This window comes from Andrographis paniculata, unplaced genomic scaffold (assembly GCF_009805555.1).
Source record: "Andrographis paniculata isolate CXL003 unplaced genomic scaffold, ASM980555v1 Contig82END, whole genome shotgun sequence".
Classification (NCBI taxonomy): Eukaryota; Viridiplantae; Streptophyta; class Magnoliopsida; order Lamiales; family Acanthaceae; genus Andrographis; species Andrographis paniculata.
In genome coordinates this window covers 917,878-973,886 of record NW_026137620.1, presented here as the reverse complement: position 1 = coordinate 973,886, position 56,009 = coordinate 917,878, and the positions used below count along the sequence as shown (strand labels likewise).

Sequence of the window (56,009 nt, the reverse complement as noted above, 5' to 3'; positions counted from 1 at the left end):
GCGAAAGGGTTGGAGTATCTCCACGACAAGGCAAATCCGCCGGTGATTTATCGGGATTTCAAGTCGTCGAACATATTACTCGACGAAGGGTACTCGCCGAAACTCTCCGATTTTGGGCTCGCGAAATTAGGTCCGACGGGCGACAAATCGCACGTCTCGACTCGGGTTATGGGAACCTACGGATACTGCGCTCCCGAATACGCGATGACGGGGCAATTGACGGTCAAGTCTGACGTCTATAGTTTCGGAGTCGTGTTTTTGGAGCTGATCACCGGTCGGAGAGCGATCGACCTTAGCCTACCGCAGGCGGAGCAAAATCTCGTCTCGTGGGTGAGCGTTCGATTCGGTAATTTTTAAAAAAATGGTAAATTGATTTTTTTGTCCCATAATTAAACCCTTATCGTTTTAATCCCGTAACTGCAGTATGTCGCAAACTAGTTTCGTAAATAAAAATTTTTTGCAATTTTAGTCTTTCGGCACTGAAGATGCCAATGTGGCACCCGCATGGCTCGCCGGATGACACGTTTCTGCTAGGTCAGCGACAGATTTTTATTTTTATTTTTTCAATTTTTTTTGAAAAAGAAATTCACATGTCCGGCCGGTATTGCTGACATGGCAGACACATGTCTTCCGGCGAGTCACGCGAGTGCCACATAGGCATCTCCGGCGCCAGATGACTAAAAATACGAAATTTTTTCATTTACGGTACTAGTTTGTGACAAGTTTCAGTTACGGGACTAAAATGATAAAATAGTTCGGTTATAAGACTAAAAAATCAGTTTACCCAAAAAAAAATTCCTTATTTAATGAAATGTTGTTAAAAATTTTCGATCGGTGCAGGCGCGGCCATTGTTCAACGACCGTAGAAAATTCCACAAACTCGCGGATCCGCGGCTGCAGGGGAAGTTTCCGGTGCGGGGGCTTTACCAGGCGCTGGCGGTGGCATCGATGTGCACCCAGGAGCAGGCGGCGGGTCGACCGATGATCGGGGACGTGGTGACGGCGATTTCGTATCTGACGAACCAGGTTTACGATCCGAATGCAGCGGCGGCGGCGGTTTCATGTGGCGGCAGCCGGTCGGAAAATCGGAGTAAAGGCGATGGTGATGGGTCGGAGAAGGAGGAGTCGCCGCGGGAAAATTTGAAATCAATAAATCGGGATTTGGAGAGGGAAAGAGCCGTTGCGGAGGCGAAAATGTGGGGGGAAAATTGGCGGGTGAAACGGCGGGAAAGGGAGAGTAGCTTCGATGCTGCCGAGGATTGAACGTGGGAGAAATCGAAGAATAGTGTGTATCTATGTATGTATATGTATGTGGTTTGGATTTTATTGTTTTGGAGACTATTGAGGTATCAATGTTGTGTATAATTAATTTTGGAAGAAATTGCAGAAACTGATTAATGGTGTTATCATCGATCACTTGTAAAGGTGGACTTATGTGTATATTTTTTCTTGTTACTTTTTTTTTTTTTTTTTTATTTATTACTCTCTTCATTAATTGTCTAAAAGTATACTCATTTAATTTGGATAGAAATTTTAATGTGGTATTGTTATCTTTTTCTTTTTTTTTAATATATATAATTAAAAAAAAAAAAGTGAAAAATAAAAACGAGGCAAGAAAGTGTGACTTTTTACTAAAACATATAAGCATATTTTCTCTTAATAAAAAAATAATAATAATATTTCCTCTGTCTCAATTATAAATTTATCCGATGAACTAACATCTACTCATTCATATGCTCTAACACATATTATACTGTAAATATGTAATATGAATTTATATATTTTATGTTATCAATGTATATTTCATATCATTTATTTACTTATTATTTTTGGTTACATGATTCTTATAAATGTTAATAATAATAATAATAATAATAATAATATATTAAAACAATATACTATATACTCTAGAGTAGGCAAAAAACATAACCGAATATGGAAAATGAAAAGTTTAGTACTGAACAGTGGAGTATACAATTTTAGTTTTGAATCGGTTCAACGGTTTGAAATATTTATAAATATTTTTATTTAATTGAAATTTTAATTGTTTTTAAATATAGTTCGTGATTTTGAGTATTTGTTTGATTCGGTTCAAATACAAAATATCTATATATTTGTAAATAACTGTATCCACCCCTAATATACTCTACTTACTCACAATAAATCAACAATTTAATATAAAATATTACTCTCAACGTTCGGCTCTAAGGATCTCATTTACCTTTTGCGCCATCGTATTTAATATTAAAGATATCATTTCATTTGTATAATTTTTCCGTAATGTTATTATAATAGTATTATAAGACACTAATATAAATATTTTTATCATTTTTTCTTAATTTGTATTATGTTTTCATATAATAATTAATATTCAAATATCAACACGAAAAAAAATAAATGAAACTCTTAAAGCTGGACAGATATAGTATTTTTTATATTAACAATACAATTTTATATATCTAATACTCCCTTCGTCTCATAACTATGTATCAATTTGCTTTTTGCTCGGGGTTTTAAAAATATTACTCCCTCCGTCTCAGATACCATGTCTGCTACACTGTAGACACCGTATTTTAGGAGGAGTGTAATTAGTAGATAATTAAGAATATATTAGTGAAAATAATTATCCTATAATATAAATAATTATAAATTAAAATTAAGATAACTAATTAGTTTAATTAAAATTTTAAAAAAATTAAAATTTAAAATGAGATTAAAGTGTGCAATCATTTTTCAAAAAAGGAAAGTGACATGGTAAGTGAGACGAACAGAAACGGCAATGTGGACATGGTATTTGAAACCGAGAGAGTAGTATTATATTGGGATATAGTATGAATAAAATAGAAATAACTAAAATTAGATAGATAATACAATTACTATAAAAAAATTTTTTTTATATGATGAACTAAAATAAAAAAAATAGATAATTTGTTATACGAGAGAGTATAAAAAATATATATATTCATTAAATAAAAGAAACCTTAGTCAACGCCTATATTAATTAGTTTCAATCTGTAACCGCCGCCGCCGGCGGTGAAAAATATGATTGACGGGTAAATAGAGGGCATAATTGCAGCGTTTATTTAATTTTACTTATATATATATATATGGTCTCCGTCATTTAAATCTATGTTTTTTTTTTTTGAATTATTATCGAAAAATATTTTAATAAAAAATTATTTTATTTTTATATTATTTTTTTACTGTAAAAAAAAATTAATAATTATTACTCACTTTTATTAAAATTCGTACCCGATCAAATGAATACATATTTATATGACGGAGAGAATATATTTTTTTTTTATTATTTATTTTATTTTTAAAATTTATTTGAAATATTTAAGTATTTGTTTACATAATTTAGAGTTTGACGTATCTGTCTTTCTTTCATTATCTCCTTTTTGTTTTCTCCTACAAAACTAACCCAACACAACACGCAACGCAATCTCCTTTTTTATTCTATTGCTACTAGTTCATTTATTTTTTTATTTGAATTTTAATTTAAATATTTTTTATTTCGAGCTCTTTATACCATATTATTTAAATGTACAAAAATTTTAATATAAAAATATATAAGAAAAAATTAAGTAGAAGTATTTTATTAAAAATTTAATTAAAAAAGGTATGATAAATAAAAAATAACGATAAATTGGTTAAATATTTTAAAGTAATAAATAAAGTTTTTTACTATAAGTGAATTATGCAGAAAATATAGACAACAAAATAAAAATGGTATAATTGGGATAGAGAAAATATTTTTCATAAATAATTTAATAAAAATAATTATTATTTATTAAAAAAAAAAATGAATTTACTAGGAGTATCTTTTACTCAAAACAAAACAAAAACAAACAATACCTAAAAAAAACACAATCTAAGGGATATGTGGAGATTTAAATAATAAAAAAGCAATACTATTTTATTAGAATGATTTTCCATAAAAAATACACTCAATGGGTTCCAACTTATATATATATTATTATTATTATTATTTTATTATTTTTGAGTATTTTATTGAAAATATTATTTCACTCTAATTCAATGGTACTCATTTTGTTATTTTCGTTTGTTTAAGTGAAAAATATTCAATTTTTTAATACATAATACATTTTAATTAAATATTAATTTATCTTTTTTTCAATATAATCCTACTAATATCATGGCTAAAATAGACTTTATACTATTCTATTACTCTTTCCGTCTCAATACAATAGTCTTGTTTTTTGTCCGTCCTAAAATAATAGTCTCATTTCCATAAATAATCATATCACTATAAAACTACCTTTATTTTTTAATTATTATTACACAATTGTCACTACTTTTTACACTAATACACTTACAAGAAAAAGTCTTTTACTCGTACTTTTTATCAACTACTAATATTATATCAATATTCCTTAAATTTTGTGTCAAACACAATCCAGACTATAATTTTGGGACGGAGAGAGTACAATATATATCTATAAAATAAGAAAATACTCAAGTCCGAATGTAAAAGTCAAATGAATATATTTCGGAGGTAGTATCAATTTTTTTATTATAATAAAAGTAATTACATATTAATATCAAATATCATTTATTTTTATATAAATTATAAACATACTATTACATATATATACATAAAGTACAAAAATATCAAAATCATTTTGCACACATCTACTAATTAATAAAGTACTATTTTTTCTATCCCAGTAAAAATGTCCAGATTATTATATAGATTTAGAAAAAATATAATTAGTAAATAATTAAAATAATATAAATAATTACTATATATTAAAATTAAAATAATTAAATAATTTAAGTAGAACTAAAAAATTATAAATTATAAAATTAAAATGTTACTCCTATTAAAGTGAATAATCATTTTTTTAAAGAAAAAAGATAAAATATGTGGACCGATCGGAAAAAAAAAATAAACTGAATATTTTATATGAAACAATAAATATTACTCCCTCCGTCCCAGATACCGTATCTGCTAATTAGTATGAGTGTAATTAGTAGATAATTAAGAATGTATTAGTGAAAATAATTATCCTATAATATAAATAATTATAAATTAAGATTAAGATAACTAATTAGTTTAATTAAAATTAAAAAAAATTAAAAAATTTAAAATGAGATTAAAGTGTGTAATAATTTTCCAAAAAAAGAAAGTGACATGGTATATGGGACGGACGAAAAGAAACGGCAACATAGACATGGTATCTGGGACGGATGAAGTACTATTTTTTAATTTATAATAAAAATCTAAAGGAATACTTTCGTCTCTAATTCACCGCTCTCACACACTATTTATTTATTTATATATTTATATATGATGTTGGTTGCTTGTGGGATTCTTTCAATTTTTATAATTAAAAAATATTGGGAATGACTTTTTAGGGTGATAAAAGACTCGATTTTTTTAAGATTTGAATCTGATTTCATATTTATTTATTTATTATATGAAGTGTTTTTCCTTAAAACTATTGAATTTGACATTTAGATTTATTTAAAGATTACTAAAAAAATAAAAAATAAAAAAAATTAAATAGCATACTATTATCTTTTTATTTATATTAATCAAATATTGCTTTAATTTTAATTTTTATTATTTTAAAATTATAATTAAACTCAAAAATAAATAAGCAAAACAGATACAATAGTCTACTTTTACTCCTGTCTTAGAAATTAATTATTAATAATTAATTAATTATAATATTGTGGGAAGTCTATTCAAAGTGAGACATTTGGGTTGAATTACAAATAGTTTATTGACGTGCTTAAGTGAATCAATGCATGTCTTTTTCTTAAATTAAAATACCCACATTTTAATTAATTTTATTCTCAATTTATATAATACTCCCTCCGTCCCGTCCCATGTACCGTAATATAAATAATTATAAATTAAAATTAAGATAACTAATTAATTTAATTAAAATTAAAAAATTAAAAAGTTTAAAACGAAATTAAAGTGTGTAATCATTTTCCAAAAAAGAAAAGTGACGTGGAATGTGGGACGAATAGAAACGGCAATATGGATATGGTACGTGGGATGGAGGGAGTATCAAATATATATATATAAATATAATAACAGTTTTTTTTTATTGGTTTGGAGAAAATTTTGATTTAAATGGAATATTTTGTAAGAGAAAAAAAAAATTGACAACTACAAAATTGAAATAGTAAAAAATTGAAAATTTGGTACAAAAGAATATATTATTAATTTGATATTATATCTCCAAAAAAAAAAAAAGAAAAACTATAATTATCTTGTAAATTATGGATATTACTGGTCTATTTTCTTGTAATTTTAATTTGAAATTAATTTTATTTATTTTATACAATAGTAAGTACTTTTAACTTTTTAAAAAAGTAGTATTCATTTTCTTTGTACTTTCAAAGGCAAAAATGTCAAAATATATTTTCACTAATTAATACTTCATCCGTCCAAACAATAAGTATACATTTACTTTTGGCGCAGAGTTTAAAAAATAATAATATTTTAATTATAGTAGGTAGGTAACAGTAGTGTAATGACATTTTTGCCCTTAATTTTTGGTATAAAAGTAATAATGTGATGTAAAGTAATGGTATTTGTGGAAAAAAAAGTGGAGTATTTAATGAAATAATTACTTTGTAATTAGACGTCCCAAAATAGAAATATGTATATTTTGTAACTTGATGGAGGGAGTAAAATATTATTACCTCCGTCCTAATTCAAAGTATCATTTTTACAATTTTTTTTTCGTTCATCTCATTTCAAAGTATCTTTTTCTTATTTAGAAAAAATAATCATACACTAATAATAAAATATAATTAACTTTTACTTAAATTACAAATATATCATTACATATACAATTAATTTATACAAAAAGTCAAATATAAAAAATGTCAAAATCTTTTACACACTTCCATTGACCAATAAAATATTATTATTTTTTTATCTACGGGATAGAGGGAGTATTATTCATTAATTCACTATATAAAAACAAATATATATTTTGCTGAATTTTTTTATTCAACCATAGTAACCGGTTGTTGTAATTTATTTAAGATTTTAAAAAGCAAGGACGACGGTTATGATACTGATCGGATCAAATCAGCATCGTAAATCAACACCGACAACACACAGTTCTATATAGCATAGTACATAATATGTTATATAAAAATATGTGTTCTGTAATTTATATGTTGTATTGTGTTATATATATATTTATTATGTTGAAAATTAATAATATATTATGTTGACTATTATACTAGTATGTACGGTCAAAATATATACTCTCTTTATCTCAATACAATAGTTTTATTTACCATTTTTGTCCATTCCAAAACAATAATCTTCTTTTCATAAATAATTATATCACCATAAAATTATCTCTACTTTTTTCATTTTTATTACACAATTGTCATTGCTTTTTACACTAATACACTCACAAGGGCAAAAAAGTCTTTTACCTATATTTTTTTATCAACTACCAATATAATATCAATATTCCTTAAATCTCGTCCCAACTCAATTAAGACTATATTTATGGGACAATTCCGTTCCAAAACTATAGTCTGAGTTGGGTTTGACACAAAATTTAAAGAATATTGATATTATATTGGTAGTGGGTAAAAAATACGAGTAAAAGACTTTTTTGTCCTTGCGAGTGTATTAGTATAAAAAGTAGTGACAATTGTGTAATAATAATGAAAAAGTAAGGATAGTTTTACAGTGATATAATTATTTATGGAAATTAGACTATTGTTTTGGGACGGACAAAAATAGTAAACATGACTATTGTATTGGGACGGAGAAAGTATATAATTGTATTATATAGATATATGCTAATCGAATCAAATCAGCACAATCTAAAATCTGAAGCGAATCGAAATGCAAGATAATTTTATAAATGAAACGTAAACATGCGAGCGAATATTATGTTGGACATGTAACAAAATTTATTTCTATATTATTCTAGTATATAATTATTTAATTTATTTATATTATAAAATTAAATGAAAGGGTTTCCCTTCTCCGTACGAAACTAAAAACACTTGCAAATTTTCAATGTTTGAAAATCCAATCCACTTCAACTAAACATACCACGTTACTTCCCAACTTAAATTATACATACATACATATATATATATATATATAGAGAGAGAGAGAGAGAGAGAGAGAGAGAGGCTAAATTCTCCTACAAAAATTCAAATATATATATATATACACATTTAATTAATTTTTCCCTTGAATGTGGAAGTAACACTATATGGGTGCACCGATTGATAATTAATCATTCGAATATATTTAATAGATATACTATACCTACAAGAAAATCCACATATATATATATTTATATATGGGTATTTCAAAGAAAGTGTTTGGATGTGATTTTTTTTTTTATAGTTTGAATAATAATTTGGATATACTACTTTCATCTGACTCTAAAGATCTAATTTACTTTTTGCATGTTGATATTTGAATATTAATTATTATATCAAAACATAGTACAAATTAAGAAAAAATTGTAAAAATACTTCTGATAGTGTTTTATAATACTGATAGAAAGATATTTGTACAAAATATTATACAAATATAAGAATATTTTTTATTCTTAAGTACAATTACGCAAAACGTAAATGTAATCCTTAAAAGCGGACGAAGAAAGTATTATTTAGTGAAAGTGAATAATATATTTTGATAAAAAAATCGTAAAATTTAAATAACATGCACTTGAGAAAGTAAACACCAAAGGAACATGTCCGTCTATGCTTTTGGAACACAAATTAGGATATTACATTAAAATACTATTTAAATAAAAATTCAAATAAATACATTATTTCAAATAAAAACAAAACAATGCCAAATTAAAACCACACAAATCCAATATTATTACATTTTTTCCTCTCAAATTATTGCTCTATTTGTTTATAGTTTTATTTCAATATCTTTATTATACTCCCTCCGTCCCGCCACATATGACATTTTTTTAATTTTTTTTTTGCACGTCTCACAAAAGATGATCATTTTTCATTTTTAGTAATTTTATCAATATTAAACATACTTAACAAATATAAATCAATTTAATTAAACTTCTAACATCTGACACGTAAGACCTACTCAAAACCCCTTTATTTATATCTCTCTCCTCAATTAACATAATTTTAAAATTTCTCATTTTTTATAAAACTAATTTATGGTAATGATGTATTATATAAAATTTTATTATCTCTACTAAATGATATTCATATTGCATATATTTTTTCTGAGATATAATTTTAAATTTTTTTAAAATACCAATAATATTATTCATATGAAAAAATACTCCCTCCGTCCACACACAAAGTATACATTTACTTTTGGCGCAGTGTTTTAAGAAATAATAATATTTTAATTATAGTGGGTAGTTAAAAGTAGTGTAATAACATTTTTTGCCCTTACTTTTTTATGTAAAACTAATGATGTGATGTAAAGTAAAGGTATTTGTGGAAAAAAATAAAGTATTTAATAAAATGTTTACTTTGTAATTGGACGCCCCAAAATAGAAACATGTATACTTTCTAGTTGGACGGAATGAGTAACAAACTAATATCATAACTTATTACTAATAACTTACCAATCTACACTGCCTAAAAAACCGTATTTCTAATAAAAGGGTTCATCCCTCGTGAGGCAGAGGGAGTACAATTCTAATTATTATTTTTTTATAATAGTAAATTTTATTATTTTATATATTAAATATTTATTTTGAAAAATAGTATATATATATATATATATTCAATAATAATAATAGTATGAAGAATCAAGTAACAACCACTAATTATTGCATCTTATAAAAGAATATGCAATAATGGCAAATACAAGTAATTTGCTTTTATTGGTAATTAAATTTTCAATGTCAAAAATAATTAAACATGTGTGTTGCTTATGAAGTAAGTTTCCATTCAAGAAATAAAAATAATTATAATTAGTACTTGTCAATTGTCATCTTCAATTTATTTATGATTTTATTTATATATAGTTTCAATAATAGGGCCAATTTTATTGCATAATTTTGGTATTAATTAATTAATTAAGTGCTTCTTTTTTAGTGTGGAATTTAACTTTTACACATCTCTAAATATTAATATTGTTTTGGTTTCTTTCACTCAATCTATGAGATAATCATTCTCTTACTTTATTCCTTTTTCTTTATTTATTTTTTTTTTAAAAAAATAATGGGTTTGTTCCTTCAATACTTTTTTTTTACCACGCGTTTTTTTCTAAAAAAATTAATACATTATATGCATTCATTATTTTTATATTATCTATTCGATTCTCTGCAATTTATTTTTTTTTTTTTAAGAAATCTCACAAAACAAACACTCAATATTTATATATTCAATTAGACAGATGTTATGGCATGCCCTTACTTAACCATACCTTAAATTGAATAGTAAAATCTCTATATTTTTATTTTTATTTTGTATATTTATATATTTCTTTCGTGTTGATTCAAAGTATTTATTTATTTTTTATAATATATTAAAAAATAATAATATTTTATTGATTAGTAAAAGTATGTAAAATAATTATAATATACTTTATAAAAAATAAAAATATTTTAATATTTATATATGAATTACTTTGACTATAGTAAAAAAAAAAAATAGTGTGAAATAATATATGTATATATATATACATTAAATTGAGATTGGATGAGCAATAATTAAAATAATGGAGTCTATTTATACAAAATATATTATTTTATTTCATAAAATATTAAATTAAAATATTATTTTGAAATAAAATTTTATATTCAAATACAGATTGAATTTCAGCTTCAATTATTATTATTATTATTATTATTATTATTATTATTACCAAACAAAAATATCTAAATGGCATCAATACTCCTAGGTTTTGTTTGCATAATATTTTGAAATTTTGATACTATTTAAATTTTTAAAAAATATTATATTAAATATATTTTTTTATTATAAAATATCACATTAAATATTAATTTTTTATTTTATTAAAATTCAAAATTTAAAAAAAAAAATCTCTTATGTAAACCAAAACATAATATAATTAATAATATTATTAATAAGAAATAATAACATACACAAAGGAACGAATATAGACACAAAAAAGCAATGTCATGGGAATATTTACAAACTTTGTAATAAAAGATAATTGTTGACATTCCCCACTAAAATTAAATAAAATAAATCTATAATATAATATATATTTCAAATTGTCAAAGGCATTTATTTAATATAGGAAAATAGTGTGATGGTTTGCAACAAAATTAAATGGCAATTATATTACTCACTCCGGCCCAAACAAGGTGCAATATCTATTTTTGGCACGGATTTTAGGTGGGTAGTATTAAGTAAGATAATTTAGAAATTAGGTGATGTGATGGAGAGAGAAATATATATTTTATTTTTTATTTGGATGATGCGAGGGGATAAAACGTGTGGTAGAAATTAAATATAATTAATTATTTTCTATTTTAGAAATATTACGGGTGTTTGGGACGTAAAAAAATGAAATATTGTAGGGTGTTTGGAACGGAGGGAGTACATAACAAGAAAATCATAACTCCAATGGATCTTTTTGCAATTTTATACTCCCTCCGTCCCAAACAAGGTGCAACATTTATTTTTGGCACAGATTTTTAGGTGGTTAGTATTAAGTAGGATAATTTAGAAATTAGGTGATGTGATAGAGAAAAAAATATATATTTTATTTTTTTATTTGGATGATGTGAGGGGATAAAATGTAGGGTAAAGATTAAGTATAATAAATTATTTCCTATTTTGGAAATGTTGCAGGATATTTGGGACGGAGGGAGTAATAATTAATAAATAATGAGGTGGGTTATATTTTATTTTTATAGATGAAATATATAAGATATTTTTTATATTTTTATTCTTTTTATTTTATATATAAACTAATTGTATGTGTAATAATATATTGTAATTTATATAAAAATTAAAAAATATTTTAGTATTAATATATAATTACTTTTACTATAATAAAAAATTAATCCTTTTGAGTAAGACATAAATGACAAAAATTTACTTTCTATTTTGTTTAAATTTGTATTTAATATAATATTATATTAAAAAAAATATATTAAGAAAAAACAAAATTGAATAGTACTAAAATTCTAAAATTACTTGTTCATTACTAATTTTAACAAAGTTAACAAATTAATATTTAACTATTATCATCGATTAAACATTTATTTACAACAAATGTCAATATATTTACTATACTTTATTCTTCTTTATTTTTTATTATTTCTAATTAAATTTTAAAAAATACCCGAAATTACTTTTTTATTTTTATCAATTTTTTAATAAATATATATTTTTTTATTTTTTTGTCGAATTTAAATGTTCTAAATTTACTGGACGGTGGAAGTATTATTGTTACGTTGAGTAAAAAAAAAAAAAAAAAAAGTTTAAATTCCAAAAATGATTAATGGTTTTATCCGAAAATGAACAAAATATTTGATCCAAAATAGTGAGACAAATCAAGATTTGATCAAATCTCTAATTGGGACATCACTCACTTATAAATCCCACTGTGGGCCCCATCCCACTCCTCAAATTACCTAAATACCCCTCGTTTATTTATTTATTTTTTTCCTTAATTTTTTCGTAATGAAAGTGGTGGCCACGATTATAAATATTTATTATTATTATTTATTATTATTATTATTATTTGTTGTAATCGATAATATTGTATGAACGAATATTTTAAATGAAACAGTGATTAATAATATCTATTTGTTTTTTTGCACGAAATTTTAGAAATATTAGTATTATATTAAGATAAAATAGAAATAAAGATAAAAAGACTAAATTAACCCTAATATGATATAAAAGTAATGATATTTGTGTAATATATTATAAATTAGAAGGGTATTTATAATGTTAGGTAGACAGTACAATTACTAAAAAAGAAAACAGATACTTTGTTATGGAACGGACCAAAATGAAAAAATGGATAGATTGTTAAGGGACAGAGGACGTATAATTTTATTTTAAAAATTATATTAACATATACTCATTTTGTCTACTAAATATATGCATATATTTTTTATTTTTTTGTGTAAAGAATATGTATTTTTATTTATAAATAAATAATTTATATACCATTTTATTTATATTTGTTAATATTATATTTTATTACAAAATATTTTGCCATTTATTTACACAGTAATTCCTTTGAAAAATTTATTTCACTTTATTAACTTATTTATACATTTAGCTAACAAACATTTTACCTTATAATTAACTAATATAATATTATATTCATTAAAATTCGAATTAATTAATATAATATTATATTCATTAAAATTCGAATTAATTCAAATAAATATATATTTTGTTTGTTAAAATTTGTTCTTTTTTTATTTTTATTTTTGAAATAATTTTTTAGATAGTAGAAATTTAGTAATTTTTTAAATCACTTTACCTTTACTTTTTATTCATTTATTATTATTGTTATTATTATTATTATTTTTAATGAATTTCTAATTTGTGTTAATAAAGGTTAAAGTTTGAAAAAAAAAAAATAACAAAAATAATAGACAATTTGAAAATTTTTAAAACATCTCAAATTAAAAATAATAAGAAGATTTTGTAGGGAAGAAATAGTAAATAACAATGGATTAGAAAATACAAACAAACATGATTTACATTTTTTAAATCTATTGATTTGGTTTTTGTTTTTTTAATATACTTCTAATATTTTAGTGTAAAAATAATGTATACTTTAAAGATATATTTTATTTTTATTTTTTTTTTAAAAATAGAATTATATGATAAATGAAGTTTGAAAAATAAAATTATAAATAGAAAAAGCCTTTTTAATCTTATTAAATATGATTAAATATAGTCTATTATTTAATGTTGATTTAATGATGTGTTTGGTTGGAAGATTAGATTTTTATTTGATATAATATAAATATATATTGATAAAATATTTTAAATTAAAATTATTTTATAGTATAATATAAAAAAAAAATAAATTTGATATTTTTTTTAAAAATAAAATTTAGTGAATAGTATAAAAATCTGACAAAATCTCGAACACATAATGAAGAAAAAATAAATCACGTGACTCACAGTTGCACAAATACATTGTATCCTAAAACTTGTGGTATCTCAAAGTATAGCCGTTTTGCAATAAAAGATTTTTAACTAGCATTTGTTTATTTAATATTTTAGTTTGAGATTTTTTGTTTATTTTTTAGTATTAAAATATTTTTTTTTGAGAAAATAAAATATATATTTATATTTTTTAATTTAAAATACCTTTAATTTTTTTATAAAAATATTTATTTTATTTGTTCTTTTAAAAACAAAAATGTCAAAACAATTTTACAGTTTTAGAAATCAATAGAATACTAGTATTATTTTTTAATCTATTATAAAGAATAAAAATTGACAAAAAAATACACACTGTTGTGTTCTTCTACTATTCCCCAAAACACAATTTTTTTCAAAAAAAAAAAAAATTAATATATTACACATACTTATTTTTTATACTCCCTTCGTCCCATAACAAAGTATCAATTTTTTTATTTTAGTCCGTCCCATAACAAAGTATTTATTTATTTTTTAATAAATGTACTTTCTACTTAACATTACAAATACCCTTACAACTTACAATATATTAACAAATGAATATTCTTTTTGGGACGGAGGGAATATTACTTACACAATTTTCTGTAACATATACAGAAATATCTCTTCATAATATTTCATTACACAAACACATGTTTTGTTAATTTTGATCATTCAAATACAAAACATTCATTTCACTTTTTAATAAATATATGAAGCTCACCACATAAATATTTTTAAATTTATATTATCTACATCACTATCATTATATCAAATTAAAATACAATGATAAAGTAATTTTTACCTACCAAAATACATCACTAACTATAATAAAAATGAAATATTTATACTCTATAAGAAAATAAAAATAAAAATAAGAATGTTCTTTTAATAAAAATATACACATATTATTTTTCCATTGTACATTATTTTAATACTAAATTAAAACCATTTTTTTTTTTAATACATAAAAAGAAATATACCCATAACCTTTTTTCAACAATATAATAATAATAATAATAATAATTTGAAGAGAGACCATTCTTGTGGAGATTCTCCAATGCATTGTCAATTTCGAGGGGCCCTCCTAATAGAAACAAATAATAATAATAATAATAATATAATAATAATAATAATAATAATAGGAAATATTTATATCTAACCAAATATACAAATACATTAATTTTCGTGCATAAAAAAATAAAATAAAAGAAGTTTCTGTTGGTTAAGGCATGCCGTGCACATCAGAATTTTGTGGGCTCAATTTTAATTAAATTATTTTTTTATTTTTAAAAAATTATATTTCAAATAAATATATAGTAATATATTTGCATAGTGGTTGCAAATCTTGCACTCTAACTGCAGTTTGACAACTATACACATACATCACTGTGCGTACGGTATTGAACAAAAAGCGTGTTTCACACTCCAACGGCAGATTTCAAGCAGTGTCGCATTTTAGGGTAATAGCGCTTTTGTCTTTCTTGATTGCCAATTCCATGGGGCTCTCCCTATCTCTATATATCTCTACTCTCTACAACTTAAACAAGCCACTATATATATATATATATATTAATTTTATTTTTAATATTTAATAAATAAAAAAAACCCTAATTGAAAAGATAGACGTATGTCTCTACCTTTTCTTCCCTTGGCACCAGCTAATGTTCCCCAAATTGATCCCAATTCTGTTGCAAAAGAGTTGGGCACGATTTTGCCCTCACAGGAAAAATCCCATTTCGTGTGGTGAGGCAAAGTCCAATTCTGTCGATATCCCACAAGGGCATTCTTGTCAATTCACAAGATGCCCTCCATTAAAGGGCAAGGCCAAGCTCTCTTTCTCTCTCTCTAAAACCATAAGAATGAATGACATAAGGTGACTTCACCCTTACGGAGCTGCCACTCCCAACCCAAATTTTCAATCAAGATTTTTCTTTTGGGGGGAGTTATTTTAGTTGATAGTAATAATTATTGAAAAAAATCAAAATAAAATAATCAATAAAAGAATCATCCTCAACTCCACCCAATGGTCCCAAAAACAAGTTCAACCAAAATTTCCTTTCCAAGTTTGAATGGAAATCCAAATTCCCAGCCCAAACAGGCTCCAAAATCCTAATGCCCCAACAATCAATCCAATCAATGGGAGGAGAGAGAGAGAGAGAGAGAGAGAGAGAGAGAGAGAGAGAGAGAGCAAAAAATGAAATGAAGAGATCAAGAATGGTGGAGGGAGGGAGGGGGGGCAGCAATTAGTCTCCTATACGGCTCAAACAACACAACACACAGATCTAATTCTAAATTAAACCTACCTAATCAAATAATCCAAATCCAGCCAAGAAAAGGACAAATATTCACAGCAGCATATGTCAGCATAGTCGAAGAAAAATGCTAAGAGAAGAAAACGCATTACCAGCTACGGTTATTCCCATAAAAACAGGGTGTGGGGTGTGGGAAGTATTGGCAGTTTCGTGGAGTTCCATTTGAGAAGAAAGTTTTAACCTTTATGCCCACACACACACCTAAACAAAGAAGAAGAAGCCATGTTAGAGTGGAGTACAACTTTATTCATAAAATTGCGTCAAAGTAAGTGAGGAGAGAGAAACAGAAATAGAAATAGAAAGAGAAAGAGAGAAGAAGAGATTGAGTCTACCTCACGCCAAATGGGTTCTCTTCACACATTATTATTTTTCATTTTTATTTTATTATCCCTTCAAAACAAGCCCTTCCCTTCCCTTCCTCAACGCCCACCATTACTATAAAGCACCCTTCCTTTGCCTCTTCTCGCATTACCTATCCCCTCCTCTCTCTCTCTCTCTCTCTCTCTCTCTCTCTCTCTCTGCTTCTCTTGTTTTATCACGCTGCCTTGTTCAACTAAGAATAATAGTAATAATAAAAAGGGAGTGTGGGTACGTGTGGGAGGGATTCTTGACCATTGATGATGAGTTTGAGCTTGTTCTAAGAAAGGGGTTTTTGAGAGGGGGGCTGGAAAAGGCAATCTTGGTTTCAGTTCCTCTTGTGTCAAATAATATAGAGAATAGATGGAGTCGAGAGCCAACCTTGTCAAGAATGGGGTGCTGAGACTGCCGCCTGGGTTCAGATTCCACCCAACTGATGAAGAGCTCGTGGTACAATACTTGAAGCGCAAGGTGGCGTCATATCCTCTGCCGGCTTCTGTAATCTCTGAAGTTGAGGTCTGCAAGTTTGATCCCTGGGATTTGCCAGGTTAGTTGGTCAAAACCCATCAATTATCAAATTGGAAAACACAAAACCAGAAATAAATCATAAAAAAAGATCATACCTTTCTTGCTGATGCTGTTAGTTTGTAATTTTGTAATAATTTCCATGTATATATATGTAGGTGGTTCAGAGCAGGAGAAGTATTTTTTCAGCACTAGGGAGGTGAAGTACCCAAATGGGAACCGGTCGAATAGGGCCACCGGTTCAGGCTATTGGAAGGCAACAGGACTGGACAAGCAGATAATGAGCTCCAGGAGCCACCAGATTGTGGGGATGAAGAAGACTCTAGTGTTCTACAGAGGGAAGCCTCCAAAGGGTTGCAGAACTGATTGGGTTATGCACGAGTATCGCCTCAGTAGCAATAGTTCCCAACAGCAGCAGCTGGGCAAGGATTTAGGCCAGGTGAGATATTTCAGCTGGACCCCTTTTTCAATCATCCCTGTAATGTAATGAAAAAAAAAAGCCAATGGAAGTTAGTTGCTAAAAATGGCTGTCTGCAGGAAAATTGGGTCCTCTGCAGGATTTTCTTGAAGAGGAGAGGCAAGAAAAGTGATGGTGATGCTGCTGCTGCTGAAACAGGGAACAAGAAGACCGGTTCAGCACCGGTTTTCTATGATTTTATGGGTAAGGAGAGGACTGACCTGAATCAACTCCCTGCTGATTCAGCCTCTGCTTCAAGTGGGATCACAGAGATTTCAAACAGGAATGAATCAGAAGAGCTTGAAGAAAGCAGCAGTTGCAATAGTCTGCCCACTTCTCTAGCAAGAAAGCAATGCCCCTAGAAAAGTTTAAAAAAAAAAAGAAAACACCATGTATAGAGAGCCAAGTCCTCTTCCTAATTTAGATTTCAGGCAGTCAAGTTTAAGACCTTAATAACCTTTTCTTTTTTATCAATGCTACTTTGTAGTCTTTTTGTCACTCTCTTCTTCATTAAAAAATAATGCTGTGAACAAACTGCCTCAATATGAAGTGGGGAAATCAAAATTACTAACACAAGTTTTAATTATCTAGTGCAAATTAATTTCTGAACTGAAATAAAGTTTGTAATAGTTATGACCTAAGTTAACCACTGTTTCCCCTTGCTCAGACAGTCCTTTTGCCTTGTAAGCAAAAGGGCTGTGATCATCTTTGGCAAGCTAAAAGAGCTTTGGATGAAAATCATGTGAAAGAAGAAAGGGTAAAGTGGGATCATGTGCAAAAATGCATTAGTCTCCCCTAAAATGAGCATGGACCTGTGCTTTTGTTGAAAAAGATAAACTTTTTTTTTTTTTACCAAGCAAAAGAATAAGAACACAATCTTTGCAAAATCAGCATATTGCCACAGCATGTGGTTCCTCAGGAACCTGAAAAGGCAATTTTATTAGGAATCAAATTCCCCTCTTATATCACTGTAATTGCATTGATTAAATCAAAATTTTAAATACAGTATAAATTCAAAACATTCTCTGTAGATCAGCCTGCAAGTTAAGAACTTAGAAGTAGTCTACATAGACAATAATGGCAAGCAAAGGGCAAAGTAGGCATTTCCCTTCAGGGAACAGAATTCACTGAACTTTTGAAATTAGAGGACCAGTTGGTGAAGTAGAGAGCAAATTTTAATCCTTCACAAACCAAAGCAATTTCTTGCAAGTTATTCCATGAAGCATCTCTAGTGGATTGGCCAATGGTTGCATAAATTTCAAGTCCTTTGAGGGGGGGCCATTCCTTGCACCCCTGTCTCTCCTCTCCCCCACTAAATATAATGCTCAAAAAACTAGTAAAGATTAAGCCATAAAGATTGCCCACTACCCATCAACAACTATATACACCTTTGACTTGTTTATTCCTTTATACAAACAAAACATTTGACCTTATTGAGCACAACAAAGCATTTTTATTCTTTTAATTTTTTATAATTGATCTTGTTGTCAAGCACTCCTCCTATTCATTTCTTAATGCATTTTCAATAGTCTTTCATGTTACGTACAAGCATTAGAGGCACATGCCTCATATAAAAACTCCAATCTTTGCAGGTAGTTGACTCACCTCAAGCATGCTCAAATATTACAACCACTACTCTCCAAACCCTGATAGAAAGTTAACCAAGGAAAAAATATTCCTCAACTGTATAAAATATCTTTAAGTAGAAAATCCCAAGAAAAGAGAAGATAAAGAAAATGATCATTATCGTAATCCATATAGCGTCTAATGAGTTGCTTTCCAAGCAGGTTATTGATGATTTCAGGATGTTTGGGACTTGTGTGATTGATGATATCAGGTGAAGGGAAAATTGTAGACAGGGTTAAAAATGGAAGGCATGAGATATTGACAAGTGGATGAATGAGAGATTATGGACGGCATATACTTATATAAATAAACACATATTATTAAGTGTTTAATTGTGGAATAATTATTTTTAGAACATGACATTACCATAAGAAAGAACCATCTCTCTCTCTCTCTCTCTCTAAAAAATTTTAGAAAGTAAATATCAAGAATAAATATTGCCGACCAAAGTTCCTTGCGACACTGGTTCAGAATCATGTAAGGGGGCTGTTGGAGTTCTTCACGTCACCTATTCTATAAATACATATCATTTTCTATACATATCTCATCAACATGTCATGTCTCAAGGAGGAAGATGGGGTGAGGTTCTTGGGATGTGGTTTGATCATAATTTGGATATCTTCCAATTACACTTTGACCTTTTATATCTGTTATATTACCAAAATATAGAATAAAAAGTGTGGGAGAGACCCCCCATATCCCCTACAAACAGCTGCATATCAAGGACAATTATAAATAATCAATGGTGTAGACAGGCAGGCCGTAGTGGTAGACCACAACAGAAGAAAAAACTAAAATAAAATAAAATAAAACCACCATACCATTAAAGAAAACGAACCCCACAAACACACATAAGTCCAAATTAAATTATAGTAGGAGAATTTTCAGAAATAGTTTTGGCTTTGGTGGAGAAGGGCATCTTGGAGATTACACTCGATGTAGAAGTTGCATACAAGGAACGTGTATAATTTGCCAATTATGCAAGTTGACCAATTCAAAGAGCAACCACTTGGTGAGTGTTGTGTTTGCACAAAATAATAAAAGAGAAAGGTTGCTTAGAGTCCATGCAACAAAGACATTTTGTTTCTTTACCCATATTCAACCAATACCCCCTGCCCCATCACAATATATATCACTACTAGGCCCCGCTCATAACCATGTGATTAGAAAAATTGGTTCTTTGATACATATCCCAACTTATATGCCAATAATCACACCAAAAGCTCAACATTAACACAATTATTGATTCGTTCCAAATCTTCTGCCATTATTTTTTATTTGGGATGCTTCAAAACTTCTGCAATTTTTCTTCTTTTACACTTTTAAATAAACAGTAAGCACATAGAAAACCTGTAGTATCATGTTTCATTCTTGACCGTGAGAAAAGGACAGCCGGTACAATTAGGAAGTTTAATTATATTTCAGGAAGAGTATGGTAGTAACTAATATTAGCAGTACCTGGCAATTAGGACCAGTCTAAGCTAGTCTGGGATAGCATCTTCATATAATTTTTCAACACCTAGAATTTGGTGGGATTGATCAATTCTTCCTGCACCAAGATAGGTGAGAATAAGACAGTCAGCTCAGCATTATAAAGGTTCATAAAGAAGAAGAGACAGTTGGAATGAAGATGGAAATAATACACTAAAGAGGACTTGTGCTAGAGATATGGAACACATTAAATTTCAACTCTGAAGTTCTTCATATGTTAACATCACTCCATAAGGGACAGAAAGTGACTGGTAAAACATACCAGCTTTCAGTGGCCACAACATGCAGCAAAGGAATACTTATCGCCTCCGAAATGGACCACTTAACAAATCAGAAGATTCAACATCATCCTTCGATGATTGTAGCCATATTGAAGAGCAAACCTTTTGAATCATAAAACCTTCATATTGCTCCCTAGTTAAGGACCAACAAATGTGAAAAATAGATGAAAACTGTTACAAGGATGGCCCTTTCAATTAACCCTAAAAACAGAGCTATTGACAAAGCAGAAATTTTCATTTCATCCAAACTTCCAACTGATTAGTTGGGTGCAAAGAAAAGAATACAGATACACATAATAGTTTCCAATTTTCTTTTTCCTATCCAAAGATCTGAAAAAGAAGCTTATAACTCCTATTTTCCCAAGCTAATCTTCGAATATTTAGGTCTCCTTGGAAGGAATTTTCATGCCTTCAGCTTGTGATAGTTCTTGGGGCGATGGCTCAGAACATGCCCTCAAAACAGCCTCATTCTGCAGAGAACATGTCATCCATAAGAATGTTTGAAATCACATGGAACATACCCAAAGGGTTTGTTGACATTGTGAAATAAAAAGGGAGCTTGGGACCTTTAATTTCAAACTAACTTCAAACTTCTCTCAATCTTGCCATTCTTAAGCATACTTAAGCATGAAAAATATTATAATAGAATGTTAGATCTGGCTAAATTCAGCATCAATCAAAGAATATCTTTTTACCTTGCCTTGTTCTTGGTGTTCATAATAAGATATGGTAATACAAAATTAAAGGGGAATGTGATTTGCAGAGAAATAATATGGATTACAACTGAAACTAGCAAAATAAGAAAGCAATTTCAAATAAACCCGAACATATGACATCCTGCTGCATTAAAAAGGTTATAGTTCTAAGAGTCTACAGGAAGCTTGAGATTCAATAAAAGCTAGATCTGAAGTTGCAAGTCCACATCTAAGTTCTTATATGGCACCTAGGTGAGTAGCCATATATCCCGCTCAATGCCTACAATGTGACACTCAATTTTAGCTGAATCATGGCAGAAGATACAAAACCAAATGTGTTTCCTCTGTAGAGAAAAAACTACACATTCTGGCAGTTTCCCTAATAACCTTCCATCTAAGATGCACATAGAAACGAAAAGACTAACACGGATAACCAAAATAACAAGCAGGGCGTAGTTTGTAGTATCCATTATTTAATTGTCGAAACTGCCTTCGGACTTTCTATGTACCAACTAAAATAGTGTCTGTGTCTGGTGTTCAGCTCAGAATCGAAGTTGATTAATCACAGTCACTTACGGAACACTCCCAAGATAAAATACAATAAAATGCAAGTGGTAATATTTTCAATGAATAGGATTTATTTCTGCTGCTTATTTCATTAGTGAAACGTTAATAAAGAACAGAAAAATCAATTTCGCATTATGATCCCATAGATATCTTGAAAAAATTAACCCAATTAGAGTAATTACAGAAAGACATAAGAAGGAAGGGAACATGAAATCAAAATTTAAAGGAGGAAATGTAAATTGTTCTGTATAAACAATTGATAGGAATCGAATCAACAACTCATAATTCAAAAAAGAGAATAACAATCTTTTATTTATCAAGAACTAACCCAGTACAGCCTGTATATATAGGACACAAATATATTAGTATACAAGGATCCATTCATCAAATATCATAAACGAAAACGATTAAACGAACCATCGGAATACAGGAATCTAACGCAATCTTAAACAGGCATTACATCAAACAGGTGGTGTGCACAACACACATCTCGAAAAATCGTTACTTTCTTTGACCGAACACCAAAACAAACAAAAATGCAATATCAAGAACTAGCTCTTCGAATTAAAAATTCAATTTTCTATATGAGTACCTGCCAAACGCGGCGGAGGCGTTTCTTGGCGTTGGCTTTGCGAGTGGAGGTGAGTTTGATCCTCTTCCAAAGAAGACCACCTGAATCGTGCTTCTTGACTATCTCTAGAACTCTAGTTCCCCAAAACGCGCCCCATGCGGCCGCCATTCTCTTCTCTGCAAGCAAGCAGAAAGCTTAAAGATTTACGCTGAAATCTCGACGGAGACGAATCACGTAAAATGTCCTCGTTTTCATTTTCATGGGCTTTCAAATTAGGGTTTATTTTTAAAAGCCCATTGGACCATAATATTTTATTTTTTTGTAATTTTTGTTTAAAAGTCTAATTTAATATGTTTATTTAACGAAAATTTCTTTAAATTTACTATTTGGACATTGTAATTTTAAAAATAATATTTTTTGTACAAAATAATTTGTTAAATATTATTTAAATATAAATTTAAAATTAAATCTTAAGTATTTATTTTAAAAATAAAAAGTCTTAAAAGTATTTTTATTTTTCAATTATATTTTAGATTTTATGTTTTTAATAAATATTCTCTCCGTTCTATTTGCGGTGTCCACCAGTCAATTTATGTCTTCCCACTAATTTAGTCATTTTGGTTTTTTTGAAAAAAATCTATTATTACTTTTATTATACTATAATTATTTTTACTAATATATTATTAATTATTTACTAATTATATTTTTCATAAATTCTCGTGTCTATCATCAATGAGATATGATAGCCGGACAGATGAAGTAACTGCTAATTAGAATATTTTATTTATATAAAAAATAGTATTCCCTCTGTCATTCAATTATGTGTTAGTTTGACGCACGAATTTTAAGAAATAGATAAAAATAAAAAAAAAATTACTACTTTTTAGAATAAAAAAATATTCCCGCCGTTTCTTAACAATTTATCCATTTTTTTATTTTGGTCCGTCCCATAACAAAGTATCCATTTTCTTTTTCTTTTTTTTAGTAATTATATCATCTACCTAACATTACAAATACCTTTCTAATTTACAATATATTACACAAAATGTCATTACCTTTATATCATACAATACTAATAGGGTTAATTTAGTCTTTTTACCTTTATTTTTACTTTATCTACACAAAATAAATTTAGGTAAAAACCAGAAAAAAGAAAATTATACTCCCTCCGCCTCACTTTCCGGTCTGTCAGCTAAATTTACTCTATTACTAATTTTGGCAAAGTCAGCAAATTAACATTTAACTATTATCATTCATTATTTTTTGTTAATATTCAACCCAAATGTTCTAATTTTTTAGGACGGAGAAAATAATAAATTTTGGATGATATAGTGAATATTCTCTCTACTATTATCTATCTATTTTTTGTAGCATTTAAGTATCTTAGTTTGTTCATGAATTTGTTCTTATTTTTTCACTTAAATAAAAAGATCTTTATATTCTACACAATATAAAAATTATAAAAAGAAAAAAAAAACTTTAAAAACCAATAATAGATAGATGAACTGAGAAGAAGTGTATAAACAAAGGTGAGAGAATTTGGAGATTTGAAAAAAATAAAAAATAAAAAATTAGTATTTGATTTGATATTTTATAAAAAAAAATATATATATATATTTGATGTGATATATTTTAAAAAATAAATAATATCAAATGAGTGAAAATATATTTTTGTAAACAGAGCCAGAATTTCTGTAAAAAAAAACTACAAAATTGCATTAAATACAAAAAAACTCAAACAGACAAACAAGCCCTTGTCTAGAACAATCAAATTCATTGTCTCCTGGTAAGTCGTAACTCAAGTTTGTCCAATGGTGTGCACTTACTTTTGATTTTTTTATTTTTTCTTTTAAATTTCATTTAAAATACGATTTTTTTATGAATATATATATATATATATATACACACTATATCCTTCCTGTCATCTGTTTTTTTTTTTAATGATAATATTTGAATATTAATTATTATATCAAAATATAATATAAATTATAAAAAAATTGCAAAAATATTTTTATTAGTATCTTATAATATTAATAAAAAGACATTTGTAAAAAAATTATATAAATACAAAGATATTTTTAACGTGGAGTACAATGTAACTTTTGAAGACCAACGAAAATAAAGTATATTTTTTTTAAAAAATAATCATACAAATTTAATAGTTAAGAAAATAACAAAGCCAACAAAGTCTAATGTCTTAAACCCTTTTTTTTCGACTCTACTTCAGCTCAGATAAATTCGAAGTCCTAAACCGCCGGAAACCGGCGTCCATTTGCCGCTCCGGCGACCGGAGCCGTCTCTCCGGCCGTCTATCTTCTCAAGCCGACGTCCATATCCATCGGGTTCACAAAACAATACCCGGTCCTCGAGCACGACCCGACTCCTGCATTTTTCAATCCGACGGCCCGACGCCTCTCGATTTCGCTCCTCTCGCCTCTCTTCCGTAAATTCCGCCGCCGTATAATCGCGCTAAGCCTCTCCCTCCGGTACCGGCAATTCAACGGCACCGGGATCGCGTCGAGCCCCATCAATTTCCCAACGACCCCCGGCTTGCACCACACGACGCTCTCGCCCCCCACCACGTCCGGAAGCCCCTGGCCCCCCGCTGCCGCCTTGCCGTCGTCGTCGTATTCCCGGCCACCCCGCATCGGCGCAGCGAATGACGACCGGTACATCGCGTCCTTGCCGTCGAGGGAAAATCGAGGGTACTGATTCAGGGCATTCCTCGCCGTCCGGAGGATGTCGGAGCTGTTCACGCACGACATCCGGTGGCGCTCGATCCCGCCGGAGCTCCGGCGACCTTTCCGCGCTGCCGCCGATGACATCATCTTTTCTTCCATCTCGATTTGCGCGATCATCTCCTCCAATGTCGCTGGCCCCGGCCGGGTTTCTCCGACCGGGGAGTTGAACACCGGCCTTTCCACGGTCGTGCACGTGGAGGAGCCGCCGGGATCGGCACCACCGCCGCCGCCGCTTTTGATCTGTTGGTTGAGTGTCGAGGTGGAACTTTCATTGTTGCAAAAGTTTTTGAATCCTTTCTTTATCATCTTTGCGCCGAAGGAATTCTTGAGGAGAAACATCGACAAGTCCTTCATTTTTCTCTACATAAAAATGGAATTCGTAACAAAAAAATATACTTAATTTTTTTAAAAAATAAATAAATAAATATGGGAAGAAATTAAATTGGGATTTATTTTAAATATTTTTAAAAAATTTCCCGAGATGTATGGCTTTAAAGACATTCACATGAATTGTGATGCTTCACATGTTTAGTAAATGAACCTTTTTTTGGCATTTTGCCTTCATTGCAAACTTATTACAAGCAAAAGGACGAATGTTTAGTTAGAGTTTAGTTTCATTTTTTTTTACTTTGACTTTTTTCTTGATTATCATAAAATTATACTCCCTCCGTCTCAGATATCATGTCCATGTTGCCGTTTTTGTCCATGTCCGTCCCACATGCCATGTTACTTTCTTTTTTTGGAAAATGATTACACTTTAATCTTATTTTAAATTTTTAAATTTTATTTTTTTAAAATTTCGATTAAACTAATTAATTATCTTAATCTTAATTTATAATTATTTATATTATACGATAATTATTTTCACTAATACATTTTTAATTATCTACTAATTACATCCCTCCTAAAATACCGTGTCTACAGTGTAGCAGACACGATATCTGGGACGGAGAAAGTAGTGTTTAAATTACTGTTCAAACTAAAATTTCAGATAAACGAATTCTTTTTTTAAATCGAATCCAAATGACTGTTTAAACTAAAATTTAAACGAGTTTTTCTTAAGAGGTGGGCTACATGGGATCGACGCTGTCGCCGTGACAAGGGATGGTAAACAATGGGAATAGGCAAATGGGAGAGATTCTTGTGAATTTTGTTGAAGAGCTAATGAATGAATAAGGACAACAATGGGATTCTTGCTTGCTTCTTCTTCTTCTTGAGAAGTTCTTTCTTAGAGGACAACAATGGCGATTGGGAAGAGAAAATTGGTAGGGACAAACTTCAGCCATGTCCAAAAAAGGTACACTCTTTGTATATCTCTAAGTAGATTGATCTTGTAATAAAACTCAAAGAAGACGATTTCGTGTTTCGTCATGTGTTCGACAATGTCATACATGAATAAAATCCATCGACTATATCGGGAGATCGCATAACATCTAAACCATAATCTTTCGATTATTGATAACGTTACCGAGCTGTCGAAAAGTGATAACGTTACCGAGCTGTCGAAAAGTGTATTTTTCGCAAACACAAGGCATCTACACGATGAAATGTAAAGACGAGAAATCACACAACATCTTGTTTTTTCGGGGGATCCGAAACGACGACGACGGTGGAGGGAGGATGGTATGTACATGATATAGGCAAAATCGGGCGTTCGATCGATCGATCATTTGTTCGATTTTGATCGTTCATCCCGCCGGAGCTTCGCTGGCTTTTACGAACCTGCCCTTGACGCGCTTCCGCGTGTCAGCTCTTGCTTTTCTCGATTCGTAGCGTATGTGCTTGTCGTATCTGGGCAGAGGACGACGACGATCAGACAACAGGGAATATCGATTTTGTCGTAAATTTTACGGAACGGGACGAGAGCGACGAATGTACCTTCGGGTTTTCTTCTTTTCCTTGTAACGTTGCATCGCGTTGCCTCGATTCTTCGCCAGAATCTCCATCTCCACCTTCGTCATTCCGGCCGCAGCGCTATCGGTTTTTATTAGGATTGACTTGTCCGAAAATTGGAGGCTTTTCGAGCTGTTAAAACCCGAATCCGGCAGATTGTTGCTCTCGGATGTCGCCAGGCCCTGGCTTTGCGTCGGGTTGTTCGCGGGATTCTGCATAAAATCGATATTTCAGAATCGAGAGCCGAGATTATGATACCGACGCGATCGAACATTTGCGACATTCAATTATAATTGTTACGCTGAAAGGAATGACGTCGTCTTGCGGATTGAAACTGTCGACGCCTCGTCGCTTCGCCGACGACGCTTCTTGCAGCAGCTCGCCGTAGGTTTTCACGCTGTACATCGTTTCGTTTCCTGTGTAGTCGACGTTGCCCGGTTCGTCGTGGCCCATTAAACGCCCGAGATTGAAGTCCCATATCTGCAAAACAACATTATCGACATACATTCGATATAATGGCTTTCGAGCAAATTATGGATTGTATAACGAACTAGATATTCATGATCATCGAATCATCAATCAGAATCAATGTCAACGCCATTGCAGATAAGATTAAACAAGAAATTACTGATATGCAGGCTATGGATTGGGGGAAATGGAAGACGAAGAAGATGCAGATCAAGTGTTTGTAAAAATGTCGATAAGGAAATGTTGTTACCTGTGTCCCCTGCTGCTCACAATTGCCGCCGTTCCAATGAATGTTGTTACCTTTCTGATGCGATGTCGTTTGACTCATTAGCAGCGACGTGAATCCTCCGCCGTGCGCCGGCGCCGGCGCCGGCGCCGGCGGCGCTTCCTCGTTCGGAACCCCAAAATTCTCCGGCGCCTGCCTCCACGCGCCGCTGCTCGGCGTCCGTGGCTCCACATCCTCGCCGTCGCCTTCGGGATCTCCATCCGCCATTAAATCGAGCAATTGCTTCAGAATCACCTGCTTCTGCTTCCCGCAGCTAGGGTTTCTCATCTTCTTCATCAATTCGCCGCCGCAGTTGGAGTAAATCACAGAGCTGGAATTCGGAACCATCAGCTCTTCAATCAAGCCGTTCCACTCATACGACGTCGTTTTCTTCGTCTTCTCCTCCACAATTTCCAGCCCCCACGACGCCGCGAGCTCGACCGCCGTCGGACAGCCGGAGAACCCCTCGATAGGGCACCGATCGTGCGCCGCCGCGACGGAACAGCTCCCGTGCGCATCCCAATCGCACTCCTGGCAGAGCACCAGGCCGTCGGTGGCGCAACGCACCGACGCCGGCTCTCCGCCGCAGTTGTCGCAGATCTGAGACCGAACGTGCTTCTTCGACAGCGCGTTCGCCGCGTGCACGTGCTGGTCACATGACAGGCAGAGCTTAGCGCTGTCTGCTCTGCAGTACAGAATCGCCGGCCGTTCGCCGCAGAAATCGCATCCCGCCATAGCCAAAACTCTAAAAATCCCCAAATTGAAAAAAACACACCAGAAATCAAAATCACAAAACAAATCAAAAACTCCTCTCGATTGAAGAAATTACGGAGCGTAGATTAGCGATCGAAGCTCCCAATCATCGAAAATACCGAACAAGGAAATCAAACAAATCGACATGACCAGATCGTAGCAGAATCTTTGCATAAATGCAGATTTCACTTTCCAATTTGCTGTGGGTCACTCCAAACCCTCAGCCCATACATTAGCTTTCCCTAATTAAAATTGAAATTCAATTACAGTTTCGAGCGAGAACAAAAATGGCAGCAATGGCGATGGGGAGATGCGCTGATATTTATATATATATATATATATATATGTATTCATATATACAGAGTGGGCATAGACAGACAGGAAGTTACCAGAATTTTCGGAAGCTCCCAGGACCTCAGCACTACACAAATCTCTTCCATCGTTCAACACTAGGGACGGTGTGATTTGTCTGGTGTTGAAGTCCCGGATGTTACGAGAATCCAGACATCATCACTATGGAATTGTATATTGGACGGTGTACGGAGTGGACCAATAGTAAAAAATATCTATTCACCTTTTTGCTGCGCTGGCACTCGGCATCTCTTCATTTCAATTAATTTGAAAATTATTACTATAATACAAACAATTATATATTTCTTCCATTCACATATACATTTACTTTTGAGGCTGTATTTAAAAATAATAGTATTTTAATTACAGTGGATAGTTAAAAATAGTGTAATAATATTTTTGTCTTTAATTTTAGTGTAAAAGTAATGATGTTGTAAAGTAAGGGTATTTGAGAAAAAAGTTAAGTATTTAATGAAATGTTTACTCTGTAATTGGATATCTCAAAACATAAATATGTATACTTTCTAGCTGGACGGAGGAAATATTATATTTTAATTAATTAATTAATTAATAATAATAATTAATTATGAAATTTACAATATAATTAAATTATATAATTATATTTTTAAATAAATAAACAAATTATATAAGATAAATCAAAATAGAAATACTCCCTCCGTCTCTTAACAATCAATCTATTTTTCCATTGTCGTTCGTCTCATAACAAGCATCCATTTCATTTTTAGTAACTGTACTATCTATCTAACATTACAAATATCCTTTCAATTTACAATATATTACACAAATATCATTATATTTATATCATACAATACTAATAAAGGTAATTTAGTCTTTTTATCTTTACTTTTATAGCGTTCCAATATAATATTAATATTTTTAAAACTCCGTACAAAAAATAAATGGATATATAGATACAGAGAAAATACTAAACAAATTACATGGAAGATAATGTGTAATACTTCCTCCGTCCACAAACTAATGTCCTACTTTCCTATTTGAAACGTGCAACAACTATTGTCCTATTTCTTTTTTTAAACACAAATTTTACATTTTTACCATTCATTCATTTATTACTTTTAATCTCTACCATACACTTAAGGGCATATTTGTCCATTCATAACAAAAAGACAATCACCTAAAAAACCGTATAAATATATTTTATGACAATAGAAATTGGACGGAGAAAGTATTAAATAAGTGAAAATATGAGTTAGAGTGTATTTATTTAGTTTTTTAATATAAAAAATCTTAGCAATAATATAAATAACACTCATATTTTTTAATTTTTTTTTTATTTTATATAGAATTATTAATTTATTTATTTTTTGTTTTTTTGTATATATTTATAAATATAATTGAAAAGTTTTTTTTTTTTTTTTTTTTTATGAAGTGAAAATCTACTGTCGCTATTCGAAAGTGCGTATTGAACCTCTGATGGAACCTAATGCCCTGCAAACCAAATACGTAATAATTTTATTTTTTTTTTTGAAAAACTTGTTTTAAATTTATTGCAGGTGAAGTGGAATTTCAAATACTTAATAAAAATTAGAAAATTATTTAATTCAGAATAGTTAATCATTTCAATTGCATTTATTAAAATTTGTAAAATCAAAATTAAGACAATCTTTTAGCCTAGTACATAAAAGGACAACGTATTCATTATACACTATAAATTTTGTTATTTAATTTCATATGTACTTATATCTGTTTATTTATAAATTTTATTAAGATTATATACTCCTTTCATCCTATTGAAAAAATTATCATTTTTCATTTTTGTTCTTAAAAAAATAAATTTTTTAATTTAATAATTGTATTACCTACTTCACATAATAAATACATTTTCAATTTATAATATATTGCACAAATATCATTATTTTTATATTACACTATACTAATAGGGATATTTTTGTCCTTTTTACTATAATCCAATATAATATTAATATTAAAAAAATTATGTGCAGAAAATAAATACGCCACTCTTCCAACGGGACGGATGGATGGAGTATATTGAATCCTATTTTAATTAATTTCTTTTTTCTAATGTTTTCTTTTAATTTTTACTCGTCATTTTATTTTTTATTTTTACTTTTTTTAAAAAACATTTATTGGGTCTACTTGACTATTATTTCAATTTTGGTGGGCGCCCATGGTCACAGTTCTTTTCTCAAATATTTTTTAAATTTTCAACCGCTCGTGCCGTCTTAATACAATAGTTATGTTTATTATTTTTGTGTTTGTCTCATTTTCAACTGCTTCCTTCGTTCCAATACAATAATCATGTTTATCATTTTTGTTCGTCCCAAAATAATAGTCTTATTTCCATAAATAATAATATCACTATAAAACTATAATTATTTTTTTATTATTATTATACAATTGTCATTATTTTTTATACTAAGACACTCATAAAAGGCAAAAAATTCTTTTACCCGTACCTTTTACCCACTACCAATATAATATCAATATTCCTTAAATCTCATGTCAAACACAACCCAGACTATAATTGTGGGACGGAGGGAGTATGATTTTTTTTTTAAAATGTTTGTTTATTTTGTATTTTTTAGATAAATGTATTTTTTTTTATATTATATAGAAAAAATTACGTGGGTAATATAAATAATACTCCTTTGTATTATGCAATATTTCATTTTTGATATATCTCAAATGTTTTTTTTAATATTTTTAAAATAGAAAATAATTAATTATATTTAACATTTACTTCACACTTTATTTTATCGTATCATCCAAATAAAAAATAATTATATAATTTTATTTCTCATCTAATTTTTAAATTATTGTACTTAGAATCAAATGTTGCACCAAAATGAAGTAATATTTTTTTTTAAAAATAATATTTTTATAAAAAAATAATTTTCACAAAGAATATTAAATGAACAAGCTCATTTCTATTTTGTTCTTAATAAATAAATAAAAAATTATATTGAAATTTCAATCATGCTTTTAATATATATTTATATATACATGATTAATATCAAAAGTTTTGATCAGATTTTTATGAGAAAATATTTTATTTTATAAAATATCATATAAAATTATGTTACACAAATTCAAACTAAACAAACCAATGTGTAACAAATCATAAAAGTTCAATTTTGTCAATACCTATAAGGAAAATAATAATAATAATAATAATAATAATATATAAATAAAACTAACATTATTAATAATTAATATCAATAAATGCCCAACTTTCACCTTCACATTAAATGCCACCTTTTAATTATAGTATATGTTTTTAGATATTTTTAAATATTTGTAGTATTTTAAAATTCCAAACTTTAGTTTGACAATTTAAATGGATCCTCCCTTCTATAAATATAGTTTTAGTTAGTTAGATATTATATTGGTAGTTGATAAAAAATATGAATAAAAATTTTTTTTGTCTTTGTGAGTGTATTAGTGTAAAAAGTAATGACAATTTGTGCAATAAAAATGAAAAAATGAGTAATTTTATGGTGATATGGTTATTTATGGAAATAAAATTATTGTTTTGAAACGGACAAAAATAATAAATAAAACTATTGTATTAGGACGCAGAGAGTATATATATATATATATATATATATTCGATACTATCATTATTTGAATTTAAAAATATTTTAATAGAAACCCATTTTGAAATTAATAAAAAAATGGAGATGTGCTTTTGTATTTTTATTTCACTTTGATAATTAAATTTGATACTTTTCAAATGAAATAATTAACGTCATGTTTATATGATAAATAAATGTTAAATATAATATTTAATTTTTGGAAAGTACTACATAAAAAAGTGAGAGAAATAAAGAAAGAAAAAAGAAAAAAAAAAAGATTTGAATTAAAATTTATATCTCAAACATATATATAATTGTTAAATATATTATTTTTTAGGTGATAATTTATTACTATAAATAAGTAAAAAGATTGGACGTATTCTTTAGAATTTAATTTTGATTTTGATAAGTTTAGATACAACTTATGTAGAAGAAATATTATAATTATATAAAAATAATAATAATAATTGTATAAATTAAAACCAAAATACTCAATTTATATAAATATTTTTGGAGTTTTGACACAATTTGTCAATAATGGTATATTGATTTAGGGTTTTTAAATAGTATTTCCTCCGTTTCAAAACTATAATCTAGGTTGGGTAAAAAATATAGGTAAAAGATTTTTTTGTCTTTGTGAGTATATTATGTAAAAAGTAGTAGCAATTGTATAATAATAATTAAAAAAATAAGGGTAATTTTATAGTGATATGGTTACTTATGGAAATAATACTATTGTTTTGAGACGGACAAAAATGATAAATAAAACTATTGTATTGAGACGGAAGAATATTAAAATAATATATACATATATTTTATTTACTCACAAAATTAATTATTTAATATAAAATATTATTTCTTATATTGCCAGCATAAATTTTTATATCTAACGTAAAAAAAAAATATCAATCTAAAACTATAAAATAAACAAACCTAATTTTTTTGTTTTTTTAAAAAAATATAATATCATATACTTATTATATATATATATACATATAATATGACATTAAATATTTAAAAATTTACTATTTTAATTTTCCTTTTTTCAAAATTTAAATAATATCTATGTCAAACTTTCCATCTTTATCACTTATGTATATATCCACATCTAAAATCATATTGCTTCATTGTGTATGTATATATATATATATATATATACATTAAAAATAATTGATTTTGTGGATAAGTATAAGATTCATTATCTGTATTAAATAATGCTTAATTTTGTCTACATCTACAGATATTATAGATTTGTTTACTTGAAATTTGATTTTATATTTTAATTTAAATAAATACTAAAATACAATATTTTTTAGATAAAATTATATATAGTTAAAATTTTATAGGTAGGGTGTATTTATTTGGGGATTTTTCTTAAAAATATACTCCCTTCTTCCGTCTCATATCTATAATCTGGGTTGTATTTGACATGAAATTTAAGAAATTTTGATATTATAATATTAGTGGGTAAAAAATACGGATAAAAACTTTTTTACTCTTGTGAGTGTATTAGTGTAAAAAATAATGACAATTGTGTAATAATAATGAAAATATAAGGGTAGTTTTACAGTGATATGATTATTTATGGAAATGAGACTATTATTTTGGGACGGACAAAAATGGTAAACAAGACTATTGTATTGAGACGGAGGGAGTATTATTCATCATTTTTTTTCAAAAGCATCAAATCAAACATTTATTTTTTATTTTTTATATTATACTAAATATTAATTTTACAGTAAAAACATCACATTAATAGCTATTTATATAATATTATATAACTATTCTAATTCAAAATTTTTACAATTAAATCTCAACTCAAAATTCAAAGTTCCAACCAAATGCACCCTTAGTGTACTAATTGAGAATAATCAATACCAAAATATAACATGTAGCATGTAAAAAGTCCAAAGACAACACATGTTTTATATATTGTTAATATGTGTTGTTTTATTTTATTTTTATATATTTTTAAATAAAAATAAAAATTATCTACGAATACGTCAGGTGGTGCTGACATGGCATATACGTGTCATCCGGCATATTAATGACTAAATGTGCAAAAAAATTTCACTTACAAGATTATTTTAAAATAACTTTCAGTTATGAAACGAAAATAATAAAAGAGTACAGTTATTGAAAAAAAAAATTACCTTATAAAAACTATGTACCATCATGGTAGTTATCTTATTTAAGAATTTCGTAGGATTCTTGTCTTATTTAGACGATTTATATATCACTGTAAATATGTATGTATTCTTATGATTGAAATAGAGAATTCCAGTATTATATTTTTAACATGGTATCAAAGTCAAATTATCTTCGGGTACCTCCATGACCCGTTATATTCCGTATATATTTTTATATTTTATTAATATATTTGGTTCTATCCACGATGATGCTGTTATTTTCATGTTGTCTCCGTCTCTACTACTCCACTGACAGAGTCTACTTTCAACTCTAACACCGTTGAGAGTCTTGTTTTCGACTCTAACTCTATTGAGAGCGAGGGAATCCTGTTTCCGACTCTAGCTTTGTTGTGAGCGAGCGAGTCCTGTTTCCGACTCTAGCTCAATAGAGTGAGCGAGTCCTGTTTTCGGCTCTAGTTCCTTTGTGAGCGAGCTAGTCCTGTTTTCAACTTTAACGGTGTTGAGAGTTCTGATTCTGACTTTGATCTAGTGGACGACTACATCACTTTCCGTCACTCTTGGCGAAGTCAAATTCGTACGTGGAAGATCTCGGCTATATTTTTTTCGGTCACTTTTGACAAACTCAAGTTTGTTCCATCGTATCTTGAGTTTGAAGAGGGGTGTTAAAATATATTTAGAAATAATATATTATATTTATGGTAGTGTTATCTTATTTAAGAGATTCGTAGGATTCTTGTCTTATTTAGACGATTTATATATTATTATAAATATGTACGTATTCTTATTATTGAAATATAAAATTTCAGTATCATATTCTAACATAAATACTACATTCGTCCGACTCTAAGAGTTCAGTTACTTTTTGCATGTTGATATTTGAATATTAATTATTATATCAGAATATAGTACAAATTAAGAAAAATTGCAAAAATACTTTCATTAGTGTCTTATAATATTAATAGAAGAACATTTGGATAAAAAATTATATAAATATAATAGTAATACTTTTAATGTTAAGTACAATAATACAAAAAATAAATATAACCATTAGAAATTAAAAAAAAAAAAGAAAAAGTATTATCTAAAAATGACTAATAATATCACTTATATAAAAAATAATAATACTACTCCATCTTTCATTAAAAATATTTGCTCTCTTTTCATTTTTATCTTCATAAAAAATTATTCATTTTTTGTTTTAAGTAAAACATTATTATACTTTTATACTCACTAGGTTTCATAACGAAATATTTATTTTTTCATTTTAGTCCGTCCCATAACAAAGTATCAATTTCATTTTTTAGTAACTGTATTATCTACCTAACATTACAAATACCTTTACAACTTACAATATATTACACAAATGTCATTACATTTATATCACACATATTAATGAGGTTACTTTAGTCATTTCTACTTTATTCTTACTATATTCTAATATAATACTAATATTTCTAAAACTACGTGAAAAAACAAATAGATATTTAATTTCGGGACGCAGGGAGTATTGTTTTTACTATAAAAAAATTATTACTAATTTTTATTAAAATTTGTGTCCGACCAAATAAATATACATTTACGTGAGGAAATCTATTATTATTAATTAATTAAATATTTTTTTAATATGGTATCTCAAAAATATCATTTAAAATGATTTAAAATGAAATGTAGAGAGAAATACAATGACACCTAGGGTGTGTTTGTTTGAGGGATTGGATTTTTCTTTTACTATTCATCCAATTTTTTCCCCCCAAAAACATCAAATCAAACATCTATTTTTTATTTTTTATATTATACTAAAAATCAATTTTACATTCGAAACATCACATCAACACCTATTTATATCATATCATACAACTATTCAAATTCAAAATTTTTACTATTCAAATCCCAACTCAAAATCCAAACCTCCAAACAAACACCTCCTAAATATGTCACGTGGAAGGTAAGATGGACGGCATCATATATTTATATATATTTTTATATATATTCATTTATTTATTTGTTTTTGGCTCTTTGTGTGCAAAAGCTTTGCGGCTCGGCTGCCGAGGTCGGCTCGGCTTTCGTCACGCCTGACATATTATTTTCATGTACTTTTTGGTAATTTCACACTTATGTACTTTTTAGTAATTTCACTATCTTCTGGGTCAACGCTCTAACGAAATAAAATTTGTGGGCTGGTCTGGTGAAGCTTTTAGAGGCCCAATAAACCTTAATTTGTTACCACTAAAATTTTGAGAAAGTTCAAAATAAACAATGGAGTATATTTATTTTGTCAATTTTAATGGGTACAAAATCAATGTATTTATTTATTTTTTAAATAATTATAATTTTCATAAATATTAAAAAAAAAACTATTACCATTTTTTTTATTACAACAATATTCCTCAATATAATTTAATTAAATTACAAAATATTCTTTTGTAAAATTGTACATTCATCTCTATTATATTACATCTATATATATAATATTAATATTTCAAAATTTATGTAAAAATATTAAATAAAAGCATTGATACAACCTCTATTTATGTAAAAAGTATAATATACTCCATACCTCTCGGTCCAATATACCTATTTGTTTTTTAAATTATATTAAAAAATAATAATATTTTATTAATTAATAAAAATGTATAAAATTGTTTTGATTTTTGTCTTGAAAACTACAAATAAAATGAATATTTTTGTAAAATTAGAGATATTTTGATAATCAAATATCATTAGGTCAAAGAATATTCCATACAATATTTTATTTTATATAATTTTTAAAATTTATAAATAACACCAAACATTAAACTATTTATATATTTATTTTATAAAAACTCTATACTATTATTTTAAATTTTTACAAATAAATTAAATTAATTATTATATTTTAAAATTAACAAATTAAAATTTTAGTATTATTAAACAATACTTATACAAAATATATATAAAAAAAATACTCCGATAGCATTATTTGATTAAACATGTACTCCAAAATTAATCTCCAATTTAAAAATATCAATTACAAAATGAAAATATAAATACATAAAATAAACTATCTTAGAAATAATAAACAAATTTTCAAAACAACAAACAAATAAAATAAAATACATTTTTCTTTTTATAATATTATATTCCCTCCGTCCCACGTACTGCTACACCGTAGACACGGTATTTTAGGAGAGGTATAATTAGTAGATAATAAAAAATGTATTAGTGAGAATAATTATTCTATAATCTAGATAATTATAAATTAAAATTAAGATAACTAATTAGTTTATTTAAAATTTAAAAAAAAAAATTAAAAAGTTTAAAATAAGATTAAAGTGCGTAATCATTTAAAAAAAAAAAAAGTGACATGAACGTGGGACAAATAGAAACGATATGAACATAGTATGTGGGACAGAGGAAATATTAAATTATAAGAGTATTGTTTATTTAACTGAAAATTACAGTTATTAAAAAAAAACAAAAGAAAAGAACTCATTAAAAATATACAAACTAAAATGACAAAATAAATACATTAAGAACAAACAAAAAACTAACATAAATACGCTAAAGTTCTTCTACCGAAGGGATTGAACGATCGATGAAGTTAAAAATTCGAATATCCTTATAGTTTTTAAACAAATTAATGGTAAAAAATGTATCGAAATGTATTCAACCAACATAAAAATATCGGATTCATAAGAATTATTTGAATCCAACCCAACTAACTATCCATATAGTCAGCAATATAACCGACACATGCGACAAGAACAAGGGGGGCCTCGAGTCCCCCGAGCCCCCATATAATTCCCGTCACTGATCATGCAACAATAAAACAAGCTCGACAACGCCGACTTTATTATTTTCCAATTCGCCCCCCGAAAGTTTATATTATAATTTTCAAAATTTCATGAAACGAGTTTGATATAACTTTCAAATTTTCAACACCAATGTATATCTACAACGATAACATCGTCTCCTAACCAACATATGTTCACAAACGTACGATATATATATATATATATAATATTCAATAGTTTGTAATAAATCGCGCATAAGGAATTGCAGAGAGACGAATAATTGACCTTAAGCTGGCAAAGCGAAGCTCGGCTGTGTCCAGTTCGGAACATCCATGGCTGCGCACATATCGGATTTCTCAAAATCAGCTACCTGAGAACAGAGGAAATTACACATTTTTAGTGAGGATTTGGTAGATGAATAAAAATTTTGAATTTAAATAGGAATGCGACCTTCTGGTTGCAGTGCGGACAGTAATGATATTTGTGCCATAGACAGTCGAAACTGCGGCACAGACAGCATACGCCAAGACACATTGGCATCATACAACCAACGACTGCAGCTAAACTTAGCTTCGACCTAAATCACATACAAAAAAAAACAAGAAATTAAGGGCGTGTTCGTAGATTTTGCAAAAAATCTACTATTCATCAAAAAAATTTTCCCCAAAAACATCGAATCAAAAACCTAATTTTCATTTTCCATATTATACTAAAAATCAATTTTACAGTTAAAACATCGCATCAAAACCTATTTACATCACGTTATACAACTTTTTCAATTAAAAATTTTTACTATTCAAATCCCAATTCAAAATCCAAACCCCAAACAAACACACCATAACAATACGATGTTATGTAGCTTCCCAAATCGAAATTTTATCATCCATTATCCGTAAATCTGTTCGACATTACAGAATGAAGAACACTTTATCATGCATCATACGAAAATATCGAAGCTACGATAATTTATCACTGAGAACTTATTTTCGACAATTAAACCATTAGATAAATCTCCGGAAGCTCCATTAAACATTAGACATGGAAACTAGAAGAGGCACACACAACATATATAACTAGCTTTTGTAAAACCAATTTATCATACAAATTCAAGCTTTTGATATTTCGAATCATGGAGTTTTTAACATGAATTGTATACATATTAATGGTTCAATCAACAAGAACACAATACAGATTGAAGAAAACAAGGAAAGGTTCGACCAATCGGGAGGAAATTCTTAACCATTTGTCATGAACATAGCTAAAAACTAATATGGAAATACCAGAAATTCTTAACGATTCCTGCTTGATTTAGACAAATTTATCCCCAATTGAAGAACTACAAACTCCAATTTTGCATAACGCAGAAACACAGAAACCCTAACTGAATTGCAATTGAGGCGAATCGATCTCAGATTATGATTTATGAACCAATTACAGTAAATCTTCAACGATTTCACCATCAATTACAATCTATTCCAGTCCGAATCAAACAAGTTCATCGATTAACAGAACGCCTCACTAATTAACAAACAAAAAAGGGGGAGAGAATTACTTGACGGTGGTGAGACCGGAGTCGCCGCAGTAAACACAGTTGAAGGGGGCGGGGGTATCGCGGTACATGGTCTGGTGGATAGGAATTCCCTTGGGATCGCCATAGATGGCGTTGGGAGGGATCATACCAGCTTGATGAGGGTGCGGATGCACATAGTACTGCTGATGCGGCGGCGGCGGCGGCGGCGCTTGGTACGCCGCGGCGGCGGCGCTGTAGGGGATTCCGATCACCGGCTCGTCGTCGGCCCGGCGCGTTTGCTCCATCGCAATCGAAATTCTTCCAAAGGGACGAAAAACGGAATTCCTTCACCTCGACGGAAATTTCAATCCTTCCTTGAGTTTTTGGAAATGGAATTGGAAATGTCGAATTTTTATATTCAATTATTTATTTATTGGTAAGAAAAATAGGCAATTAATTTACGCGAAATATTCACGCGGCGACGCTTCTGGAAGCTGTTTGTCTATGACTAAACCCACGTGAAATTTTGCCTTCGAAGATACTTTCTACGTCCTGCATATAACTTTACTAACATGGTAGAGACTATAATAATTATAAACTTAAAAAAATCAAAATAAATAATTAATATTAAACAAATTTAAAATTAAATAATTTAAAATGTGTTATTATTATTTTTATTTAAAAAAATGATATGAGAAGTAAGAAATTCAAAACTGACAATATGAACACAATATGTGAGATGAAAATAGTATATGAGATACTCTCCTTAATTTATTAGATCACTTATTTAACTAAAATAAATAAATTTAAGATAAGGGTGTAGATTGATTTAATCTTATGCTAAATTATTTATCATATAAAAATATGTTTTATGAGATAATTTGAATGAATATTTTGTAACGTGAAATATAAAGAATTGTGTGAAAGAATATAAAAATAATGAATATATTTGATATATTAATATTTTTGAAAAAATACGTGAGCATTTTTTTTTTAACACACCTTTTATCGAAAAAAAAAAGGATTAATGTTTTAAAATAAATATATATTTTAATAAATTATTGAGATAACTAGTTAAATCTACAATCAATTCAATTAAGCCCATCTAATCTAAATTCATTTGTGACATTATGCCTACAAGTGAAGTATAATCTTATAGAATCATTTTTGTTCTAGTATGTTAGAAAGTTTGATATAGGGAAGTTGTTAGTGATTCTTATTTGTTAGTAATCATGCATTTTCTCTTTGATTTATAATAATATTTGATATTATCATATAACTACTATTAGCTTCGAATGTGCTACGTGTTGGAAAATACGAGGTGATAATAGAATAATCAAGAGAAAAAAAAAAAAGTAGAGTTGAGATTATTATTATTACTTTTTTCCACATAGCAAAATATAGTCGGTAGTATTCTGGTGTGTACCCGTATCAATCCCAAAGATAAAAAAATGTATATCATACTCGAAGTAGGTATTGAAAGGTCTAGCAAATAAAATGAGAGTAAAATAATCAACAGAGAGAATGAGACGGTGATTTTAAATTTTTTAGAGAAACTTCAAATTCAGGTTTAAAGAGTTAGACCTATGTATATATTTTTCTACTAAATAGATTGATTTTTATTTTTTTTTGATACGATTTTGAAAAATAAGTTAATAATTGTAACATGAAACATATCATATTTAAGAATCCAGACAAAGAAAATATACCACAAATTTGATTTGATAGGAAAACACAACACTTATAAGACACGTCTTCTATTATTCCTTGAGTTGAGAAGAGTCAGCAACGAGTATTGATTCTCTTATCAGTAGTCTAGGCTAAGTGTTAAGCTTTTAATGACTCCTTATCGATCATCGGTCGAGTATGAAAAAATACTCATAGGAGGTCACTTACACAAGTGCGAAATGGAACCCATTTCAAGTGAAGCACTTGTTAGACAAATATGTTCCCCATTGCCTGAATGAAAATAAACGTGAGAATATGCGAGAAGTGACGTGTTATTGTTTCGATAATGTTGGATCCATGTAAGCCGTGACAAAATAGTTCAAGAGAAAGTTCATTAACCTACCTATATACCCAATGGTATTGAAAATGGAAAAGTTTAGAGCCAGAAGCTACATTGCTCTATGCAAAAACATTTCTTTGTTTTAGAAATCAAATATTGAACAAATCTTTAGTTTATTTTTAAAATTGAATTTCAATAAAGAGAAATATACAAAATGATTGGCAAAATATAATTATTCATATCATATTATTTAATAATATGCCGAATTGAACCAATAAATCCCTAACTAAAAATAGGTATTTACATTTATTATTTCATGCCTCACATTGCACAAGATTTCTCTTTAGTAGCTGAATTCTACGCTATTGTATAATCTATCTCGTTACTAAAATTGACGCTTAGGTATTTTTCATGCAACGTGTCATGATTATAAATCTACGACTTAATATCGATATTTATTATTTCATGACTTATATTAATTGCATATAAATTATAATTAATCATTAATAATCGAATCATGTCCTACCATATAAATTGTATTGCTAACAAAATTGACTTAAGGTTAAAATTATCTTCAGCCGACTAAAAAAATAAAATAATTCTTCAAATTTAGAATAAAATAAGGTTAACCGACTCTACTTCTCTCCATTTTTGGAAGAATCTACCGTTATGAATAAACCGTTGTTCCACCGTTATGAATAAATCGTCAGCAGAATAACGGTTTATTTCTAACGGTAGATTCCCCAAAAAATGTGGCACGCTGGAGGTTGCGTATCCGGCAAATAGTCCAATCTTGATTTTATTAGTTGTAGGACCATTCGTATGCAAGATTCAATTGTTCCCTTAATTCATGAATCATATTACGTCAAATCACTCATAAGTAGTCGAAGCATTTTTTGCTAATAAAATCAACCTAAGTTTAAGTACTCAATGTTTGTCACGTAGCGAAAATAAACTCACAACTTAAATTGATATTTACACTTATTACTTATGACTTGTTAATATTACGTAGAGAATTTCATTAATAATCAAATATATGCTTTTACATGAATTTTTAATCTATAAAATCGACATTTCAATATGTAAGATTTGCATGCAATGTTTTACTACGACGAATCCATATCTTAAAATTGATATTTACACTTATTACTTACGACTTATTAATATTGTGTAGAGAATTTCATTAATAATCGAATCTATGTTTTTACATGAATTTTTCGTCAATAAAATCGACATTCCAGTCTGTAAGATTTGCATGCAGTATTTTACGACGATGAATCTATATCTTAAAATCGATATTTACACTTATTATTTATATCGAATTAATATTACATAGAAAATTTTATTAATAATCGAATCTATACTTTAATATAAATTTTACCGTCAATAAAAACGACATTAAAGTACGTAAGATTTGCATGCAATGTTTTACGACGATGAATCCATATCTTAAAATCGATATTTATATTTATTAATTTTCGCCTAAATATTGAATTTTTTTAATTTGCCATGAATTCTAGAATATCCTCAACAAATTTTATATGAAAAACAATAAATATAGCACCAAAAATTATGAAACCATTTTCTAATATCAAATTGTGGAAAAAAATAATAATCAAAAAGCAAAACCCCTGAACACACTAAAAGCTCCGGGATCTGAACTCCCATGGCAAAGCGCTCGGCTGCAAGGCGGGTGGTGCTCGTACTCCCGGGACCTCAGAAAGCCAGGCCTGAAACGGTGTTGTCCATTTTGGTGTCCTACCTCTACCTGGTTTTGATTCTTTTCAACACTATTCTCAGATACATTCCTAATTATACTAATTTATTAAATATTAAAATATTATATATATATATATATGTGAGATTATAGTGTAAAATATTTGTCCCATAAATCCACAGTTTCCAACCCATTTGGTTTTATTCTGCACTTTCTCTTAAAATTTATTTTTATTTATTTATTTATTTTTCAGAATTTCCCCTTCTCCCTCGTTTGGGTGATTTTTTTTTGAACATTGATTTACCCTATAAGGGTTGGTTGATTTTTGGGCAGGAGGCGCTGGGGAAGATGGCGGCACCAAACATGGCGTTAATCGCTGCCTCCTTGGAGAGATCCTTCCAGAATTTTTCGTTGAACAGCGGCGGTGGAGGGAGTAGCAGTAGCAGCAGCGGTGGCGGAGGCGGTGACGGTGGTGGAGGCGGTGGCGGTGGTGGAGGTGGAGGTGGAGGCGGAGTGGAGGATTCGCCGGTGAGTTTGTCGCCGGAGGTTGCGGCGATTACGTTGGAACTGAATTCTGACAGAGCGTTGCCGTTTCATTGGGAGCAATGCCTCGATTTGAAGGTAATAGGCGTGGGAATGGAGAGAGAGAGGAAGGAGATGTTGGTTTATATAGGTTTTGTATGGTTTTTTTGGGAATTTGGTTTCGTTTTGTTCATTTAATGCTGCTGCTGCTTCCGAAATCCTAACAGATCTCTTCAGTTAATTCGATTTTGAGGTCGCGTTCATCGCTCATTTATTGCGTTTTTCCTTTTCTGGCATTGATTCGGTGATTGCGGTCGCAGACGGGGGAGATATACTACATAAACTGGAGGACGGGGATGAAGGCTACGGAGGATCCCCGGACGGCGGCGTACTACTCGGAGGAGGAGTACGACAGCAGCGCCTACGGCAGCGACGACGGCGCCGACGACGAATCGTCGTCGGAATCGTCTCCGTCTTCGTCGCGCGAGCAATGGAGCGGTAACAATAACGATCCCCAACTTTTACATCATAACGCAGAAACCAATGAAATTGCTAGCAGAAACAGCAACAGCGATGATGCTTCGAAGAACGTGCTGGTTGTGGCGGGATGCAAGAGCTGTTTGATGTACTACATGGTGCCCAAACAGCTCAGCATTTGCCCCAAATGCTGCGGTCATCTCCTGCACTTTGATGCTGGCTCCTCCTCCTCCTCATCGTCTTCTTCATGAATCCTTTAATTTTTTTTTTTTTTTTTTCTTTACCTGCTAAAAGAAATTGAATAATTATTCTGGGAATTAATTTGAACTTGTCGAAACTTTAATTCTTTAGCAAGCATAACGGACCACATCTCTGTTCTTGCTAGTGTTTTTTTTTAGCTTTGGGTTGTTTGATGCTTACTGTTTGTGGCCCTAGGAGTATCAATATATCATGATTCTTGTTGCTGTGATTCTTGATCAATGTTTCTGTAATTTTATGCTTGTATATCCTTCATCTTTGGTTTCTTGAGCCTTGGATCATATTAACTGCATGTATTATGATTCAATCAGAAGTTTCCATGGTTGATTTGTTCTGGGAATTGTCTGTTTGATAGAGAAGCTTGGGTCAACCCTAAGGGCCTTTTTTTTTTTTTTTTTTTATTTAGAATCTGGTGCAATAACGCAGATTTGATGGGTAAATTATTAGAATTTCTGAATGAAAGTTTGGCCCTTAAGTAAGAATTCTTGGAAGTTTTCCAAAGGGCTTCTCATTGTCTGTTACATAGCTGGAAATGATATGACTGACTTGCAGGTTTGATTATGGTTTAATTTTGTATTGAATCCTAATCATGGGATGGATTAAATTGTCACTATTAGTAATTTTTATGATACATGATTAGAAGTAAGATGTAATTCTATATTTGTGTTAGGGTTGTGGGTAGAGGACAAGATTATATATATCTGTATTCATATATCATTCTTAGGTTTTGTTTTAAGCTATGAGCAAGAAAATGTGATAGTTAAGTAGGACAAACACTACATGATTGATCATATTAGATAGTTATAAGTTAATTTAATGATTTGCAAATAGTCCAACCCATAGGAAAAGCTATAGTCCAGATTCTAGTTAAAAAGCTAAGACTGTATAGATAGAGAGAGAGAGAAGAAGAAGAAGAATAATGGTCCACAGAAGGTGGTGGGGGTGGGGGTGGGGGTAGGGGTGGGGCTGATAATTGAGAAAGAAATATGAGAAGAAGATAGCTGGACTGTGATGAAGAAAACAAAGGGAGCTTTTGCATGACATTGCAATGGCAGAAAGAAAAAAGGAATCTTTGTGCAGAGAAAAGGCCCTCTGATCATATGGACAGACAGAGCTGATGAGCTACCATTACACCACACCACACCTAGCTCCAAACAGGGACACATGACATGGACCTTTCTCTATCTAACCCAAGGTACACACCCCACTCCTCTCTCTCTCTCTCTCTCTCTCTCTAACTAGACCCGGCCCCCTATATATATATATGTATCTCATCCATTTCTTTTAATTTTTTGTGAGAAAAATCTTGATCTGGGGTTTCTTCTTTGTATATTAATCTTGTCTGTGCATTTTTTACTTGGAGACATGTATGGATACTGTACATACTTAGGTTATGGTCAGATGGGGTGTCCCCACTCCACCCCACCCCACCCCACTCCCCTACCTATAGATAGATTCCTTCTTGTTTCTTACAGTTACATACAGTGCTTTGTTTGGGGTGACCCTTCAATGGGGTTTGAGGGACAGGGAATTCATGCATGCATTTAATTCCTCTTGGTGGGGAATATATACATATATATATATATGTATGTGTATGTATATATATTGTGTATATTTGTTTCTCTCTCTTTCTTTATGGGAATTGATTGCTTACAAGATGTACAGAGAGATTCTCCCTGATCTGTCTTGTTGCTTTATCCATTCCTCTTGTTTTCATCTCCCACTTTGCATCTTTTTAACTACACCCAATTACCTACCTATCTGCCTTCACCCCTTTCTATACATACACACATCTGTATCTATATATTGTATATATCGTTTGTTGGTTCCTTTGGTCGTTTAGTTTAGTGAATTTTTGTACATACATAATGTGTATATATGTATATATATTGTTGCATGATCTAATAAACATTCATTTCTCAGTGAATTGCGACGGCGGCGGGGACGGGGACGGCGACAGTGGTATTACGGGATGATCGAACGCTGTCGGCGACGTGATAATAAGCCTTGTCGAAATTCACGAACCCCATGAACCAGAACTCGTGCGCATCCACGGTTACAACGCGGATGTACTTCTCCGGCCGGGTACTCTCCCGTCTCGACGTCACGGTCGCGATGCTTCCGAAAGGTATCGACACCTGCATACATGCACGCACGATTAATTAATTTCGTCGTGGTTCGTTGTCGAGTATCGAACCCGGTCGTTTAATAAACCGCGTTACCTTGTAATAACTCCAGGCTGTCTCCGTCAGGAACGGCACGGGACGGTCGCTGCAGAAAGCGACGCGGGCGGTCGACACGTACAGAGTTCCGGGAACGGGGCCGGCAACGGTCGAAATGTAGCAGGCGAAGGTCTTCTTCAATTTCTCGCGGGTCGGATCCGACGTCGGGAAATTCTGCCGGAATAGCGACTCGAACCCGCCTTCCGTCATCGCCTTCGTCGCGAGATTGACCTTCCCCCACGCCGCGGAGGACACCGACGTCCCCGACGTCACTGCACATCGAAAAAATCGAGTCTTTAGCATTACGAACCGACAGTACATTGACTAATAAAAAACGGCGTTACGAGCTCACGGTTGTGCCATATGTTGCGGCCGAGTCCTTCGGCCCTCCGACTCCACGAGTCGAGAAAATCGACAACGTAATCGCAGGGGTTTCCGGTAGGCTTTTGGAGAGGGGTGTAGATGAGATACGGCTGGTGTCTCTGATGAGGCGCCGCCGCCGCCACTCTGCCGCCGTCGATTGAGGTCGCCATGGCCAACCTTTGCGAGGATCATATTTAAGAAAATGTGAAATGATATATATATGTAGATATATGTGTGTATGTATATATGTATGTATAGGTTGGTGTGAAGGGAATGGGATGCTTAATGGATGGAATTGGACATGGAAGAATTGAAAAATATCGACCACATTCGAATTGATGTTGTAAGGAATCGTTATCTCGTGAATAATTCCATTGTTGTCCCTTTTTATTTATTTATTTTATTTTACTTTTTATGACCCGCCATCTTATTGTTTTCGGTAAATTCCTGATCAAAAATTTGAATTTATAATTTTACGGTCACAAATTTATTTTTATATTACCGGTCATACTATCCCAATATAATGTGTATTTTTAAAATATATTGTATAAATTATTGTTATATATATATATTATATTATATTTGTATTATGTTAATATATATTTTAAAAATATTACAAAATAACTTTGGTTTGGATATTTTAAAACCGTTTTATTTTAATATAATATAACAAATAATATGTTAAAAAGTATATTATATTTTGTTGATAATATGTTATGTTCTCTCAATTTTTCATTTAGGAAAAGCTTTAATATTTTTAGTATCTAATATAACATTATCGTCAAAATAATTTGAATTTAACTTAATAAGATAGAGTAGTTTACTATTGTCAAAATTAGCTAAATAATTTAATTATTTCAATAAGTATATTTTTAATAATATATTTACAATATAAATAATATTTTATAAAGAATAAAATTTTATATAATATAAATAAATAAATAATACTCCCTCCGTCCCTTAATAATCTATCTATTTTTCCATTTTGGTCCGTCACATAACAAAGTATCCGTTTCCCTTTTTTATAATTGTATTATCTATCTAACATTACAAATACCCTTCTAATTTACAATATATTACACAAATGCCATTACATTTATATCATACAATACTAACAGGGTTAATTTAGTCTTTTTTTACCTTTATTTTTACTTTATCCAAATATAATATTAATATTCATAAAATCCCGTCCATAAACAAAATGAATAGATAGATTGGGGACGGAGGGAGTATAAATATATATTTATGATTAACATAAATATTTTTCAAATAAATGAAAAGTTTTAAATGAATATAAAAATATTTGTTCATTGAAAAGAGATAACAAAAAGAATGAATTTGTTTATATGTGTTTTTGGATGAATATATTTTTTTAATTAGGTATAAAAAATTATATTGATAATATAAATAAAACAATATATTGATTTGAATTGTTGACGTTTTTTTTATAAGTAAAGTACATATATTGTGTTAATATGTGTATATTATACTCCCGCAATTCCATATTTATTTATCCGTTTATTTTTTCTACGGAGTTTTAGAAATATTAATATTATATTGGAATGTAGTAGAAATAAATGTAAAAAGACTAAACTAACTTTATTAGTATTGTATGATATAAATGTGATAATATTTGTGTAATATATTATTAATTGAAAGAGTATTTGTAATGTTAGGTAGATAATACCGTTACTAAAAAAAAATGATATTTTGTTATGAGACGAACCAAAATAAAAAAATAAATAGATGGTTAAAGAACAGAGAAAGTATTTTTTATTACATATTTATGAAAAATCATTAAAAATACTAAATAAACAAACTCAATAGATTTTAAGTGAATTCTATATAATAAGATATTTTTAAAAAAGAAATTAGGAACATATTGTCAATTGAGGCTCAGATGCTATGTCATATATATATATATATATAAATATAAATATTTATTGATCTGATCTCTTAAATATTATTATTATTATAAAAATAATAGTTAAGAGATATTGTCAATTGGGCTAAAATGCTCTGTTATTATAAAAATTTATTATTATTATTATTATTATTATTATTATTATTATTATTATTTTTTATTTTTTTTTATTTTTTCTTTTTTATAAAGAATCACATTCTATTATTATTCTAGAATTATCATATTACTATTTTAATTGGATAAGAGGCAACACAAATAAGAACTTTTATGCCAAAAGGAAACCAACATCATAGAGATTCAAAACAATCAAGAAAATAAAATCAGTCAATATTATTTTGTTGAATTTACTCAACGTCGAAAACCATATAATTACACTTCCCACTGGTATTTCTTCACTAAGTTCTGCGGAGGATATTTATCGGAAAAGTAAATTCCATCACTTTGTGCGGCCCAATAACATTGTTTATTTAGGCAAATCGGGACTTTCCATCGTGCACTGAAAACCTCGAATCCTTTGCTCTTAGCGCCCCAAGTTAAGCGACAAAAGAACAATGTGCTATACGTTTGGCAAAACGAAAAATGAAAATCTTGGTTTACTGTGAGATTATGATAGCCGAGATCATTATCTCCCGATGCGCAATGAACTAACATTACTGAGTTTGGTGGCAAATTGTTGACGACGTGAACTTGGTATTTTTCAGTAAATATGCACTTTGCAGCCGTTGTTACATCAAACAAAGAATGTAAGAAGATTACAAGAAATAATATGAAGTAGTTCGGAAAATAACTTGCCATTTTTTTTGGGTGTTTCGAAAAATTAATTATTTCTGATTTTGAGTTTGTTTCGATTCCATGGGCATATATATATATATATATATATATATGTAAGAATAAAAAATAAGATTATATGAGTATGTTATTATTGTAAGAAACTTTAGGCAATTTATTATTGTAAGAAACTTTAGGCAATCTAAAGTAGGGCTTACATTGCAAATATCAACAATATATAATAGAAATAGTTTTGAATATAATAATAATAATAATAATAATAATCTTATTGTGAAAGAATGAAATAATTGCTTTGGAGTATGGAATAATATTTTATCATTATGCAATTCAAATTATTGTAATAAATTATATATATTAACACAATAATATATATATTTTATTTATTCAAAAAATTAATATAAAATATTATTTTTTATATTATCAATACATTTTTTTAATTAACATAGAAAATAAATTTATTTAAAAATACTAAACAAACAAATTTTTTATTTTTTTTATTTTATAATAAAATTTAGATAGTAAGGCCAATACAGTGCAAATTGAAGAATTTTTCGTCCTTTATTTTATATTAATAAATTTATTATTTATATTATTAAAATAATTTAAATTTATTTTTTTATCTTATAAATGAATTATAAAATAAATAATACTTCTTCCCTTGTATTTTTTTTTTTGCATAAAGTTTAAAAATAAAATATTTTAATTATAGTAAATTGTTAGGCCATTTCCAACTCATCTTCTCCATTTATCAAGTTTTAATTCCAAATATGCAGTTGCTACAGTAATTTAACTCTAATCATAACTTCATTTTTCACTATTATTATTCAAATATTCAATTTTTCTATTATTTTAAACAACTTTTTATTTTTATAATTTAAAATTAAATTTTTAAAAATTTTTAAAAACAAAAATTAAATTTAAAATTTTAAAAATTGAAAAAAATTAAAAAAAAAAAAGTAAAACAACAGTGCAACACCAATTTTTTTGGCGTTGGATGAAGACAACCCACGCCAAAAAAACCAATCCAGAGCCATTAAAATGGCACTGGGTTGGAGATGCACTTAGTGTAGAGATAATTTTATCCTTATCTTTTTGGTGTAAAAATAACAATGAGATAGACAAAATAGAAATATTTGTAAATAAAATTAAATATTTTTAAAATAGTTACTTTTAAATTTAATTGGACAACCAAAAATAAAAAATATATATTTTGTAAATTGACAGATGAAATATTAATTACAAAAATAAATATTGCTCACTCTTCAAGATAGAGAAGACACATTAAAAATGTTTGGTTTTTTTTTTTTTTTTTTTTTCAAATTATATTTTCTTTTTAAATAAAAGATAGAGAAGACACAATAAATTAAGAAGCGTGATAAATTCACAGTAATTATAACTCAGTATCAATAAAATAAATATGAATACACCAAAATAATAAATGATATGAGAGTTTCTTGATCAAACTCTTGATTGACTTTTGAGTTTTATAGTATGTCGATATTCGACAAAAGACAATATAAGTGAGTTGCAAGTAAAGAAAGATCCTTTGGTTCTATCAATTAAATGAATTACACAATAAAATTTATAGTTATACATGTTATTTCTAATTTTTTTTTCCAATTTCTTCACCGTGCGTGCAATCACTTTATAACAAATATAGTATTTTTTTCATATCCGATTATTTTCGAATTATCATATTATTATTTCAATGGGACACGAGGAGACACAAATAAGAACTTGTATGCGAAAAAAGAAATCAACCCCATATAAATTCAAAGCAGTAAAAGAAATTAAATCATTTGACATTATTTTGTTTATTCAACGTCTAAGATTATAAAATTACAATCCTCCCGCGTACACATATAGTTTCACCACGAGTATTTTTTCACTAAGTTATACGGAGGATATGTTCCGGAGAAATAAATTCCATCGCTTTTGGCGGCCCAATAGCATTGTTGAGAGGTGCAAATTTGGTCTTTCCATTGGGTATTGTAAACTTCGAATCCTTTACTCTTAGCGCCCCAAGTCAACCGACAGAAGAACAATGTTCTATCTGCTTGGCAAAACGAGAAGCGAAAATCTTGATTCACAGTGAGATTATGGTATCCGAGATCATTATCTCCCGATGCGCAATGCACCAACATCACCGAATTTGGTGGCAAATTGTTGACGACGTGAACTTGGTATTTTCCAGAAAATGTGCACGATCGGTCACCAATAGCCGTTGTTACATCGAATGCAATGTGTAAGAAGACTACAAAAAATAGCATGAAGCAGTTTAAGAAATAATTTGCCATATTTTTTTGGGGCCGGGAGAGTTTGAAAAATAAGTTATTTTTAATCTTGAACTTGTTTCAATTTCATGGACATATATATATATATATATATGTAAGAAAAAAAAATAAGATTACATCAGTATATGATTATTGTAAGAAGCTTTACATAATCTAAAGTAGAGTTGGATTGCAAATATATATCAACAATCATTTGGTATTGTATAAATAAAGAATCACTATTTTTCTTTTACAAATTATCATACTCCCTCCGTCCCAAATATCATGTCCATATTGCCATTTTTGTCCGTCCCACATACCATGTCACTTTTCTTTTTTGGAAAATGATTACACACTTTAATCTCATTTTAAATTTTTAATTTTTTTTAATTTTAATTAAACTAATTAGTTATCTTAATCTTAATTTATAATTATTCATATTATAAGATAATTATTTTCACTAATACATTCTTAATTATTTACTAATTACACCCCTCCTAAAATACCGTATCTACGGTATAGCAGACACGGTATCTGGGACGAAGGGAGTATTAAAATACTATTTAAACAAAAATTCAAATCAATATTTTATTTCAAATCAATTTCAAACAAAATAATAGAACTATTTTGAATATAATAATTATAACAATAACAACGATCTTATTGTGAAAGTATGAAATAATTGCTTTAGATTATGAAATAATATTATGATATTTAAATTATTCTAATTAGAGAATTTTGGTGTTTATATTTGATTTTTTTGGATTTTTCACATATTATGTTTTTTACCTGAAACAATTTTATATAAATATTATAAAAAATTTAAAATTTTATACGTATATTAACACAATAATATATATATTTTATTCACTAAAAAAATTAACAATTTAATATAAAATATTATTTTTTATATTATTAACACAATTTCTCATGCCTATCATAAAAGATAAATTCTCATTTATGTTTGTGAATTTTTCTTCCTTTATTTCAAATTAATTTTTAAAATTTATATTATTAAAATAATATTAAATTTAATTTCTATCTTATTTATAAATTATATAAATAAATAAAGAAAAAATTAATAATATTAATTAAAAACAATAAATGTTATCTCACTCTTCCATATAGAAAAGAGACAACATATGCGCAATATTTTTAAATGGATTGATTTTTTATGTCTGGTACCATGAATTATGTAAAAAGTATAAGATATATTATTTTAATTTGGATATTTGATTTTTTTTACCTTTTATAATGAATATTTGAAGACATTTTTTACTTTTATAAAAAGTATTTTGTATTGTTTATTATTATTTTTGGGGATTCCTAATGAAAAATAGTGTAGGGAGAACAAAGTGATTATATATATATATATATTTTTTAAAATAGTTATTCTTAGGGTGTGTTTGTTTGGGGGATTTGGATTTTGAGTTGAGATTTGAATAGTAAAAATTTTGAATTTGAATAATTGTATGATGTGATATAAATAGGCGTTGATGTGATGTTTTGAATGTAAAATTGATTTTTAGTATAATAAAAAAAATGAAAAATACGTGTTTGATTTGATATTTTTTTTTGGGGGGAAAAATGGAATAAATAGTGAAAATCTAATCCAATTCCCCAAACAAACACATCCTTAATATAAAAATTTATATGAACTATATTTTATTACGCGGCATAACCAAATAAGATTTGTGAGGATTCTTCAATGGTGAAGGAATACAATGTGTTGGATAATTGTTCAAATAAAGTCCTTACGAGCATCAGAAAAGTGTCAATTTCTCGAGTAAATGTGCATTACTGTTATGACCCACATTTGAAAAAATACAACACTTAAACATAATAAACTCACAATAATTACGTCTCAATGTCAACAAAATAAATGCGAATGCACAAAAGCAATAAATGACACAAGAGTTTGTTGACCCAATTCTTGATTGACCTTCAAGTTTTGTTGTAACCGATATTCGATGAAAGACCATACAAGTGAGTTGCAAGAGAAGGATGATCCTTCGTTTCTATCAATTATAATCAATTATACAATAAATTTTATAGTTATCTATGTTCTTTTTAATTTCTTTTTTCTTCCAATTTTTTTACAATGCAATATCTTTATAAAGATATATTAATTTTTCTTATAAAACATTTCACATCCAATTATTTTTATAGAATTATCATGTTATTATTTCAATTAGACATGAGGCCACACAAATCATAACTTGTATACAAAAAAGAAATCAACCTCAAATAAGTTCAATACAGTAAAAGAAATAAAATTATTTGACATTATTTTGTTTATTCAACGTCGAAGATCATAAAATTACAATCGTCCTGCGTACACATATAGTTTCACCACGGGTATTTTTTCACTAAGTTATGCGGAGGATATGTTCCAGAGAAGTAAATTCCATCGCTTTTGGCGGCCCAATAGCATTGTTGAGAGGTGCAAATTTGGTCTTTCCATTGCGTATTGTAAACTTCGAATCCTTTACTCTTAGCGCCCCAAGTTAAACGACAGAAGAACAATGTTCTATCCGCTTGGCAAAACGAGAAATGAAAATCTTGGTTCACAGTGAGATTATGATATCCGAGGTCATTATCTCCCGATGCGCAATGCACCAACATCACCGAGTTTTGTGGCAAATTGTTGACGACGTGCACTTGGTATTTTCCAGAAAATGTGCACGAGGCATCGCCGATGGCAGTTGTTACATCGGATGAAGTATGTAAGAAAATTACAAAAAATAACATAAAGCAGTTCAAGAAATAATTTGCCATATATATTTTTTTTTGGAAGGGAAGAGTTCGAAAAATAAATTATTTCTAATCTTGAACTTGTTTTAATTTCATGGGCATATATATATATATATGTGTAAGAAAAAAAATAAGATTACATGAGTATATGATTATTGTAAGAAACTTTACATAATCTAAAGTAGGGTTGGATTGCAAATATATATCGACAATCATTTGATACAGTTTTAAATAAAAA

The 56,009-nt window shown here is 29.1% G+C and overlaps 8 protein-coding genes and 1 long non-coding RNA gene across 9 annotated transcripts in view; 4 read left to right on the top strand and 5 right to left on the bottom strand.

Moving 5' to 3' along the window:
* LOC127241497 (serine/threonine-protein kinase PBS1-like) overlaps positions 1 to 1,457 on the top strand; it is a 3,138-nt gene extending 1,681 nt beyond the window's left edge. The window contains exons 4-5 of the mRNA XM_051260587.1: positions 1 to 330; positions 841 to 1,457. The exon at positions 1 to 330 is cut by the window's left edge and continues 62 nt beyond it. Of these exons, the coding sequence (XP_051116544.1) occupies positions 1 to 330; positions 841 to 1,263 (753 nt within the window). The 3' untranslated portion in view covers positions 1,264 to 1,457. The remainder of the gene's footprint in view (positions 331 to 840) is intronic.
* Positions 1,458 to 16,849: 15,392 nt separating this feature from the next.
* LOC127241311 (NAC domain-containing protein 83) lies at positions 16,850 to 18,249 on the top strand. The gene is made up of 3 exons (XM_051260287.1): positions 16,850 to 17,316; positions 17,453 to 17,733; positions 17,832 to 18,249. Exons 1-3 carry the CDS (start codon positions 17,133 to 17,135, stop codon positions 18,111 to 18,113), a joined length of 747 nt encoding a protein of 248 aa, XP_051116244.1. The 5' UTR covers positions 16,850 to 17,132; the 3' UTR covers positions 18,114 to 18,249.
* Positions 18,250 to 21,365: 3,116 nt separating this feature from the next.
* On the bottom strand, positions 21,366 to 23,220 carry LOC127241312 (uncharacterized). Its single transcript, XM_051260288.1, has 2 exons — positions 23,004 to 23,220; positions 21,366 to 21,619 (listed from the first exon to the last, which is right to left on the bottom strand). Exons 1-2 carry the CDS (start codon positions 23,148 to 23,150, stop codon positions 21,530 to 21,532), a joined length of 237 nt encoding a protein of 78 aa, XP_051116245.1. The 5' UTR covers positions 23,151 to 23,220; the 3' UTR covers positions 21,366 to 21,529.
* A 1,851-nt stretch (positions 23,221 to 25,071) lies between these two features.
* Positions 25,072 to 26,122, bottom strand: LOC127241445 (uncharacterized). Its single transcript, XM_051260497.1, has one exon. It carries the CDS (start codon positions 26,075 to 26,077, stop codon positions 25,292 to 25,294), a length of 786 nt encoding a protein of 261 aa, XP_051116454.1. The 5' UTR covers positions 26,078 to 26,122; the 3' UTR covers positions 25,072 to 25,291.
* An 886-nt stretch (positions 26,123 to 27,008) lies between these two features.
* LOC127241444 (zinc finger protein CONSTANS-LIKE 14) lies at positions 27,009 to 29,421 on the bottom strand. The gene is made up of 4 exons (XM_051260496.1): positions 28,335 to 29,421; positions 27,917 to 28,096; positions 27,602 to 27,828; positions 27,009 to 27,514 (listed from the first exon to the last, which is right to left on the bottom strand). The coding sequence occupies exons 1-4, from the start codon at positions 29,082 to 29,084 to the stop codon at positions 27,412 to 27,414; spliced, it is 1,260 nt and encodes a 419-aa protein (XP_051116453.1). The 5' UTR covers positions 29,085 to 29,421; the 3' UTR covers positions 27,009 to 27,411.
* A 9,639-nt stretch (positions 29,422 to 39,060) lies between these two features.
* LOC127241172 (GSH-induced LITAF domain protein) lies at positions 39,061 to 40,881 on the bottom strand. The gene is made up of 3 exons (XM_051260094.1): positions 40,507 to 40,881; positions 39,405 to 39,531; positions 39,061 to 39,324 (listed from the first exon to the last, which is right to left on the bottom strand). Exons 1-3 carry the CDS (start codon positions 40,767 to 40,769, stop codon positions 39,241 to 39,243), a joined length of 474 nt encoding a protein of 157 aa, XP_051116051.1. The 5' UTR covers positions 40,770 to 40,881; the 3' UTR covers positions 39,061 to 39,240.
* A 3,257-nt stretch (positions 40,882 to 44,138) lies between these two features.
* Positions 44,139 to 45,668, top strand: LOC127241206 (protein CURLY FLAG LEAF 1-like). The gene is made up of 3 exons (XM_051260136.1): positions 44,139 to 44,210; positions 44,523 to 44,810; positions 45,032 to 45,668. The coding sequence occupies exons 1-3, from the start codon at positions 44,139 to 44,141 to the stop codon at positions 45,437 to 45,439; spliced, it is 768 nt and encodes a 255-aa protein (XP_051116093.1). The 3' UTR covers positions 45,440 to 45,668.
* An 834-nt stretch (positions 45,669 to 46,502) lies between these two features.
* Positions 46,503 to 48,425, top strand: LOC127241472 (uncharacterized). The gene is made up of 3 exons (XR_007836536.1): positions 46,503 to 46,641; positions 47,370 to 47,574; positions 47,685 to 48,425. It is a non-coding gene; the product is annotated as an uncharacterized LOC127241472 (long non-coding RNA).
* A 4,187-nt stretch (positions 48,426 to 52,612) lies between these two features.
* Positions 52,613 to 55,642, bottom strand: LOC127241205 (self-incompatibility protein S1-like). Its single transcript, XM_051260135.1, has 2 exons — positions 55,510 to 55,642; positions 52,613 to 52,998 (listed from the first exon to the last, which is right to left on the bottom strand). The coding sequence occupies exons 1-2, from the start codon at positions 55,640 to 55,642 to the stop codon at positions 52,613 to 52,615; spliced, it is 519 nt and encodes a 172-aa protein (XP_051116092.1).
* Between the last annotated feature and the right edge of the window lie 367 nt (positions 55,643 to 56,009).

Coding starts and splice junctions, on each gene's coding strand:
- LOC127241444 (XM_051260496.1), bottom strand. CDS start 29,084: ATGGCGGGATGCGATTTCTGCGGCGAACGGCCGGCGATTCTGTACTGC. Junction 27,829..27,916: donor ACGACGTCATTCCTTTCAGC/GTAACAATTATA, acceptor GATTTTATGCAG/AATCCCGCGAACAACCCGAC. Junction 27,515..27,601: donor GAAAAGAAGAAAACCCGAAG/GTACATTCGTCG, acceptor TCCTCTGCCCAG/ATACGACAAGCACATACGCT.
- LOC127241172 (XM_051260094.1), bottom strand. CDS start 40,769: ATGGAGCAAACGCGCCGGGCCGACGACGAGCCGGTGATCGGAATCCCC. Junction 39,532..40,506: donor TCCGGTCTCACCACCGTCAA/GTAATTCTCTCC, acceptor TATGTGATTTAG/GTCGAAGCTAAGTTTAGCTG. Junction 39,325..39,404: donor GTCCGCACTGCAACCAGAAG/GTCGCATTCCTA, acceptor CTCTGTTCTCAG/GTAGCTGATTTTGAGAAATC.
- LOC127241205 (XM_051260135.1), bottom strand. CDS start 55,642: ATGTTGGTGCATTGCGCATCGGGAGATAATGACCTCGGATATCATAAT. Junction 52,999..55,509: donor TTTAACTTGGGGCGCTAAGA/GTAAAGGATTCG, acceptor TATTTTTTGTAG/TCTTCTTACACATTGCATTC.
- LOC127241311 (XM_051260287.1), top strand. CDS start 17,133: ATGGAGTCGAGAGCCAACCTTGTCAAGAATGGGGTGCTGAGACTGCCG. Junction 17,317..17,452: donor TGATCCCTGGGATTTGCCAG/GTTAGTTGGTCA, acceptor ATATATATGTAG/GTGGTTCAGAGCAGGAGAAG. Junction 17,734..17,831: donor TGGGCAAGGATTTAGGCCAG/GTGAGATATTTC, acceptor GGCTGTCTGCAG/GAAAATTGGGTCCTCTGCAG.
- LOC127241445 (XM_051260497.1), bottom strand. CDS start 26,077: ATGAAGGACTTGTCGATGTTTCTCCTCAAGAATTCCTTCGGCGCAAAG.
- LOC127241312 (XM_051260288.1), bottom strand. CDS start 23,150: ATGGCGGCCGCATGGGGCGCGTTTTGGGGAACTAGAGTTCTAGAGATA. Junction 21,620..23,003: donor GCCTCCGCCGCGTTTGGCAG/GTACTCATATAG, acceptor TGTTCTCTGCAG/AATGAGGCTGTTTTGAGGGC.
- LOC127241206 (XM_051260136.1), top strand. CDS start 44,139: ATGGCAAAGCGCTCGGCTGCAAGGCGGGTGGTGCTCGTACTCCCGGGA. Junction 44,211..44,522: donor AGAAAGCCAGGCCTGAAACG/GTGTTGTCCATT, acceptor ATTTTTGGGCAG/GAGGCGCTGGGGAAGATGGC. Junction 44,811..45,031: donor AGCAATGCCTCGATTTGAAG/GTAATAGGCGTG, acceptor TTGCGGTCGCAG/ACGGGGGAGATATACTACAT.